At 37.5% G+C, this 58,608-nt stretch overlaps 1 pseudogene; it reads left to right on the forward strand.

The window, feature by feature from the left end:
• The first annotated feature begins 4,303 nt into the window (after nt 1–4,303).
• LOC143385699 (uncharacterized) lies at nt 4,304–48,430 on the forward strand (annotated as a pseudogene).
• Nucleotides 48,431–58,608: the final 10,178 nt, after the last annotated feature.

Genomic DNA, 58,608 nt, shown 5'->3' on the forward strand with positions numbered 1-58,608 from the left:
TTTTTGCATCTATGTTCATTAGAGAGATTGGTCTGAAGTTTCCTTTCTTTGTATCTTTACCTGGTTTTAGAATCAGGGTGACTTTGGCCTCATAGAATGACTTTGTAATTGTTCTCTCTCTTTATATTTCATGGAATAATTTCACAATTGTTGGTGTTAGTTCTCTTTGGAGGTCTTGTGTTTATTTAGTCCTAGGCTTTTTTTTTTTTTTTTTTTTTTTTGGTTGGTAGGGTTTTGATGGTGTCTTCTATTTCATTGCTTGAAAATGATCTGTTTAACTTATATAGATCATCCTGACTCAAGTTTGGCTAAATCATATGTTTCTAGACATTTGTTGATGTCTTCAGCATTTTCTGATTTATAGGAGTACAAATTTCCAAAATAATTTCTAATTATCTTCTGTATTTCTGTAGTGTTCATGGTGATATTTACTTTTTCATCATGGATTTTAGTAATTGGAGTTTTTTCTCTCCTTCTCTACAATGGCAAATGTATTTATTTTTTCAAAGGGATGACTTTTCATTTTGTCAAATTTTTAATTGCTTCTTTTGTTTCAATTTCATTGATTTCGGCTCTGATTTTTAATTTTTTCCTGTCTTCTGCTTTTGGTGTTGATTCGTTCTTTTTCTAGGGCTTTGAGATGTAATGTTAGGTCATTTATTTGTTGACCTTGTCTTCTTTTAAGGAATACACTCCATGCAATGAACTTTCCTCTTAGTACTGCTTTCATAGTGTCCAAGAGATTTTGACATGTTGTATCACTATTCTCATTCACCTCCAAGAATTTTTCAATCTCCTCTTTGATGTCTTGATGTCTGCAACTCCTTGTTCATTCAGTAGCATATTGTTTAGTCTCCAGGTGTTGGAGTAGCTTCTATTTTTATCATTGATTTCTGATTTCTTTCCTTTATGATCTGATAAAATGTGTGGTAGTATCTCTGTTTTATATTTGCTAAGAGTTGCCCTGCAGTATAGTATATAGCCTGTTTTAGAGAAAGATCCATGTGTTGCTGAGAAGAAAGTGTATTCACTTGTTGAAGGATAAAATATTCTGTATGTGTCATTTAAGTCTAAGTTATTGATTGTATTACTGAGCTCTATAGTTTCTCTATTTAGCTTTTGTTTAGAAGAGTGGTAAAAGAGTGGTAAAAGAGGTATGTTAAAGTCACCCAGAATTATTGTTTGTGGTCTGTTTGACTCTTGAAATTGTGAAGAGTTTGTTTGCTCAACATAGATGCTCCATTGTTTGGGGCATATATATTTATAATTGTTATGTTTTATTGGTGTATGGTTCCCTTGAGCAGTATGTAATATCCTTCTTTATCCCTTTTGATTAACTTTCCCTTGAAATTCGCATCATTTGATACAAGGATGGAAACCCCTGCTTGTTTCTGCAGTCGATGTGTATGGTATGATTTTTCCCAACCTTTCACCTCCATTCTGTGGATGTCTTTTCCTATGAGATGAGTCTCTTGGAGGCAGCATATTGTTGGGTCTTTTTTTTTCATCCAATCTGCCAGTCTTTTGATGTCTGAGTTTTAGAAATTAACATTCAGGGTTATTATTGAGACATCATTTGTATTCCCAGTTGTTTTTGTTTATTTTTAGTATTTAACTTGTTTTCTGTTTGATAGGTTTTTTCCTTTAGAATGATACCTCCCTTTTCTGATTTTCATTGTTTTTCATTTCCTCTTCATGGAGTATTTTTCCAAGGATGTTCTGTAGTGCAGGCTTCCTAGCTGTAAATTCTTTTAACTTTGTGTATCATTGAAGGTTTTTATTTTGTCTTAAAAATAACATCTAAATTGAAATCAAAGTTTAATTTAGCTCGATATGATTCTTTTTTTTAAAGAGAGAGAGAGAGAGAGAGAGAGAGAGAGAGAGAGAGAATTTTAATATTTCCTTTTTAGTTTTTGGCGGACACAACATCTTTGTTTGTATGTGGTGCTGAGGATTGAACCCGAGCCGCACACATGCCAGGCGAGTGTGCTACCGCTTGAGCCACATCCCCAGCCCAGATATGATTCTTAATTGGCATCCATTTTCTTATAGAGCTTGGTTTATGTTGTTGCCGGATCTTGTAGCTTTCAGGGTCTGGGTTGAGAAATAGGCAGAGATCCTAACTGGTTTCCCCTATATGTAAACTGATTCCTTTCTCTTGTGGCTTTTAAAATTCTCTATTCTGTATGTTAGGCATTTTCATTATAATGTGTCTTGGTATGGATCTGTTGTGATTTTGTACATTTGGCATCCCATAAGCCTCTTGTATTTGATTTTCCAAATCACTCTTCATGTTTGCAAATTTTTCTGATATCATTTCATTGAGTAGATTGTTTATTCCTTTGGTTTGTACCTCTTTGCCTTCCTCTAGCCCAATAATTGTTAAATTTGGTCTTTTCCTGTTACCCATAATTCTTGAAACCTCTGCTCATCGTTTCTTACCATCTTCACTGTGGTCAACTTTGTTTTTCAAGATTATATATTTTGTTATCATTGTCTGAGGTTCTGTTTTCCAAAGATCTATTATGTTGGAGATGCTTTCTACTGAGTTTTTAATTTGTTTTTTTGTTTCCTTCATTTCAAGTATTTCTGTTCTTTTTTTTTTTTTGTCCAGAATCTCTATCTCCTTATTGAAGGAATATTTTGCTTCCTGTATTTGCTTATGTATTTCTTTATCAAAATAATGTTTTGCTGTCTGTATTTGCTGTCTTACATCATCCTTTAATTCAAAGAAAATTATACCGCTCCACTACTTCTGTATCATTTCTTCTGCTGTTTTGAGCATGGATCCTAATAATGGAGCATCTTTGTTTGGAGCACATTCTTCCCTTGGTTTCTCATGTTGTTCATGCATCTTCCCTTCTAGCTCTGGGGTTTCAAGGTATTACAGTTTTTATCCTGTAGGCTTATAGTGTCCCCAATGAGTTCCAATACATCTTCTTTAAGTGAGAGATCAATATTCACTGATCCCAATACAAAGAATATGCAGCCTTAAACCAAATAGCTGTTATTAAGGTGTTTAAGGTTTTGTCACAATATACATAAATCATTACCTACAATATAAACAGTAAGTTTGCAAAAGGTCTGCAGTTTCTGGTGTGGACAAAGAGAGCCAGGGGTGGAGTGTAGGATGAGATGTTTAGGGTGTAGGAGGTGAGGATATAGAGTTATTAAGTGTTAGGAAGAGTGAAAGAGGAATGAAGTTGGATACTAGCAAGAGAAGAGAGAAAGTGATTTGGGGGAGACACGTAATTGGGAAGACAGCAGAGCAGACAAAAAAACATAAAAATCAAGAAATACAAAATGTAGGAATGGGAGATAAAAGAATATACAACACAACTGTAATATATGGTTCAGACCTCCCAGAACTCAAAGGCCTAATCCTTGAGAAGTTCTTGGTTTTTACAAATGTTGGGAATGTGAGGGGGAAATAAGAGGGAGAGAGAAAAGAGAAAAAGAACCTAAAAGATAAAAGGATTGTTTTTGTTGGAATTCAGTATCTTTCCTGCTTCTTATGTACCATGATATAAAGCAGTCTACTAGCTGCATGATGTCAGGAACATTGCTATTTAACAGCCAATGCCAGAGACAGAATTGGGATTGTCTGGTGTTTGCTGGTGTCTCCACCCTCAGAATGGTGAAGGTTATTAGGGTGGGAGGGTTGGTCTTGGGGGTGGCGTTCTTGGAAGTGGGGTGTAGCACTTGCCAGTCGCCATGGGAGACTGCACCACAAGGTTCTGCTCTGGGGCGCACCTGGAGACCTCAGAATTCCTGGTGTCTAATTTAGTCTCTGAACTCTGTCTCACGTGCCCCTCCTTTTCTACTTCCCAGTTAGAAACCTCTCTCCCCAGAAGTCTTATGGGCTGTGATCTGGGGGCTGCGCACCTGTCGTGGAGAGCTGTGGAGCAGATCAGGACCAGGCTTTGCAAGCTATGGACTGGCCATGTGGCCACAGGCACTGTGCTGGGTTAGCGGCTCCTGGTGCCAGGGGTATTTGGGAACTATAGGTACCTTGATATTGCTTGTAGGCACCAGTCTCTGTCCCAAGCTGGGAGTTGCCCTAACTAATGATGGTGACAAAGGTGTCCCAAGTTGGAGGTGGCTGCTTTCAGAGATGGGGGTATCAGTTGTGTTGGGTTAGGTGGGGGCATTAGGTGACATGTGAAGATCCAGTTCTGTGGCATGCAGTGTTGTGGCTGGCAGCTGTATCCAGACCCTGTCCAGTGTCCCCAGGTGCAGGCCCACATGTAGGGGACTATGGCAGTGGTTGCAGTGTTCCAAGATGGGGAGCCCCACATTGGTAATGGCGGTCCACACAGGAGTGATGGGTGGGGATCCTGTGGGCCAATGGCCACTAGGATTCCTGCATGGGTGGGCAGCTAGGAGTCCTGTGTGGGTGCTGATGCTGGTGGTCCTGCTTGGGCACGGTGGCTGGAGGACCTGTGTGGGCTTTGTGGCTGGCATTCCTGCATGGGAGCAGTGGTTAGGGGTCCTCTAAGAACTCTCAGAGAAACAGTATTTCCACTGCTTCAATCTTAGGTCACAGAGCAACACAGCACGCAGTCTCCCTCTAGCCCACAACTTGAATTTCTCCCTGTTTTCTGCAACTTAAATTAACCATGTGACCAAATGCTCATGCTAATGTGACAGTTGCTAAAGTTGGGTCGTTGTCAAAGTTGTGCAAATCTTTTCCAAAATATGGTTGAAGGTTACTATAATATTGTTGTGTGTGTATGCTTTTTTTAAAGAGCAAGTCCTTGGGCAAACAACTCCAAGCTGAATTATTAATATCCCATGCTTCTTTCCTTAATTGCGACTCTTTTAAAATGTGAATGATATTCTACCCTGAGGAAAGAGCCACCCCCCCCTTTAAGACTATGTCTCATAACTTATGACATAAGAAATACTCTGAAGGTAAATGAGACGTTTTTAAAAATTTGCAATGGAAAACCCTGATCTAAACAAAAGGAAGTCTGATAATCTCATAGGTTTCCTGATAACACTTGTTTTTAGTTTTAAAGATGGGTGATTTTTTTCCTGATTCTGTCTTCGTCTAAATTGATAACAGGAAGTTTGCTGGCTGGGGTATCTCTCATCTCCTGTGCCTGTTAAAGTGTTTGTGGCAGACTATGGTCTTATTCTCTTGGTTTCTGACTTGTAGAGAATAGAGTTTTGCTGAGATTTTCACCAGTATTTTTGCCTTTGTCAAAGGAGTATTGCAAATTACTTGTGTTTCTTGCTGTCTCAAAGACTACAAGTCTTTCAAAATGAGGTATGAATTAGAAGTGGTTATAAAGTGGATATTTTTAAGGTAGGAGTTCACTAAGTACTGTTAGAAGCGACAGATGAGCTCAGAACAGTAACAAAATTCAAGATCAATCAGTTGTTTATGTGCCTAAGAAAACAAATGACAAACATAAGATTAAAGAGACACTTCTAATGACCATTATATCAAAAGCAAAATGCTTGGGAATTTTTCAAAAGATGTGAACACTTGAACATTTCACATGGGTTGTTTTTAGAAAATATAGCATCATCCCTAAGCCACCTCCTTGTTTGTGAGGACTTTAAGTTCATAGAAAGAAGACAAGACAGGAATCAAAAATCTCCCCCTGTGGTAATGATGATAGCACCTAGAGCTCACTTGTAAAACACATCTATCGTCCTGGTTTTATTTTTATTTGAGATATGGTCTTGCCAAGTTAGTGAGGCTTGACTCAAAGTTGTGACACTCCAGACTCGGCTTCCCAAGCAGCTGGGGTTACATGTGTGTGTGTTACCACAATGCCTGCCAGGGATTGTGGGCTTTTTTTGTTTTCTCTAGTTGTAGATGGACACAGTACCTTTATTTTATATATTTATTTTTATGTGGTGCTGAGGATGGAATGCAGGGCTTCATGTGTAGGCAGGTGCCCTACCACTGAGCCCCAGCCCCAGGGATCACATTCTTGACTTTCATATTAAAGTTTGGCTCAGGATAATATCTAGGTTTGCAAATGAATATAATGTCCCCATTTATTTGTTGATTTTTTTTTCTTTTAAGGAATGAACTCCATTCAATGAATTTTCCTCTTAGTACTGATTTCATAGTGTCCACAAGATTTTGATATGTTGTGTCTGTGTTCTCATTTAACTCTAAGAATTTTTTAATCTCCTCCCAGATGTCTTCTGTAACACACTGTTCATTCAGTAGCTTATTGTTTAGTCTCCAGGTGATGGAGAAATTTTTATTTTTATTTTGTTGTCGATTTCCAGTTTTATTCCATTATGATCTGATAAAATGCATGGTAGTCTCTTTACTTTTTTTGTGTTTGCTAAGAGTTGCTTTGTGGCACATTATATGGTGTATTTTAGAGAAGGATCCATGTGATGCTGAGAAGAAAGTGTATCCACTTGATGCATGTTGAAATATTCTATATATGTCAGCTAAGTCTAAGTTATTGTGTTATTGAGCTCTATAGTTTCTTTATTCAACTTTTGTTTGGAAGATCTGTCCAGTGGTGAGAGAGGTGAGTTAAAGTCACTCAAGGTCATTGTATTGTGGTCAATTTGACTCTCAAACTTGAGAAGAGTTTGTTCGATGAACATAGCTGCACCATTGTTTGGGGCATATATATTAATGATTGTTTTTCTTGTTGGTGTGTGGAGCCCTTGAGCAGTATGTAATGCCCATTTTTATCCCTTTTGATTAACCTTGGCTTGAAGTCTACTTTATTTCATATGAGGATGGAAACCCCTGCTTCCTTCTGCTGTCCATGTGACTGGTATGATTTTTCCCAACCTTTCACCTTTAGTCTGGTATGTCTTTTTCTGTAAATGAGTCTCCTGTTGGAAGCATATTGTTGCATCTTTTTTTTTTTAAATCCAGTCTGGTAGCCTGTGACTTTTGGTGAGTTTAAGCCATTAACATTCAGGGTTATTATTGAGACATGGTTTGTATTTCCAGACATATTTCTGTATTTTTGTTATTTAATCTGACTTTCTTCTTTAATTAGTTTTTCCTTTAGGGTATTGCCTCTCTCTGCTGATTTTCATTGTTGTTTCTAATTTCCTCTTCATGGAATATTTTGCCAAGAATGTTTTCTAGTGCCAATTTTCTAGCTATAAGTTCTTTTTACTTTTGTTTATTGTAGGAGGGTTTTATTTCATCTTCAAATCTAAAGCTTAATTTTGCTGGATACAAGATTCTTTGTTGGCACCCATTTTCTTTCAGAGCTTGATTAATGTTGTTTCAGGATCTTCTAGTTTTCAGGGTCTCCATTGAGAAATCAGCAGAGATCCTAATTGGTTTCCCCCATAGGCAATCTGATTCCGTTCTCTTGTGGCTTTTAAAATTTTCTCCTTATTCTGTATGTCGGATATTTTCATTATGATGTACCTTTGTGTGGGTCTGTTGTGATTTTTGTACATTCGGCATCCTGAAGGCTTCTTGTATTTAATTTTCCAATTCATTCTTCATGTCGGGAAATTTTTCTGATATTTCAGTGAATAGATTGTTCATTCCTTTGGTTTGGACCTCTATGCCTTCCTCTAGCCCAATAATTTTTAAATTTGGTCTTTTCATGTTATCCCATAATTCTGGAATATTCTGCTCATGGTTTCTTATCATCTTCACTGTATGGCCAACTTTATTTTTTAAGATTATATACTTTGTCTGCATTGCCTGAGACGCTGTCTTCCAAGTGATCTATTCTGTTTGAGATGCTTCCTATTGAGTTTTTAATTTGGTTTATTGTTTCCTTCATTTCAAGGATTTCTGTTTGTTTTTTCAGAATCTCTATCTCCTTATTGAAGGAATCTTTTGCTTCCTGTATGTGCTTACATAGCTTTTTATCAAAATAATCCTTTGCTGCCTGTATTTGCTGTCTTACATCATTCTTTAGTTCAAAGAAAATTATGCCCCTCCACTCCTTCTCTATCATTTCTTCTGCTGTTTTGACCATGGCTTCTAATAATGGAGCATCTTTGGGGCACATTTTCCCCTGGGTTCTTCATGTTGTTCATGCATCTTCCCTTCTAGCTCTGTGTATTTGAGGTGTTACAGTTTTTACCCTCGAGGCTTATAGTGTCCCTAATGCATTCCATTGCCCCCCCCCCCTTAAGGAGAGATCAATATTCACAGATCCCAATACAAACAATATGCAGCCTTAAACCAAGTAGCTGCTATTAAGATTTTTATGGATTTTTCACAATGTATAGAAATGGCAAGTTCAATCATTATCTACATTATAAACAGTAGGTTTGCAAAAGGGTCTGCAGTTTCTGGTGTGGACAAAGAGAACCAGGCGTGGGGTGTAGGATGAGATGTTGAGGGGTTCGGAGATGAGGATATAGAGTTATTATTAGTTATTATTAGTTTCACAAATATTGGGAATATGAGGGTGGAAGGAGAGGGAGAGAGAAAAGAGAAAGAATCTCAAAGAAAGATACAAGGATTGTTTTAGTAGGAGTTCAGTATCTTTCCTGCTTCTTTTCTCTGGGAGTGTTGGTCTTAGGGGTGGAATTCCTGGAGGTGGGAGTGTAGCACGTGCCAATCCCCATGGGATACTACACCCAATGATCTCATCTGTGGCCCACCTGTAGACCTCACAATTCCTGGCCTCTACTTTAGTCTCTGAACTCTATCTCACTCACTCCTCCCTTTCTACTTGCCAATCAGAAACCCCCTCTCCCCAGAGGTCTTATGGTCTGTGCTCCAGGAGCTGTGCACCTGTTGTGGAGAGCTGTCGAACAGACCAGGACCAGGCTCTGCAAGTTATGGACGGGCTGTATGGCCACAGGCACTGTACTGGGTTAGAAGCTCCTGGGGGGAGGGGGGATTTGGGGACTATAGGTACCTTGATATTGCTTAGGCCCCAGCCTGTGTCCCAAGCTGGGAGTTGCCCTAACTAAAGATGGCAACAAAGGTGTCCCATGTTGTAGGTGGCTGCTTTCAGAGATAGGGTATTGGTTGTATTGGTCCGGATGGTGGCATTAGGTGAAATGTTAAGAGATCCAGCTCTGTGGCATTCAGTGTTGTTGCTTGTAGCTGTCTCCAGATCCTGTCTAATGTCCCCAGGTGCAGGCCACCACATGTAGGGGACAATGGCAGTGATTGAAGTATCCCAAGATGGAGGCAAATGGGGGAGTGGTGACTAGGGATCCTGCAGGGCACTGCCCCACCAGGATTCCTGCATGGGTGGGCAGCTAGGAGTCCTGTGCAGGTGCTGATGCTGGTGGTCTTGCTTGGGCATGGTGGATGGAGGGCCTGTGTGGGCTTTGTGGCCAGCATTCCTGCATGGGAGCAGTGGTCAGTGGTCCTCTAGGAACTCTCAGAAAAACAGTATTTCCACTGCTTGAATCTTAGGTCACAGAATGACAAAGCATGCAGCCTTCCCTCTAACCCACATCTTGGATTTCTCCCTGTTTTCTGCAATTTAAATTAACCATGTGACCAAATGAAAATCTTTTCCAAAATATGATTGAAGGTTATTATCTTATTTAAAAAAAAAAAAAAAAAGCATAGCAAGACCTTGGGCAGACAACTCCACCCTGAAGTATTAATATTTCCTGCTTCTTCTCCTTAATTGCAGCTCATCAGAGGAAATAGCCCCTCTTTTGTTTAGTCTATGTCTCATAACTTATGCCATAAGAAATATTCTGAAGCTAAATATGACATTTTAAAAAATGTGCAGTGAAAAACCCTGATTTAAACAAGGGGAAGTCTGATACTCATATAGATTTCCTGATGACACTTGTTTTCATTTTGGAGATGGGTGGATTTCTTTCATTTATCTGTTTCACTTGTGTATATCATCCTGACTCAGTTTGGGTAAGTCACATGATTCTAGACATTTGTTGATGTCTTCAATATTTTCTGTTTTATTAGGGTACAAATTTTCAAAATGATTTCTAATTATCTTCTGTATTTCTGTAGTGTTCATGATGACATTTCCTTTTCATCATGGATTTTAGTAATTTGAGGTTTTTCTCTCCTTCTCTGCATTAGCATGGATAAGGGTTTATCAAATGCATTTATTTTTTCAAAGAGCCAACTTTTCATTTTGTAAATTAAAAAAAAATTAATTGATTTTAAAAAATAAATGACAGCAGAATGCATTACTATTCTTACTACACATGTACAGCACAATTTTTTATATCTCTGTATATAAAGTATATTGACACCAGTTCATATCTTCATACATGAACTTTGGATAATGATGCCTATTACATTCCACCATTCTTGATAATCCCCTTCCCCTCCCTCCCTCTACCCTAATTAGAATTTATCTCTTCCTCCCATGCTCTCCCTCCCTACCCCACTATGAGTCGGCCTCCTTATATTAGAGAAAACATTCTGCATTTGTTTTGCGGGTTGGCTAACTTCCCTTAGCATTACCATCTTCAATGCCATCAAATGCCATCCCATTTACCTGCAAATATCACATTTTATTCTCTTTTATTGCTGAGTAAAATTCCATTGTGTATAAATGCCACACTTTTTATCCTTGAATCCACTGAAGGGCGTCCAGTTTGGCTCCACAGTTTAGCTATTGTGAATTGTGATCCTATAAACATTGATGTGGCTGTGTCTCTGTAGTATGCTGTTTTTAAGACATTTGGGTATAGACCAAGGAGTGGAATAGGTGGGTCAAATGGTGATTCCATTCCCAATCATTTTTAAATTGCTTCTTTTTTCCAATTTCATCTCTGATTTTAATTATTTCCTGTTTTTTTACTGGTTTTGATGATGATTCTTTTTCCCCCCTAGGGCTTTGTGATGTAATTTTAGGTCATTTATTTGTTGATTTTTTTTTCTTTTTTTAACAAATGAACTCCATGCAATGAACTTTCCTTAGTAATGCCTTCATAGTGTCCCAGAGATTTTGATATGCTGTATCTGTGTTTTCATTTACTTCTAAAAATTTTTAATCTCCTGTTTGGTGTCTTCTGAAGTCCATTGTTCATTCAATGGCATATTATTTAGTCTCCAGGTGTTGGAGTAGCTTCTATTTTTATCATTGATTTCTAATTTCATTTCATTATGATCTGGTAGAATGCAGGGTAGTATCTGTACTTTTTTGTATTTGCTAAGAGTTGCTTTGTGGCATAATATGTGGTCAATTTTATAGAACAATCCATTTGTTGCTAAGAAAGTGTCTTTGCTTGTTGAAGAATGAAACATTGTGTGTGTGTGTGTATGTATGTGTGTGTGTATATATATTTATATATATATTATATATACATATATATACATATATATAATATATATATATAATATATATATATGTGTGTGTGTGTGTGTGTATTAAATCTAAGTTACTGATTGTATTATTGTTCCATAGTTTCTGTTTTCCTTTTGTTTGGAAGATCTGTCCAGAGTTGAAAGAGATGTGTTAAAATCACCCAGAATTATTGTGTTGTGGTCTATTTGACTCTTGAACATAAGAGTTTATTTGCTCAACATTGATGCTCCATTGTTTGGGGCATGTATATTCATAATTGTTATGTCTTGTTGGTGTATGGTTCCCTTAAGCAGTATGAAATGTCCTACTTTACTCCTTTTGATTAACTTTCACTTGAAGTCCACCTTATTTGCTATAAGAATGGAAACCCTTGCTTGCTTCTGCAGTCCAGATGAGTGGTATTTTTTCCAACCTTTCATCTTCAGTCAAGGGTGTCTTTTTCTATGAGATGAGTCTCCAGAAGGCAGCATATTGTTGGGTCTTCTTTTTTTTCATTCAATCTGCCAGTCTATGTCTTTTGATTGCTGAGTTTTAGAAATTAACATTCAGGGTTATCATTGAGACATGATTTGTATTCCTAGTTGTTTTTGTTTATATTTGGTAGTTAGCTTGACTTGGTTTCTCATTGATAGGTTTTTCTTTTAGAGTGATACTTCCCTTTTCTGATTTTCACTGTTTTTCATTTTCTCCTCAGGGAATATTTTGCCAAGGGTGTTCAGTAGTGCAGGCTTTCTAGTTGTAAATTCTTTTAACTTTTGTGTATCATGGAAGGTTTTTATTTTGTCATAAAAATAACATATTGAAATCAAAATCTAAAGTTTAATTTTACTGGCTATGATTCTGGGGTGGCATCAATTTTTGTTTAGAGCTCAGTGTGTGTTGTTGCAGGATCTTGTAGCTTTCAGGGTCTCGGTTGAGGAATCAGTGGAGATCCTAATTGTTTTCCCCCTTATGTAATCTGATTCCTTTATCTTGTGGCTTTGAAAATTCTCTCCCTATTCTGTATGCTTGGCATTTTCATTATGATGTGCCTTGGTGTGTATCTCTCGTGATTTTGTACACTTGACATCCTGTAAGCTTCATGTATTAGATTTTTCAATTCAATCTTCATGTTTGGAAATTTTTCCTGTATGATTTCATTGAATAGATTGTCCATTTCTATGCCTTCCTCTATTCCAATAATTGTTAGATTTGGTCTTTTCATGTTATTCCATAATTCTTGAATCTTCTGCTGATGGTTTATTACCATCTTCACTATGGTCAACTTTATTTTCAGGATTATGTATTTTGTCTTAATTGTCTGAGGTTCAGTCTTCTAAGTGATCTATTCTGTTGGAGATGCTTCCTATTGAGTTTTTTATTTGTTTTATTATTCATTTCAAGAATTTCTGTTTGTTTTTTCCAGAACCTCTTTTTATTGAAGTAATCTTTTGTTTCCTGTATGTATGTATCTCTTTGTCAAAATAATCCTTTGCTTGCCTGTATTTGCTCTCTTCCATAATCCTTAATTCAGAGAACATTTTAATTATGCATGTCCTCAACTCCTCCTCTATCATTTCTCCTGCTGTTCTGGCCATGGATTCCAATAATGGAGCATCTTTGTTTGGGGCACTTTCTTCCCTTGGTTTCTCATGTTGTTCATGTATCTCACCTTCTAGCTCTGTGTTTTCAAGGTGTTACAGTTTTTACCCTGGAGGCTTATTGTGTCCCTGCAGGGTTCAAATACCTCTCCTTTAAGGGGGAGATTAATATACACAACTCCCAATACAAATGATATGCAGCCTTAAACCAAATAGCTGCTATTAAGATGTCTATGGCTTTGTCATAATACACAGAAATGGTGAGTTCAGTTATTATCTACAATATAAACAGTAGGTTTGCAAAAAGGGTCTGCAGTTTCTAGTGGTGGACAAAGAGATCCAGGAATGGGGTAGGATGAAATGTTAAGGAGGTGGGAGGTGAGGATATAGAGTTATTAGATCTTGGGAAGAGTGAAAGAGGAATGAAAAGAAGTTGGATAGTAGTACGAGAAAAGAGAGGAAGTGATTTTGGGGAGACAAGTAGAAAGACAGTAGAGAGAATACAAAAAACAAACATAAAATTTAAGAAATGAAAAATGTAGAAATAGGAGATAAAAGAATATACAACACAACTGTAATATACTAGGCCTCCCAGAACTCAGTAGCCTAACCTATGAAAAGTTCTTGGTTTTACAAACATTGGGGATGTGAGGGCAGGAGAAGAGAGAGACAAAGGAGGGGAAAAATTATCAAAGGAAGATACATGATTGTTTTTGTTGGAGTTCAGTATTTTTCCTGCATCTTTTCTCACCTACTAGTTTGGGTTGTCTGTTTGCTGGTGTCTCCATCCTCAGGATGGTGAAAGTTATTAGGGTGGGAGGGTTGGTCTTGGGGGTGGAGTTCCTGGAAGTGGTGTGTAGCACTTGCCAGTCCCCATGGGAGACTGTACCCTAAGGATCTTCTTTGGGGCCCACCTGGAGACCTCACAATTCCTGGCCTCTAATTTAGTCTCTGAACTCTCCCTCCGCCCTCCACTTCTACTTCCTAATCAGAAACCTCTCTCCCCAGAGGTTTTGTGGGTGTGCCCTGGGGGCTGCACACCTGTTGCAGAGAGCTGTGGTGCAGGTGAGGACCAAGCTCTGCAAACTATAGACTGGCCATGTGGCTGCAAGAAGTGAGTGGGGTTAGTGGCTCCTGGGGAGAAAGGGGGATTTGGGGACTCTAGGTACCTTGATATTGCTTCTAGGCCCCAGCCTATGTCCCAAACTCGGAGTTGCCCTAACTAAAGATGGCAACAAAGGTCTTCCAAGTTGGAGGCAACTGCTTTCAGGGATAGGGTGTTGTTTGTGTCTGATCTGGTGGTGGCATTGTGTGGCATATTCTGGGATCCAGCTCTGTGGCATGCAGTGTTGTGAGTGGCAGCTATCTCCAGACCCTGTCCAGTGTCCCCAGGTGCAGGCCACCACATGTAGGAGACTATGGCAGAGGTTGCAGTGTCCCAAGATGGAGGTAACTAGGGGTGTCCCACGTTGGTAATGGGGATCCACACAGGAGAGGTAGCTGGGGACCCTGGGGGGCAGTGACCACCAGGATTCCTCCATGGTGAGCAGCTAGGAGTCCTGTGTGGGTGCTGATGCTGGTGGTCCTGCTTGTGCACGGTGGCTGGAGGACCTGCGTGGGCTTTGTGGCCAGCATTCCTGCATGGGAGCAGTGGTCAGGGGTCCTCTAAGAACTCTCAGAAACAGTATTTCCACTGCTTGAATCTTAGGTCACAGAATGACAAAGCATGCAGCTTCCCTCTAGCCCACATCTTGGATTCCTCCCTATTTTCTGCAATTTAAATTAACCATGTGACCAAATGCTCATGCTAATGTGACCTTTGCTAAACCAGGGTAGTTTTTGTCAAAGTTGTGCAAATCTTTTCCAAAATATAGTTGAAGGTTACCAGCTTATTGTTTAAAAAAAAAAAAAAAACCCCAAACAGCAAGACGTTGGGCAGACAACTCCAACATGAAATATTACTATTTCATGCTTCTTTCCTGAATTGCAATTTATCAGAGATGTGAATGATATTCTACCCTGAGGACATAGCCCCTCTTTTGTTTAGGCTGTCTCATAACTTATGCCATAAGAAATATTCTGAAGCTACATGTGACATTTAAAAAAAATTGCAGTGAAAAACCCTGATTTAAACATGGGGAATTCTGATAATCAAATAGATTTCCTGATAACACTTGTTTTAGTTTTGGAGATAGGTGGAATTCTTTCCTGATTCTGTCTTCTTCTAAATTGAGAACAGGAAGTTTGCTGGCTGGTGTGTCTCTCATCTCCTTGCCTGGTAATGTGTTTGTGGCAGACTATGGTCTTGTTGTCTTGGTTTCTGACTTGTAGGGAATAGTTTTGCTGATATTCTCACCAGTATCTGCCTTTGTCAAAGAGGTATTGCAACTTACTTGTGTTTCTTGCTTTCTCATGTTTTTGGTTTTCAAAATAAGGTATGAGATAGAAGTGGTTTTAAATGGATATATTTAAGGTAGGAGTTCACTAATTACTGTTAGAAGCAACAGATGAGCTCAGAACAGTAACAAAATTCAAGATCAATCAGTTGTTTATGTGCATAAGAATAATAAATAGCAAACATAAAATTAAAGAGATAGTTCTAATGACCATAATATCAAAAGTGAAATGCTTGGGAATTTTTCAAGAAATGTGAACACTTGAACATTTAACATGGCTTGTTTTCAGAAAATATAACATCATCCTTAGGGATCCTACTCCTTGTAGTACTTTAACTTCATAGAATGAAGACAGGAATTAAAAACTTCCCCCTGTGATGGTCCTGAGGATAGGACATAGGTGTGTTTTACCAGTGAGCTCTATCATCATCCCATTTTCATTTTTCTTTGAGATACGATCCTGTCAAGTTAGTGGGGCTAGACTCAAAGTTGTAACCCTCCAGACTCAGCTTCCCAAGCAGCTGAGGTTACATGCATGTTCCATCACAACCCCTGGCAGGGATTATAGTCTTTTTTTGCTTTCTTTAGTTGTAGTGGACAGAGTACCTTTATTTTATATATTTATTTTTATGTGGTGCTGAGGATTGAACCCAGTGCCTCAAACATGCTAGGCAGGTGCTCTACCACTGAGCTCCCTCCCCCAGGGGTTACATTCCTGACTTTAATATTACAGGTTGGCTCAGGATAATATCTAGGTTTGCAAACATGTATAATGTCCCATTTTTGTGAGTAGAAGGTAGAGGCCACAATGAGAGAAAATTTCTATCCTTATCCTTAGAAGTGGAACATCAAATGTGGGTTCACCTGCAACTTAGAATTTGAAGATTTCACAGATATTAAAAAATATAAGCAAAAGAGACATGAGGTCAAGGCTCTGAGGAAGGGGCACTAGGTATTTAAAATTGTGAGGCAGCAGACTGAGAAAATCAATGCTAAGCTACCTGGGTATGGAGAACAGTTTCCCTCACATTTAACTGTAGGATCACAGAAGACATATATGAAAATAAACCATTTAGTGGGTACATTTTTAAAAGATGATCATGGATAGGACTTGGGCAGAAGTCATCATTATCACACCCCATCCACACCATTGCGTCCCTTTTACCTCTTTTCCACTTGAGCAGTCAAGCCACATCCACTCCTCAAGGTGCATTCTTCCATGAAGAGAAGGGACTGAGTCCTTAGTGCTCTGGGGATCACAATGGGCAGAACTCCTTTCCTAGCTTATGGCAGAAACTAGCAAAGGAATGGTGAGTTCAGGACCATCTCTCTCTCTCTCTTTTCTCTCACAAACAAATAACTAAAGATTTCAATTATAAACTGATGATGAAGTGAACTTGGGAGTATTTGCCCAAATATTTGGAACAGTGAAATCATAAATATTCAGCAGTCTAATGTTTTATTTATTCTTCTGCTTTCTTTTTGTTTTGGGTGCTGGGGACTGATCCCAGGGGCACTCAACCTCTCAGCAACATCCCAGATCTTTTTTGTATTTTAGAGACAGGATCTCACCGAGTTGCTTAGTGCTTTGCTAAATTGTTGAGGCTGGCTTTGAACTCACCACCAGAGACACTGGAATTACAGTCATGTACCTGTGCAGCCAGCTAATGTTTCATTTCATTTTTTTTTGTACTAGTTATTGGTCCCAGTGTCACTCAACCACAAAGCTATTTCCCTTTTTTAAAAAGTTTTATTTAGAGGCAGGGTCTAACTAAATTATATAGGTTCCTACTAATTTGCTGTGGCTGACTTTGAACTTGTGAATTTCCTGCCTTAGCCTCCCAAACCATTGGGACTGCAGGTATGTACCCCCACTCCCAGTTTCTTCATTCTTTTGTAGTTATTTCTCTTTTGTTATATAAATTCAAGTTCAATAACAGTATGTTTAACAATATACATTCAGAGAAAAGTCAGTGATGTAGGTAAGCAATTTAACATGTCCACTAGAAAGTATGTTATATATTCACCATGGCATATTACTCAGTCATCAACACAACAGACTCCTCTAATGGTCAGCAAAATAGATGCAATTGGATGAGGTCATGCTAAGTGAAGAAATATACACAAAAAAGTGTCACATCTCATATATGTTAACTGAAATAAAATCATGTGAAAGTGGAATAGTGATTAGTATGGCTGAGGAGTGTGTGGGGGCATCAAGGGTAGAAGAGGGTATTTGGATATTATGAATACATGTATACGCACATATAAAACCATCACACTGAATCCCATTAATATGTGCAATTGCTATGTGATAATAAAACCCATCACATCTCATAATTCCGCACTAAGAACAGAATCCTGTCTTTTGGAATTTCCAGTATATATGATGTGATATTATTGATGATGCTCCCTGATAACCACCAGGCTTTCCCTACATATCCATTTTTTTTTCTTCCAGACACTGCACATAGAGTATGCAATGTATTTCTGTGTCTGGATCACCTCGTTTAGCATGAGGTCCTCAGCTTCATCTATGTTATTGGAGAATATTCTTTTTTTCTGGGGTTTGGACCCAGGGTTGCCTTACCAGTGAGAGATATCCCCAGTAATTTTGTTTTTCAGTTTTAAGACAGAATGTTACCGAACTTCTGAGGCTGACCTTCACATTTTGACACCACTGCCACATACATCATCCTTCTTTTGAAAGCTGAGCAATAAGTGAGGTGTGAAGGCACATTTCTTTTGTCATGCTAGGGACTTGGGAGGCTGAGGGAGGAGAATCACTATCTTGGAGCCAGCTCCGCATGTTAGTGAGACCCTTTGTACCTTAAAAGATCTTCTCTCAAGATAATTGTAAAAAACTGAAAAGGTTATATATGTATAGTGATATGTCTGTGTGGAAACACAATGATAAATCTCTCTTTATTATCTATAATAGACTACAGGTTCTTCTTACTGAGTTATGCTTTGATGGAAATTTAGGTTTGGGATAGTGTTGCAGTGAGCTTAGGAGTGTAGACATTCCTAAAGATGGATTCCATTTCCTTCAATTGTTGAAGTGGTTAATGGCAGCTGTCCATTTGAGTGGATTGAGATACCCAGAGAATTGGTGTGGAAGATCTCTGCAGGTGTCTGTGAGTGTGCTTCCAGAAGGCTCAGTCAGAAAGCATGGGGAATACCTGTAATGAACATATATATTTTGATTTGGTTTGGTTTGGAAAAAAGCAAGGGAAGCGGTCACTGGCTTATGCTCCAAGCTTCTCTAATGGGTGATTCTCCAGCCTTTGTGGACTTGCACCATTGGCTCTACCGGGGTCTTTTTTTAAAGAAATTTCTTTTAGTTAGTTATCCATTAGAGTAGAATGCACTTATATACTTTGATGTATCATACATAGATGGGATATAATTTCTCACTTTTCTGAGTATACATATTGTAGAATCAATGGGTCATACAGCCACATACATACATAAAGTAACAGTGTCAGTTTCACTCTACTATCTTTCTTATCCCTACATCCCCTGACTTCCCCTCCTTTCACTTCCCTCTACCTAATCTACAATAATGCTATTCTCTTTTTTTGCATTATAAATCTTAATACATATATACACATCACAATTTTTGTATCTCTGTTTGTATATAATGTATGTTGACACCCAATTCAAGTCTTCATACATGTACTTTGGATAATGGTGTCCATCACATTCCATGATTCTTCCTAATCCCCTTCCCCTCCCTTTCCCTCCCTCCCCTCTGCCTTATCTAGAATTCATCTATTCCTCCCATGCTCCCCCTCCCTACCCCACTATAGTCAGCCTTCTTATATCAGAGAAAACATTCTGCATTTGTTTTTGGGATTGGCTAACTTTACTTAGCATTATCTTCTCCAATGCCATCCATTTACCTGCAGATATCATGATTTTATTCTCTTTTATTGCTGAGTAATATTCCATTGTGTATGTATGCCTCATTTTTTTATCCATTCATCCACTGAAGGGCATCTAGGTTGGCTCTACAGTTTAGCTGCTGTGAATTGTGCTGCTATAAACATTGATGTGGCTGTGTCCCTGTAGTGTGCTCATTTTAAGTCCTTTGGGTTTAGACTGAGGAGAGGAATAGCAGGGTCAAATGGTGGTTCCATTCCCAGTCATTTTGTCAATTTTTAAATTGCTTCTTTTGTTTCAATTTTATTGATTTCAACTCTGATTTTAATTGTTTTCTGTCCTGTACTGCTTTGGGTGGTGATTTGTTTTTTTTTTCTCCATGTAGGTCTTTGAGATGTAATTTTAGGTTCTTTGTTGACTTTTTCTTTTTTTAAAGGAATGAACTCCATGCAATGAACTTTCCTTAGTAATGCTTTCATAGAGTCCCAGAGATTTTGATATGTTGTTTCTGTGTTCTCATTCACCTCTAAGAATTTTTAATCTCCTCTTTGATGTCTTCTGCAACCCATTGTTCATTCACTAGCATATTATTTAGTCTCCAGGTGTTGGAGTAGCTTCTATTTTTATCATTGACTTCTAATTTCATTCCATTATGATCTGATAGAATGCAGGGTAGTACCTTTACTTTCTTGTATTTGCTAAGAGTTGCTTTGGGCATAATATATGGTCTATTTTAGAGAATCCATTTGCTGCTAAGAAGAAAGTGTCTTTGCTTGTTGAAGAATGAGATATTCTATATATGTTAGTGAAATATAAGTTATTCATAGTATTATTGAGTTCTATAGTTGGGCTTTTGTTTGGAAGATCTATTTAAGGGTGAAAGATATTTGTTAAAGTCACCCAGAATTATTGTGTTGTGGTCTATTTGACTCTTGAACTTGAGAAGAGTTTGTTTGAACATAGATGCTCCATTGTTTGGGGCATGTATATTTCTAATTGTTATGTCTTGTTGGTGTGTGGTTCCCTTAAGCAGTATGTAGTGTCCTTCTTTATCCCTTTTGATTAACTTTCACTTGAAGTCCACATTATTTGACATAAGGATGAAAACCCTTGCTTGCTTCCACAGTCCATGTGAGTGGTAAGATTTTTCCCAACCTTTCACCTTCAGTCTGTGGATGTCTTTTCCTGTGAGATGAGTCTGTGGAAGGCAGCATATTGTTGGGTCTTCTTTTTTTCATTCAATCTGCCAGTCTGTCTTTTGATTGCTGAGTTTTAGAAATTAACATTCAGGGTTATTTTTTGAGACAAGATTTGTATTCCAAGTTATTTTTGTTTATTTTTGGTATTTTACTTAACTTGGTTTGTCTTTGATAGGTTTTTCCTTTAGAGTGATACCTCCCTTTTCTGACTTTCATTGTTTTTCATTTCCTCCTCATGGAATATTTTGCCAAGGATGTTCTGTAGTGCAGGTTTTCTAGCTGTAAATTCTTTTAACTTTTGTGTATCATGGAAGTTTTTTATTTTGTCATGAGAATAACATTTAAATTGAAATCTAAAGTTTAATTTAGGTGGATATGATTCTTGGTTGGCATCCATTTTCTTATAGAGCTTTGTATATCTTGTTGCAGGATCTTGTAGCTTTCAGGGTCTCAGTTGAGAAGTCGGCACACATCCTAATTGGTTTTCCCCATAGTAATCTGATTCCTTTCTCTTGTGGCTTTAAAAATTCTCTATTATTCTGTATTCTAGGCATTTTCAGTATAATGTGCCTTGGTGTGGATCTGTTGCAATGTACCTCCTCCACTCCTTCTCTGTAATTTCTTCTGCTGTTCTGACCATGGATTCCAATAATGTAGTTTCGTTGTTTGAGGCACATTCTTCCCGTGGTTTTTCATGTTGTTCGTGCATCTTACCTTGAAAGCACAGCTAGAAGGGGTTACAGTTTTTACCCTGTAGGCTTATAGTGTCCCTAACGGGTTCCAAAACCTCTCCTTTAAGTGGAAGATCGGTATTCACAGTTCCCAATACAAACAATATGCAGCCTTAAACCTAATAGCTCTTATTAAGGTGTTCATGGCTTTGTCACAATATACAGAAAAGGCGAGTTCAATCATTATCTACAATATAAACAGTAGGTTTGCAAAAGGATCTGCAGTTTCTAGTGTGGACAAAGAGAGAACCAGGAATGGGGTGTAGGATGAGATGTTGAGGGGTTAGGAGGTAAGGATACAGAGTTCTTAGATCTTAGGGTGAAAGAAATCAAAAGAAGTTGGATAGTAGCAGGAGAAAAGAGAGAAAGTGATTTTGAGGAGACATGTAGGTGGGAAGACAGTAGAGGGAACAAAAAACAGATGTAAAAATTAAATTAAAAATGTAGAAATAGGAGATAAAATAATACACAACACAACTGTAGTATACTGTTCAGACATCCCAGACCTCAGTAGCCTAATCCATGAGAAGTTCTTGGTTTTACAAATGTTGGATGTGAGGGTGGAAGAACAGGGAGAGAGAAAAGAGAAAAGGAATATCAAGGGAAGATACAAGGATTGTTTTTGTTGGGTTGTTTTTGTTTGGTGTTAACTTACATACCTCACCAAAAAAAAAAAAAAAAAACCTTTAATAACCTAATTTAAATATGGTAAAATACTTAGATTCTGCCCTAAAAATTAAACAAGTGTGTAAAAACATATAAAAGCGACTCAAAATCACTTATTAGGCTAAATAAAATGATAATTTAGTTTTTCTGCTTCATTTATCTCTCAGTATTATGTGTGCACACTCTCCATCATGCACAGGGCATCCTGAGACATTGGTCAATTCACACAATGCCAGGTTCTCATTTCCCCACATTATGCTTGCTCATCATTCCATCTTAATTGCCAAGACAGTCTTGAGCCTGAAAAACAACAAAATATAGATAAATTGCTAGATAATCATGAACTTTGAAAATTACCTCAGGAATCAGTAGAATACAGTAGTAGACCCAGATGTGAAGAAATATAAAATAAGCCTACAAATCAACACTTAACTTAATTGCAAATATTTTTGAGAAGTTGAAAATCTGATATGGGAGCTCATGCCACTAGTCCCAGCTACCTGTGAGGCTACAGCAGGAGGAGGATTTGGGCTAAGGAATGTGAGGCCAACCTGGCAAAAACCCAGCTCCAAAAATCAACCCACCAAAAATACCAAACACTAATCGCATTTTTGAAAGGTGCCTTCACAGGTCATTTGTACCAAACATGTAATAAGGAATCAGTAACAATAATTCTTGATTACATCTAAAAATAGATGAAAATTGACTAATTCTTTCTGTGAGGCCGGAATTACCAGATAACATAAGAATAGAAATCGCACACCATCTTCCTATAGATGTTGACCCAGGTATTCAAACCCCTAGCAAATTGAGAATAACAACAAAAAGAAAGATTGGACTTCATGACCAAGAGGGACAATATGGTCAGTTTCCAAAAATCATTTTCATAGAGAAAAGTTTTTGGCAGATCATGATTCTTATTTTTTCAGTCTATTGATGTGATGAATTACATTTATTGATTTCTGTATTTTGAACCAACCTTGCATCCCTGGGATGAATTTTACTTGATCATTGTACACAATCTTTTTGATAAGTTTTTTTTCATTCTATTTGCCAGAATTTTGTTGAGAATTTTTGCATATACATTCATTAGAAATATTGGTCTAAAGTTTTCTTTCTTTGTGTCCTTGCCTGGTTTTGGAATCAGGGTGATATTGGCTTCATAGAATGATTTTAGAAGTACTCCCTCATTTTCTATTTTCTGAAATAAATTGAAGCATATTGGTATTAGTTCTTCTTTAAAGAACTTGTAGAACTCGGCTGTGTATCCATCTGGCCCTGGGCTTTTCTTGGTTGGTAAGCTTCTGATGGCTGCTTCTATTTCCTCACTTGATGTTGGTCTGTTTAAATTGTGTATGTCTTCCTGATTCAGTCTGGGAAATCATACGAATTAAGAAATTTGTTGATGCTTTCAATTTCTTCTATTTTATTGGAGTATACATTTTCAAAATAATTTGTAATTATCCTCTGTATTTCTGTAGTGTCTGTTGTGATATTGCCTTTTTCATCATGTATGCTAGTAATCTGGGCTCTCTCTCCTTCTCTTTATTAGCAAGGCTAAAGGCCTGTCAATTTTATTTATTTTTTTCAAAGAACCAACTTATTATTGTCAGTTTTTCAATTGCTTTGTTTTGATTTCATTGATTTCAGCTCTGATTTTAATTATTTCTTGCCTTTTACTGCTTTTGCTGTTGGTTTGTTCTTTTTCTAGGACTTTGAGATGAAGTGTGAGATCAGTTATTTGTTGACTTTTTCTTTTTAAGGAATGAACTCCATGCAATGAATTTTCCTCTTAGTACAGCTTTCATAGTGTCCAAAAGAGTTTGCTATGTTGTGTCTGTGTTCTTGTTTACCTCTAAGAATTTTGTAATGTCCTCCTTGTGTCTTCTGTAACCCATTGTTCATTCAGTAGCATTTTGTTTTGTTTTTTAGACTCTAGGTGTTGGCAAAATTTTTATTTTTAATTTTGTCATTTCCAATTTCATCCAATTATGGTCTGATAAAATGCATGGCAGAATCTTTTTGTATTTGCTAAGTGTTGCCCCCTGGCGTAGTATATGGTCTATTTTTGAGAAGGATCCATGTGCTGCTGAGAAGAATGTGTATGCACTTGATACAGGTCGAAATATTCTATATATGTCAGTTAAGTCTAAGGTATTGATTGTGTTATTGAGCTCTATAGTTTCTTTATTCAATTTTTGTTTGAAGGATCTGTCCAGTGATGAGAGTGGTGTGCTAAAGTCACCCAAGATTATTGTGTTGTGGTCGATTTGACTCTTGCACTTGAAGAGTTTGTTTGGACATAGCTGCACCATTGTTTGGGGCACTTATATTTATGGTTGTTATGTCTTGTTGGTGTGTAGTTCCCTTGAGCAGTATGTAGTGTCCTTCTTTATTCATTTTGATCAATTTTGGCTTGAAGTCTGAGTATGGACACCCCTGCTTGCTTCCGCAGTCCATGTGAGTGGCATGATTTTTCCCAACATTTCACCTTCAGTCAGTGTGTATCTTTTCCTGTCAGATGAGTCTTCTGTAGGCAGCATATTGTTGGGTCTCTTTTTTGAAATACAGTCTGCTTGCCTATGTCTTTTGTTTGGTGAGTTTAAGCCATTAGCATTCAGGGTTATTATTGAGACATGGTTTGTATTTCCAGACATATTTCTCTATTTTTGTTTGACTTGATTTTTCTTCTTTGATTAGTTTTTCCTTTAGGGTACTATGGCCCTCAGCTGATTTTCATTGTTTTTCATTTCCTCTTCATGGAATATTTTGTGAAGGATGTTTTTTCAGTGCCAATTTTCTAGCTATAAGTTCTTTTAACTTTTGTTTATTGTAGAAGGTTTTTATTTCACCTTCAAATCTGAAGGTTAATTTTGCTGGATACAAGATTCTTGGTTGGCACCCATTATCTTTCAGAGCTTGATATGTGTTGTTTCAGGACTTTTTATCTTTCAGCGTCTGTGTTGAAAAGTCTGTATCCTAATTGGTTTTCCCCTATATGTAATATGATTCCTTCTTCTTGGAGCCGTTTATGTAGCTCCTTGTCAAAGTGACCTTTCATTGCTTGTATCTGCTCTCTTACATCTTCCCTGAGGTCACAGAACATTTTAATCGTGTATATCCTGAAGTCTTTCCTCTGTCATTTTTTTCTGCTCTGGCTGCCAATGATTCTAATGATATGTTGTCTTGATTTGTTTGGGGTACTTTCTTTTCTTTTCATGTTGCACGTGTGTCTTCCTTTCCAGCTCTGTGGGTCTGCCAGTTGGGCAGCTGTAATGTGACCAGGGCACACCCACCTGGTGTGAGCCTGGCTGTGAGAGGTCCCACAGTGGGGAACTGCTAAGTGAGAGGGGATGGGAATAAAGTTTGGAGTCCTACAGAGAGATCAGGAGCTGGACATTCTCCAGGCAAAAGAGGGAGACAATATTGGGTGCTCAAGTCAGACAAGGGGTCCCAAAAAGAGATGCGTGAGGTGCAATCTCTCTGCAGGGACTGGTGGGTAGCACTACTCACTTCCAGACACCCTACACCAGGAACAGACTTCCCACCCTGGTTACCTACACCATCCAGAAGACACCATCTTAAAACAGACAACCTCATCATGAGAAGACAAACAGAAAAGAAATGGATCTCTGAAACTAGCAACAACCCTGGTTTCTTCTTTTTGTTTTCTGTTCTGCCCCTCTATTCTCCCACCTCACATCCCCAATGTGTGTGAAACCAGGAACTTTGCATGAAATAGGAGGACTGAGTCATCTGTATAATATAATATAGAGGTATTGTATAGCCCTTTTGTTTTTTCTTTTATTTTTCTTCTCCCCTCAAATTTGACTATTTAACATCCTGTATTTTAACTACTATTATGTTTAGATAATAATTGAATCCAACATTTTTGTACATTGAGACTAAACTGTAAATGTCTTAATAACAACAATTTTTCATAGGCAATATATTGTGGATATTGGGATCAGTTAATATTGTCCTTCCCCACCAAGGAGGGATCTTGGAACCCTACAAGAGCACTACAAACCTACAGAGTAACAACACCCCAGACCCACGAGCGGAAGTGTATTTTAAACAGTGTTTTGTACATTAGTTTTAGGGGTTTTGGTGGGAATTGGAAGTTTGCAGGGATCCAGGCAATGGCCTTATTCTCAATTCTCACCTATAGTGAGTTTTTTCCAAGCGTCATTTGGCCTAGGTTTGGTGCTATTTCTTTGCAATTAAGGATTTTTTAAATGCTGTAGGAAATATGTGAGAGATTACTCCAGAGATCTAGCAGTCAGTAGTGGTCTTCACATTAGCGCCAGGTGAGAAACATTCTGTAAGTGTCACCCCATTTTTCTTGACACATGTTCTGTGATTCCTGAGGAATAACATGGATGATTGTGGGGAACATACACATGCTGGGCTCAAGGACTTCAGTTTCACTCCCCCAGACATCTATATATTTCTGGACTGGCTCAAAAATACTGATTTAACTTTACTAGATTATATAGTTTTCAGGGAGAGATCAAAGATATGTAGCCTGCTTTTCACAAATCCCTTATCTTCAAAATGCCAGGTTGTCTTGTGATATCATTCCTCAGATGGGCTAAGAAAAAATATTTTTCATTTTTTCACATTTTTTAAGTTTCATATGTAGGTGCTTTTTTTTGGAAATTCTCTACCCCTACAAAACTCATAATCTGACCACTATTTTTAAGTTTGCATTTTCCTCCACTGTACTGTGGAAATTATTTTAGGTCCTCATTAGTGCCATTCTCCCTCAACTAGTTTCTATTAAGTATCTTCCATGTTTGTATCCTATTTTTTCTCCATTTTGAAACACGATTTGTTTCTTTGTTAATATAATTTACTACATCTCACAGGAAGCCAGATTCACCCCTTAAATTTGTTTCACTATTTAAATAAATAGTTACTTACTCAGAAACCCTGCTTTGAGGTGGCTTTGAATCACTGTGACCAAAGAACCTGAGAAGAACAACTTGGAGGGAGGAATATTTTATTCTGGCTCATCATGGATTTAGAGGTTCATTCCAGTCACTAACACCATAGCTTTGGGTCATAGCTGAGGCAGAGCATCAGGATGGAAGGGTGTGACAAAGGAAATCAGCTCAGAACATGACTGCCACAGAGCCAAGAGAGGATGCCTTAAACAGGGACGTTACATAAACTCCAAAGGCAGACCCCAGCAAGCCACTTCCTCCAGACACAACCATCTTCCTAATTATAACTCCCAGTTGATGCGTGTCAGTGGGTTTGTTTGTTGTGCTCATAATGCAACCATTTCACCTCTGAGCAGTCTTGCACAATTTCATACATGAACCTTTGGGGGAAACCTCCTATCTTACCCATGATACCATCTCGTTTAATTGCACTTTATGGGACTGGACAGGAAAAATAAATAAAATTGATATTTTCTAGCATCAGGAAAGTCCAGTACCTTGGTTCTTTAGTCCATCTGTCAAGTTTTTGTGCCTTTCAATTTTGCATTACCACCTGGAAATAGAAATCACAAATGAGGCAAAAGCAACAGTAGTCAGTGGAATGCGTAAACATTGCTCCATTTCCTGTTAATCATACAATGTGGCTGTTTCCATTGCAGCATGTTCTTAGAAGAACATTACATTGAGATCAGTTTCACTCCTCACTATCTCCTGGCCCTCACTGATTCCCTTCCTTTATCTTAATGTTTTATCTTCTGTTTTCAAAAGATGCCTTTTTTCTTTTCCATTCATTCCACCTAGGAGATTAAACCTACAACACTAATTGTTGTACGTCTGGCTTATTGGAGTTAACATGCTGCTCCCAAATTGCATCCATTTTCTTGCCAACAGTTGACTTTGCTCTTTGTGGTTGAATAAATCCCCATTGTGTATGGACAGCACATTTTCTTTATCCCTTCATCAGTTAATGCACACCTGGCTAGATCTCATAACTTGGCCATTGCAAATCGTGTGGGGGTAAACATGGAAATGGTTAGTGTGTGGTGCCTTTAATTCTTTGAAATATATACTGAGGAGTGAGCTCATAGATTAGCTGTATCACATAATTCCAGTTTTAGTTTTCTAAGGAAATCACCTAATGATTTCCATTCTGGCTGTACCGGTTCACTCCCACCCACATTAGATAAGGGTTTCCTGTTCCCTACATTCTTGCCAGCACTGGTGGTGGTTTTTTCTCTAGATGATGGCTCTTCTGACTACAGTGAGGCAAAATCTCAGGAGACAGTTGATTTGCATTTCTGAGATGCCTAAAGAGGTTGAAATGTTTTCACAAAATTGTTGGCCATTTTAACTTCTTTGAGAAGCTTCTGTTTTTTTGTTTTTTTTTGGTCCAAGTGTTGAATGGGTTAATTTGTATTTTATTTTCATGTTGATTTCTTAAATATATATAGACATTTCAGAGTGTGTGAGAGTGTGTGAGTTAGAGTGTGTGAGTGTGTCAGAGAGACAGAGAGATTTGAGAGAGACACAGTGAGAGACAGAGATTAGAGAGATGAGAGACAGAGATTAGAGAGATGAGAGACAGAGAGAGATTGGATAGAGAGACATAGAGACACAGAGACAGAAAGACAGAGACATAGACATTTCAGAGGGAGACAGAGATAGAAAGACATTTCAGAGAGACATAGTGAGACACATTTCAGAGAGATATTTCAGAGGGAGAGACAGACATTTCAGAGATACTTCAGAGAGGGAGACATTTCAGAGAGAGACATGCAAGAGATATTTCAGAGCAGAGATTGGAGAGACATAGACATTTCGAGGGAGACATTTCAGAGAGAGAGACTGACAGACATTGAAGAGAGACAGAGATTTGAGAGACAGAGATGGAGACAGGGAGAAATTTCAGAGGGAGCAGAGAGTGACAGACATTTCAGAGACAGAGAGAGAAAGACTGAAAGAGACATTTCAGAGAGAGACTGAGGGAGATATTTCAGTGAGGGAGACAGACACATTTCAGCGAGAGATTTGAGAGACAGATGGAGACAAAGGGAGACATTTCAGAGGGAGACGGAGATATTTCAGAGAGAGACAGAGATAGAGAGAGTGATTTAAGAGACAGATTTGAGAGATTTGAGACAGAGCCAGAGAGAGAGAGATTTGAGAGACAGATTTCAGATGGAGACATTTCAGAGGGACACGTTTCAGAGAGAGACAGAGACAGAGGGACAGATATTTCAGAGACAGTGAGACGAGACAGAGAGAGACTTTTCAGAGAGACAGAGACATTTCAGAGGGAGACATACATTTCAGAGAGAGACAGAGACATTTCAGAGACAGAGATATTTTAGAGACAGAGACATTTCAGAGAGACAGAGATAATTCTGAGATTTCAGAGCTATTTCAGAGAGACATATTTCAGAGAGAGATTTCAGAGATTTCAGACAGAGCTCTCTGAAATGCAGCTATATATCTCTCTCTGAAATATGTATCTATAAATATGTATAAAATATATAGTATATTTCAGATATTAATCATTTGTCAGAGTAGTAAATGGCTAAATTTCTCTTTCAGTATGTTGTCTCTTTATGCTGTTATTTTCCCTTTGCTGTGCATAGCCATACCCATTATTGGTCCTTGATATTATTTGCTGTGCTCTGAGTATTTTTTAGAGTCACTGCCTCTCACCAAGGCCCTCACAGGCAATGGCAGCTGGGCTCCCCTGCGTGGAGTGAGGTGGCTGTAAAATAAAGCTAAGCTAAGGAAGGCATCAATGCCACCTGACCCAGGAAGTAACTGTAGAAAGTGGAGATGGGATGGCTCTTAGGGGTCGAGCTTCCACACTGGAAGGGGAGGATGAGAGCCCAGGTTTCGTTTATTCACATGGGGGAACAGCAAAGGTTTGCCATAGAATGTTCCTTGGCCACTTAAGGTAGGAGGTGGGCTGTCCAGGCCCAATGGGCGATGCCCAACTCCAGGGCCACCAGAGCAGCCCCCCTGGCCCAGCAAAGACTGAGGTCCCTGCTCTGCATAATCCATTAAGTGGGAGGAGCCACCAAGTTGCTTGCAAACCCAAACCAGAATCCCCTGGGCTCAGGGCCAGGTGAAGAGGCTACAGAAGCTCAGGGTGGCTCCCCACACCTGCCTACTCCAGTGCTCCCCTAGGTTTTATCTTATCAATTTTAAAGTTCTGGGGTGTATTCTCTGGTCTTCAGTCCAGTCGACATTGAGGTGTGAATATTCCATTTTCCCAGCATAAGTTGTTAAAGAGGATTTCTTCTCTCCATACTTTGGAACCTTTGTCAATAATCAACTGAAGTAAATTCTGTAGGTCTCTGTAGCTTGTGTCGTCTCGCTGGTCTCTGTGTCTCTCCCCAGAAGGACTCTGCTTCTGTCCCTATGGTGCGGTCCTAGAATTTGAAGTCGGGAATAGTGAGGTCTCTGGGTTGACGGTCTACAGAATTTACAGGGTTCCAGAACTGCTTCCTTTTCTGGGGTTTTATTATTTTTGTAAATTTGCTTGTAGTGCTATTTCTTATCTTTGCTAAGACTTGTAATGAATCATTTTAAGTCATTTGAAATAGAATGAATTTTCTGATGTTTTTCTCAATAGATTTATTATTTTAGCCAAAGGTTTTGATTATTTATTTATTCAACTTTTCTGAACTTGTTCATCAGCTCTAAAAGTCTTCTGGTGAAAACTGTACAATTTTCTAAAGTTTAAATCATTTAATTTGCAAACAGAGATAATTTGTCTTTTTAAATTATTTAGTTGTAGATGAACTTTGTTTTTATGTGGTGCTGAGGATTGAACCCAGTGCCTCACTCATGCGAGGCAAGCCCTTTATCACTGAGCTACAGCCCCAACCCCTTTCTTTACTATTTGTAACATTTTATATCTGCTTCTCTATTTATAGAATCATTTGAGAAGCATTATGTTAATTCCTTCTTAATGATCCAGTATTTAGTATTAAATTCCTGTTGTATAGAACTGTTTTTTTTTGAAGGTTTCATATTACTGCTGCAATTGCATTCTTTTTAAAAAAATTTTTTGAGGACCTTTATTATTTCTTTTATACATGACAATAGTGAAATGCATTATATTCATAATTATCCATTCACACTACAGTTTTTCATAACTCTGTATATAAAGTATGTTCATAGCAAATTATGCCATTATACATGAGCTCTTATTGTTTTTTTTTTGCGTTACAATTTTTAATACACCTTTATAATACAATTTATCATATCTGTTTTTATATAAGGTATGCTGACACCAAATTCAAATCTTCATATGTGAATTTTGTATAATGATGAGCATATCCTTCCACCATCCTTGCTATTCCCCTTCTCCCTCCCTTTCCCTCCCACCCCTATTCCCTACCTCGAGGTGATCTTCCTCCCCACCCAACTTTGAGTTACCCCCTTATATCAGAGAAAACATATGGCATTTGTTTTTTTGGGATTGGCTAACTTCACTTACCATTATCTTCTCCAACAGCATCCATTTACCTGCAAATGCCATGTTTGTTCTTTTTTAGTGCTGAGTAATATTCCATTGAGTATAAATGCCACATTTTTTTAATCCATTCATCCACTGAAGGACATCTAGGTAGGTTCTATAGTTTAGCTATTGTGAATTGTACTGCTATAAACATTGATGTGGTTGTGTCCCTGTAGTATGCTGTTTTTAGGTCCATTTGGTATAGTTCAAGAAGACGGATAGCTGGATCAAATGGTGGTTCCATTCCCAGCTTTCCAAGGAATCTCCATACTGCTTTCCAAATTTGTTGTACTAGTTTGCAGTCCCACCAGTAATGTACGAGTGTACCTTTTCCTCGCCAACACTTATTGTTTGTCTTCATAATAGCTGCCATTCTGACTGGAGTGAGATGCTATCTTGGAGTAGTTTTGATTTGCATTTCTCTGACTGCTAGAGGTGATGAGCATTTTTTCATATATTGATTGATTGTATATCCTCTTAGAAATGTCTGTTCAGGTCCTTGGCCCATTTATTGATTGGATTATTTGGTTTTTTGGTACTTATCTTGTTAGAGCTCTAATCTCTAGTATATATAAAGAGCTCATCTAATGTGTGAGAGGTTAAAAAAAAAAAAAAACTGTTCCCAGGATGTAGGTTCCCTGTTCACCTCACAGATTATTTCTTTTGCTGAGAAAAAAACTTTAGTATGAATCTATCCCATTTGTTGACTCTTGGTTTTTAATTCTTGTGCTATAGGTGAAAGGCCTTTATTATTTTTTAAATTCATTTTTTAATGTGGTGCTGAGGATTAAACCCAAGGCCTCATATATGCTAGGCAAGTGCTGTACCACTGAGCCATAACCCCAGTCCTGCTTTTTATTTTTATTTTGGGTTTGTCAATCTACCTGCTTCAATTTTGGTAGATTATATACACTTATGCATTTAATCATTTCTTCTAGATTTTCCAATGTACTTCAATATTCCAGTAGTCCCTGATAATCCTCTGAATTACATTGGTTTCTTTAGTAAGAGCTCCACTTTCCTGATTTTAAGAATTCAATCTTCTTTTTGATTTGCTTTGTCTAAAGGTTTTTTTTCATTTTATTCATTTCAAAGAACCAACTGTTTCTTCATCAGTCATTTGTATTATTCTTTCATTCTCCATTTTCTTAATTTTATTTCTGATCTTTATTCTTCCCTTGTACTAATTTATGGAATAGTTTACCTTTGTGTTTTTATTAAGGATGAGGTTTTTTTGTAGTATTTTGCATTTTTCTTGCTGTTGCTTTCTTATTTCAGGCTATAATGGCCTGATAACATACAAGGCATGAAGTCTCCATGTTCATATTTGTTAGATCATATCTAAGGTCATAAATGACTCCCTATTTTGGAGACAGTTTCATCAACAGGTGACAATAAAGTGTAATTAGCTATTGTTAAAGTATCTCATAGATATTTGTTAGGTCCATTTTTTGTATACTGTGCTTTAACTACAGGTCAGTTTTTTTCTTCTAAAATGAGGACTGATTTTGTAACAGAAAGGTAAATGTGGGCACATATAATCAGTTTCACATGATTTCAGGAATTTAAAAAATGGTGGCAAATCTGTTGGCACTGGATTTTGAGAGAGTGGAGTTGGTAATACAATGATCAAACTGAAAGATGATAACTGGGTTTGATGACTCACTCCTGTGATTCCAGGGAGGCAGGAGGATTGTGAGTTCAAAGCCAGCCTCAGCAGTCAAGTGGTGTCCTAAACAACTTGACAAGATCCTGTGTCCAAGTAAAATATGTTTTAAAAAGCTGGGGTTGTGCCTAAGTGGAGAAGTGCTGGGTTCAATTCCTGGTACAAAAAAATCACAATGATTGTGTAAATTGGATTTTTTCATAAGCACATGTGTGAGTTATTCTTAAGGGCAATCTGAAAATAGCACGTCGGGTTTCTCTATGTGCCACTTATGTGCCAGGGTTTGGTTTGCTCCTGTAGATGGGCAACCTTACTCTCGTCTCACACAGCTTACTGCCCTTGGGTTGTTTCTCTGTTTTGTCTTCCCGGCCCGGTCTGGTATCTAGGTGTGGTAGGTACAAATGCAGGGCTGATGTCCTAGTGGGGATGAGGGAGACCCACTCTGGGCTCATGCAAGAGCAAGGAGACGAGAAAGCCCCTGGGACTGAATGCCTGCTGAGATTGAGGACACTGATCAGCAGGGAAATGAGGTTTGGGTTTGACACAGGCAAATCTACAAAAAGTAGGTGTAAAACAGGAGAAGGTTGTGGTCGACCACTTGGTGTTCTTAGCTTGTGTCAAGAAACTAATAATAATAGTATAGTGTTACTTAAGATAGGAGAAAAGATCATTTTAATAATAAATGGTATAAAACAATGGATATGAGGAGTGACAAACAATGGACATGAAGGAAGGAAATAAGAAAGTCTTTCAAAAAGAAATAACCAATATTAGTGAGGTACATTTGTGCTAGGGATGTGGCTCAGTGGTACAGAAGTTGCCTTGCTTGTGCAAGTACCCGGTTTTAATCTTCAATTTTTTAATAGGGATTAAAAGAAATACGTTTTTTAAATTGTATTTATTCTAATTTGATATATCCCACAGAATGCAATTCAGCTAATATTATACTAATAGAGCACATTTTTTCATGTCTCTGGTTGTACACAAAGTAGTCATATCATTTGTTTTAATAAATGTACTAAAGATAATGATATCCGTCTCGTTCCACAGTCTTTCCTACTTCCTTATCTCCTCTGTTCCCCTCCCACCCTCTGCCCTATCTAAAGTTCATCTATTTCTCCAATGCTCCTTTCCATCCCCACTACGAATTAGCCTTTTTATATCAGAGGAAAGTTTCAGTATTTGTCTTATTGGGATTGGCTAACTTCACTTAGCATTATCTTCTCTAACTCCATCCATTTACCTGCAAGGGTCATGATTTTATTCTTTTATTGGTGTGTAATATTCCATTGTGTATATGTAACACATTTTCTTTATAGATGCATCCACTGAAGGGCATCTAGGTTGGCTTCACAGTTTATTGTGAATTGTACAGCTATAAACATTGATGTGGCTGTTTCTCTGTAGTATGCTACTTTTAGGTCTTTTGGGTATAATCCTAGAAGAGGGTCAGCTGGGTCAAATGGTGGTTCCATTCCTAACTTTCCAAGGAATCTTACTGCTTTCCATATTGGCTGCACCAATTTGCAGTCCCACCAGCAATGTATGAGTGTACCTTTTCCCGCACATCCTCGCCAACAATATTGTTTGTCTTCATAATAGCTGCCATTCTGACTGGAGTGAGATGATATCTTAGTTGTAAGTTCTGTGTCTAATTCATCTCTTTGCATACAGATGCCAAGGTGTTCATAATTCATTAAAAAAATCCTATCATCTCCAGTGAAGTCCTGACTTCTCTTGTGTGTTTGAGTTTATTTCTAGGTTTTCATTCCACTAATCTCACCTTGCCACATCTTGCCTTTTGAGTTACTATAAGTTCATAGTAAATGTCAGCATCAGATATTTCAGTCCTGTAAACTTATTCTACAGAATTGTTGACCACTCTGTATGCCTGCCTTCTCCATATAGCCTTTAGAAGCAATTTTTTAGTATTTGTGCAATAGGTTGTTAGGATTTTATCATGGTTGTGTTTAATTCATTTGTTAGAGTTGTAGATAACTAATATATTAATATTGAATGCTCCTTTCTATGTTTGGTAGTTGTAGGGTCCCCCAATTTACAGGAAGTTGATCAGCAGTATAGATGACATTCTGGGACTTATAAGTGGCATCAGAATTAGGTGAAAGACGGCAAGTTTGAGACATGAACTAGTGACATTTGTGCCAACCAGTGCAAAAAATATGTTCTTTTTTGCCGCAGTCTGGCTGGGCACAAATCACGAGCCACTCACAGCTTTGTAGATTCAAACAACAATTGTTTATTCCCGATCTCACACCTGCCGTCTACAAACACATTCTGGGGAAATCCACGTTCTCTGCCCAAATCCACACCTCCACTGGGCTTCTGTCTCCCAAATATACTGTCTGACCCCTAGAACTCAAGAGGAACTCAGGCAGCAGGATACACCCTATTCCCGGCAGGAATAATCTTCCTAAACTGTGAACGCCCTAAACTCGGATTATCCTAAACCGGGAACACCCTAAACACGGATCCGCTCTGGTCCTTGAGCAAGGTCACTCTCCAGGAGTCCTTCCACTAAACAGCATGGGGGTACGCTGGCAAGGAAATTGTCATACCTACTTGGCGAATGGCTCCCAGCATCTCCCCCCTTCTGATTAATTAAACAACAAGTAATGTGGCTTAAGGACCGTGCCTGGTAGGTTGTCCAATTCAACATATGGTTCTTACCCGTCATCGGAAAACTGACCTTTAGGCGTCAGCCTCCTGTCTTGGGTATGATCCAATTGCAGTGGTATCAACCTATCACTGACTACCGGTCCAGCATATAGCCATTGGCCCCCAAATTTCAGACCATCACTAGTAGAAGGGAGGAGGATACAGAAATGCCACGACACCAAGCCAATTGACAGCTCCTTTGGAAAAATTGCATCACTGGTGACACCATCAGCAAAGATATGCCAGCATTACCACAATTCGCTGCACCAAACGATAGTTACATAGTCCAGGCAAGTTCTGCAAGCAGTTCAAAGCGGAGGAATCTATCAATATGTTTGTCTCCTCCCAAAGTCCGTTTCCTTCATTGATGCATCAGTTTATATAGTTTACTGTGATAGCTAATATAGAAGCTGTAGTTTGGTTTTATCTTTATCTTCACTGGCACTGGGATGAAGATAGAAATTCTGGCAATGATGCTAAAGAGACATTATCCTGAAAAGAATTATAAAATATAATGAAAAGGAAAGGTGAAAGTAAACAAACAGATCTGTTAACCTCCTTTAAAAACAATCCTTAACAGCTGTTTACCTAATTTAAATTAAGCCATTTAAATCATGTGAATAAAAAATAAATAATTCGGATCCTTTTTCATGAGCACTCCTCATATATGATATATGGACATATGCACACACAGACATACAACACAAAACACAAGAGTACAACATATAAGACAATAATAAAGGCCTTGTATCTTTACCTAGGTGAAATCTCCATTGCAATGTTTAAAAACTCCAGTCAAAAAATAAAACTGATCAGAAAAACATTAACCTAGGTTTGTATGAGCTCAATAAATAAAATAGAACCTTATGATGTGGGAAAAATGCAATAATAAAATAGATATTGAAAAAAGCATCCTGGTTAATCACTATCATAGATGTAAGAATGGCCAAGCTGGAGTTCTGGATATCAGCTGTTATGGATTTGACTCAAATTATCTTCTTTTTGATCTGTAGAAATTGCTTTAGTTAGTCTTTCTGGAATCCAAGTTGGCTGCTGTTCTCCCTGTGGAAAAACACAAACAGAACCCCAACTCCAGACAATCACTGGGTCAGGACCTTTCCATTGTCCTGTTAGAATATCTTTCCAAAGTACCTTAGGCTTATGTACATTTTTTGGATACATATGTCTTTCTGCAGCACTAAGTCCTGATGAATCCAAATTTAAAAAGTTTAAAGTAAAAAGCGTTATTTTAAGTTTATCTTTGGGGGATATATATACCTTTCCAATTCCCTCTTTTTGCTTTAATAAGTACGTTTTAATAGTTTGATGAACTCTTTCAACTATGCCTTGTCCCTGAGGATTGTATGGGATTCCTATTAGATGAGTAATACCAAATGATGGGCAAAATTGTTTAAAAGAGGTAGAAGTATAACCAGGACCATTATCGGTTTTTAACTGTTTAGGAACGCCCACAGTGGCAAAATTTTGTTAGCAATGAGCTATAACATCTTTAGTTTTTTCTCCGGCATGAAGGGAGCCCATCAAAAATCCGGAAGAAGTATCAACTGTAACATGTAAATATTTTAATTTTCCAAATTCTGGCAAGTGTGTGACATCCATCTGCCAAATATGGTTAGGTATCAGTCCTCTAGGATTGACTCCAAGATTAACTTGTGGTAAAAAGGTCACACAATTTTGACATTGTTTTATTATTTGTCTAGCTTGTTCCTTAGTTATTTTAAAATGCTTTTGTAAAGTATTAGCATTGACATGGAACTTTTTATGAAAATTTATAGCTTCTTCTAGTGTAGAGAAAATATGTATGTCATTGCCCAAACTAAGGGCTCCAGACAATCCTGTATGTGCTCTGATAGGTCCTATAAAGAATGGATCTTTTCTGTCCCAGATTAGACTTTGTATAGTGGAAAACAAAGAGAAAACAGTAGAGGAAGGGGAAATCCTACCAGCATCTTCAAGGGATACTATAGCATTAACTATATACTGACTATTGGAAAATAAATTAAATACAGAATCTTTAAACATCACAAAAGCTTATAATACTGCATTAAGCTCTACCTTTTGAGCTGATTGTTTGGGTACTAAAAATGTAAAAGTTTGATCAGGGGTAACTACTGCTGCTGTACCATTATTTGACCCATCAGTGAATATATTTGGAGCATTCATGATAGGGGTTTTTTTTGGTCATTTTTGGAAAAACTACAAGATGATTAGACCAAAAAGACAACAAAGGATTAGATGGTAAGTGATTATCAAATGTAACATTAGATTTGCACATGATTATTGCCCAAGTATTTAACTCATTAGCTAACTCATCAATTTGATCCATAGTATATGGAGTAATAATTTTATTGGGAGAAATTCCAAACACTCCCTTCGCTGCTTTTATTCCTTTGAGTATTAATTGTCCTACAGCCTCAGGATACCGAGTAAGAATAGTGCTAGGAGAATAAGATAAATGTATCCACAATAATGGACCTTGCCAAAATACTCCTGTAGGAATATTTTTTGTTGGTAGTACAATAAATAATAAAGGCAAACTTATCAATTCTATTCAAATGTATATTTTCCATGTATGTCTCAATAATTTTTAATGCCTTTCTTGCTTTAGGAGTTAACATGCGAGGTGAGTTTGGATCTGATGGCCCTTTTAGAATATCAAATAAAGGTCCCAACTCTCCTGTTGGTATACCTAGATAAGGCCTTATGCAATTTATGTCTCCCAATAACTTTTGAAAGTCGTTAAGTGATTTGAGTTGATCTACTCGTATTTGAATTTTTGGTGGGCGGACCATGGTTGAGGATAATAGAACTCCTAAATAATTAATTGGGAAATTTAATTGTACTTTATCTATTGCTATCTCTAGATTATAATTTTTTACTAAGTTTGTAAGTGTGGCATAACATTCCAGCAATATGTTTTTATCTTTATGTGCCAATAATACATCATCCATATAGTGAAATATTTGTAGTTCAGGATTTTGATTTCTAAGTGGCTGGATTGCTTTGTTAACATATTTGACACATAGTTGGACTGTTAGCCATCCCTTGAGGGAGTACTTTCCATTCATATCTCTGATCAGGACCTTCATGATTTAATGCAGGGATAGTAAATGCAAAACGTGGACTATCCTAGGGATGAATTGGAATTGAAAAAAACAATCTTTACTATCTATAGCTAAAACATGCCAGGTTTTTGGCAAAGCAGACAATTGAGGAATCCCTGATTGAGCAGGTCCCATAATAACCATCTCATTATTAATGGCTCTTAAATCTTGCAATAATCTCCATTTACCAGATTTCTTTTTGATGACAAAAATGGGAGTATTATGGGGAGATATGGAAGGTTGTATATGTCCTTCCGCTAATTGTTGTTTGACCAGATCATGGGCTACTTGTATCTTTTCTTTAGTCAGGGGCCACTAAGGAACCCATACTGGTCTTTCTGATTTCCAAGTAATTTTGATTGTCTCAGTGGCCCTTTCTGAAAATCCAACCCATGTCTGTCTGTTCCTTGATCTATTTGAATTGTTGCTGCTATTCCTTGTCCTTGCTTTCCTAATCTTTTTTCTTTCCTAAAACCTTGTCTAGCCCTAGTAGTGGGCGCATTAGGATTGATGTTATTTTTTAACGTCAAACCTAATTGATCTAGGACATCTCGTCCCCATAAATTTATAGGAAGATGATCCAATACATATGGCTGTATAGTTCCTTCACATCCTTCAGGATCCTTCCAATCTAATATCATTGCACTTCTATGGGGATTAGTCGCCACTCCTAGGCCTCGAAGCGTTTGAGTGGCTTGTTGTAATGGCCAATGTTTTGGCCATTCTTGACTAGATATGATGCTAAGGTCAGCACCTGTGTCCAGTAGCCCATTAAAATCGTGTCCTTGAATATTTAGTTTTAGCATTGGGCGAGAATCTAAATTTAAGGACAGCCTAGCCAATCTACACCTGTGGAGCCTAGTCCCCTGGAACCTCTTTCTACAGTACAACTAGGAAATTTATTATGTAGGCTGGGTACTATTAACAAGTGTGCTATTCTATCTCCAGGTGAAATTACTGATATACCTTTTGGAGAACTAGCTATAATTTTTATTTCACCTACATAATCGGGATCAATTACCCCAGGACTTATAAGTCCTCTTAATGTAGATGAACTACGTTCCAATAATAAGCCTACTGTTCCTTGGGGAAGAGGTCCTTTTATTCCTGTGGGAATGATTTGAACTCCCATCTCTGGAGTTAGTACTGCTCTGGCAGAGGCGCAGATGTCCAACCCTGTGCTCCCTCGGGTTTGTCTGATGAGGGATTTAATGGACTATGTGTCCTGGGCACTACCCTGATGGTGTTGTTGGGTTCCTCCACTGCCCCGTATATTTGTGGTTGTGGGCCCCGGAGCATTGGGCCTCGCTGTTCGTTTTTTGGCAATGGAGCCTGATGCCTTTATCCATGATATCATGGGTAAATACCTGGTCCTTGTCCGTTTTTTAATAAGGGAGTACCCTCTATCATGGTTTGAGAATGGCATTCATTAGCCCAATGTCTCCCTCTACGGCATCGTGGGCAAATACCTGGTATTCTATTTCTTTGATACCTAGTTTTGTTAAACCCTCCTCCTATGGGGCAAGTCCTTTTAAAATGTCCTGTTTGTTCACAATCATAGCATGTTTTTGGCCTGGCATCTAAAGCCTGTTGTACTGCAGCTGCCAAGACTTGCCCTTGTTCATTAATATCTCTACATAATTTAATATATGTGTTTAAATCTTCATGTCTCCAAGGTCTAATAACCTCTCTGCAGCAACGATTTGCTTGGTCATAAGCCAGTTGTTTTATTAATGGCATTGCTTGTTCTGTATCCCCAAATATTTTGGCAGCCGTTTGAATTAGCCTATCTACAAAGTCAGCGTAAGGTTCATTAGCTCTCTGTATTACCTTAGATAGCTGACCTTGTAAATCTCCATGTCCTTGTGAAGTCTTCCATGCCCTAACTGCATCTGCAGCAATTTGTGCATATATAGCAGGATCATATTCAATTTGTTGCCCTTGACCCTCATAAGGTCCTTTTCCTAATAACATATCTAGATTTCTTTGAGGGTAACCGGCTGCTGCATTTCGCCTAGCTGTCTCTGTGCAAAATTCCTCATTGGCAACCTTCCATAACAAATATTGTCCTCCATTTAGCACAGATTTACACATGCTAGCCCAATCTGCTGGCATCATGTCCAAGGTAGTAATGGATTCGACCATGCTTACCGTGAAGGGAGCTTGGGGACCATAGGTTGTTACAGCCTCCTTTAACTGCTTCACTGTTTTAAAATCTAAAGCACGGTGAATTCGCTGCCCTCCTACCTGTTGAAGTACAGGGCATGCTAATCTTTGAGGTCCTGTCTCAGGATCCCAATTATCAACTACGGGGTTTGAGGGCCACTCAGCTGTCTCTATCGGTGGGGCTGTTGGTTGAATTACGCCCACTTGTGATAAAACGGAGTTAGTAACAGCCTCCTGTGGTGGCCTTTTTCCTAACAACCCCTTTTCCTTTAAATTTTCTTCCTCTGTCTGACTAGCTCGAGAGACCTTCTCTTTTGCTTGATCTAAAATGTCTTTCTCCATGTTCTGAACCTCTAACAATTTACTTAACATCTTTTCAGTTTGTTTTAATCTACTATAAAGATAACGCAACCCACTAAGATAACACAAAACAAAACCGAAACTGAATGAAACAAAAATGGAATAAAAAATCGTTGTATCAATTTTCTCTTCCTCAAACCTTTAGTCAACCATTTTCTCCAGTTTGCCTGAGAAATTTTTAGGGATAGGCAGCTTGAAACAAAAACAAAATAAATCAAAAGAAGAACACATTGTTTTTTGAAATGGTCACCCATTCTCTTGCCTTCCCTCAGGGGCGAGCAATTTCACTTACCCCCAAGCTTCAGGTGTTCCGCGTATGAGCCACCAGATGCCGCAGTCTGGCTGGGCACAAAGCACGAGCCACTCACAGCTTTGTAGATTCAAACAACAATTGTTTATTCCTGATCTCATACCGGCCGTCTACAAACACATTCTGGGGAAATCCACGTTCTCTGCCCAAATCCACACCTCCACTGGGCTTCTGTCTCCCAAATATACTGTCTGACCCCTAGAACTCAAGAGGAACTCAGGCAGCAGGATCCACCCTATTCCCGGCAGGAATAATCTTCCTAAACTCGGATTATCCTAAACCGGGAACACCCTAAACACGGATCCTCCCTGGTCCTTGAGCAAGGTCACTTTCCAGGAGTCCTTCCACTAAACAGCATAGGGGTATGCTGGCAAGGAAATTGTCATACCTACTGGGCTAATGGCTCCCAGCACTTTTTAAAAAATACTTTTTAATTGTTGATGTACTTTTATTCTTTATATGTGGTGCTGAGGATCAGACCTGGTGCCTCACACATGCTAGGCAAGTGCTCTGCCACTGAGCCACAACTCCAATTTGATTTTCTGCAAATTCATACATTTTCTTCTTGAAAAATAAATTTTAAAGGACATTGTAGGTGAGGACCTTAAACTGGCTGCAGCTATGTGTCTTTTAACTGGTGAGAATTGTGACTCTGAAAGACTAAGTATTTCCTTTCTTTGCAAAAGGAATCTGAGGTATGTGGACTTTACTTCTAGCTGCCCAGAATTGCCTCACTCACTGCTTAGGAATGAGTCACAGAAGGTCACAGTGTGGAAAATATATTTATTCTAACATGTCAGGACTTTTATTTTTTTGCATTTTGTGAATAGTGACTATAATCATCTACTAACCTGATTTGTCATGTTGTTGTTCCTTTCATGAAATCTTGATACCATACAATTCCAATTGGCTCAAGTATTTAAATACTTTGCTATTGAAGATTTTTAATTGGTTATTTGTGTAGATGGGGTGATTATGCTCTGATGTCAAGGTAATTCTTGCAGTAAAGTAGCTGTGTTTAAGAAATTAGGATCCATCCACACGTGGACTTCCCACGTGGAAAACCTGTGTGGATACTTCTGGTGTGTCTTACTGATCTCATCTTCCTTTTGCACACAGAGATGATGACAGCCCTGTGCCTGTTTTATGACTAATAATTTTATTATGTATTTCCTTAGTTGTATGAATTTTAAGTAACTTATTGTTATTACTTTTCCATTACAATTATATTAAAAGGTCTTTTTTCTTTTATTAACCATTACTTCGCCTCAGTCTTTTGAACACATACATGCTGCTGTCTGGGCCTCTGTTGAACCAAATTTATTCACTCGTTGAACTGCTTGTAGAACTTGAAATATTTCAAGTCTGTCTATTCACGAAGTGGAAGAATCACTTTACATGTCTCCAAATGTTAATATTTTACACATTGGGAATGTGTCATGGATCATACTTGATACTAATTATATTCAGGAGCTCAATCTCTCATGGATACAAAGCAGAGAGAATAACTACCAGACTGTTTTCAAACGCTTTTTTACCACTCTTTTTGTCTCCCTTGGGCACAATCACCTTATGAGAATATCTTTGACAAGTCTGATTTGCATCTGGAATGTCCCCCAAATTTCATTCACTGATGGCAGAAGAGTTAGGAGTTGGGCTTTTAATCATTTCTTGGATTACGGTATATATCATTCACTTCATTCTGATATGAAATACATACAATGTTCTTGGACTTATGTATTTTTCTCTGATATTATTACATAATTAAGGTCACTCTCCTACATGACAGTCTGTTCTACTAACTCTTAATTCAAACTGAAAACTGAATAACGGTTTGGTCCTTGTGCTATTGATCTACCAATTTGTATTTCAGGAGCCATTGACATTCGGGGAGGTGGCTATTGATTTCTCTGAGGAGGAATGGGAATGCCTGGATCCTGCTCAGCAGAATTTATATAGAGAAGTGATGTTGGAGACCTACAGCAACCTGCTCTTTGTGGGTGAGCATAAGTTTTTTTTTCACTAAGACTTCCTCATCAGAGTTCTTTCTGAATATGTGTAATGGATTTTCTGTGAAATTATCTGCCATGGAATGAAAGTCAAGATGGAAAAAGACTGCTCTTTTGAGAGATGGTGTAAGTTGTAGTTGAATAGGAGGATTTGTAAAATAATGCATCAATGGATATTTACAGTTTGGTTGGTTGGTTTTTTTCTTTTTCATTGTGTACAGTAGGATCCATGTTATAGACTGGGATTCCTCATATCAGTTAATTGCTTCACAAATTAAGTTATGCATGACTCTTGTTTGTATTGCCAATGTTATATGTGCTTTTGCTTGTATAAATATTAAGCCTCTTTTGTCTATAACTTTTTTATTTTATCTTGATTGGCTTTTCATTCTGCCCATGTACATGCAAATTGAAGTTTCCTATATGTAAATGTAATGGGGATTAATGGCAGTGATACTCTCATGCTGAACTACACCCCAAGCTCCTTTTCACTCATTGTTGGAGAGAGGTTCTCACTAAGTTATTGAGGATGTCTTGAATTTGCAATTCTGCGGCCTCAGACTTCCTAGTAGCTGAGATTACATGCATGCCCATCATTTGTATGTGGATGAGTTTGTTCTTATTTATAGGATAAAGACCACATTATTTTAAATGTAGCTTTGAGAAATGTTGCAGTTCTCTTTGTCTTAACTTTCATTATAACCAAAACCACACAATAAAACTTACTGTCTCCAAAATTTTAAATATTCGGTAACATTAATTCAAATTGTTATGCAATGTATCTCTAAAAAGTTTACATCTCAAAAATAATCAATTCCTAGGAAGCAAGGGCTCATTTCTGTCTCCCCATCACAAAACCATTCTCTTTTTTTCAGAAAGCTTCTTTTTTAGTTTAGGGATGTTATATGAATATAATTCTGCAGTATTCTTTCTGTGACATATTTCAGTTAACCAAGTGTACATACATTTTGTAAGATATATAGTTAGAATAAATTCTTTCACTTCAAAGTTCTGTAGTTTAATATTGTAAAATCGCTCATCTGTTCTTTTCAAGGGATATTTTGTTTGCATCGCCCATGATGGCTCTGTTGAATAACATTGTACAACACTGGTGTTCCATGTTTTTAATTTGCTATTGATGTCAGGGCTTATTACCACACACACTCAGAAGTCTGTCTACCTGACTCCATGTCTGCATTTACAACTGAATGCTGTAACTTTTAGTATTTTTTTTTCAGCAGGAAAATATTCTTCTAATTTTATTTGCATTTGGGGGGATATTCATACAATTTAATTTTTCTCTCTGTAAAAGAAAATTTAACAACGGGAGTTTGATGAATATTACCTGGAGCCTCTAGATAACTTTAAGTAGCATAAACATCTTAATTTTATCTTTCAATTTTTGAACAACAGCATGCCCAAGAGTGTTCAATCAACTGACATATTTAGGGATTTTTGCACATTCCTATTGACTTCAAATTTTTATTCCATATTGGTAACAAAATAACTATCACTTAAATATTAATTAACCTTTGTTTTAATACATAAAATTGGTCTATCCAGCATAATATCCCACTTGTGATTAAGAACAGGGATTCTATTAGTCTACAATAGTTAAAAATATTTTCAAAGTCTTATGCTTTGCAATTACCAATTTGCTTCACTGTATTTCCCTTTTCAGTAAGTGGGGATTGATGTCTCCTAGGATGACAGTGATTCTTGGTTTTCATTCAACTCTCTCAGTGGTTTCTTTGTGTGTTGGGAAGTAGGATGTTCATTGTGAATGTATTTACTCTTAATTCAGAACCTAGGGAAAGGTTCCTTTTCTCTATTTTGCCTCTTAAAGGCTTTTTAAAATTGAAAACATCTTCTATGTCCTGTAACTGTCTTAAACTATGTTTTGTGTGCTATAATTTAGACAGCCCAGGTTTTCTTCAGTCACTTTTGTATGTGTCATTCTTATATCCCTTTGCTTTCAGCATGTGTGTGTCCTTAGACTTAGAGTATCCTGTTGAATACACCTACAGTTGTAATTTTTAGAATTAATTCAGATAGCCAAGGTTTGTTTATCAGAATTTTGTGATCTTGCATTTGCCAACAACAACAAAAAAAAACTAAAAATGAAGAATCTCCTACTCATATTTTCTTTGAGTACCAATTTGACTTCACTTTATTTAAAAATTGAATATATTTATGTGTCCTTTCAAAATTATATTATTGTTACAGGTATATGCCTATCAACAGTTTTCTTTTTATGCTTTCAAATTCTATTGCAAAATTACATGTTTTGAGACCCATCATTACAATAAAATAAATTGTTTGTGCCAAGAAATGTTTAGAATTTCATATGACTTATGTCGCTGTACACACTTACATTTTAGTATGAAGGATCACCTTTTGTACTTTGTGGAGAACAGATCTAGTGTTGATGAGTAATGCGTGCATTTTTATGTATTTAAAGACTTCATTTTCCTTCTCTTTTGAAAGATAGTAGCTGTGAATATTATGTCTTGGTTGAAAATTTTATTCTTTCATCCCTAGAAAATAGCCCTGAATTCCTTTGTGTGTTGTGAAGTTTCGACTAAGGATTTCACAATTATATAGTTACACATTTCTAGGTGACCCATCTTTTTCTCTTGGATGCTCTCAATAGTCTGAGTTTTAAAACTTGGATTAAAACCTGCAACTTGGATACTTGAGCTACTTGGATGTTTTATTTTTCTTGTTTTCTGCAATGTGTTTACTAGTACCAGAAAGAGAACTTAAGGGTGATTTGATTTATATATTTCTGCAGTAACAATGGACTTGGATTTAATAATCCACTCCCCTGCTAATGTTCCTTTATTGCTGTAGTTTCCTATGTTTGCAAAATATGCTCAGCCCTATAAAGTAAACAAGATGGTTATTTTTATTTATTTCAGCCATGACTTGTCATCATCCTCAAGAAATTTTACCAGAGCAGGGAATAAAAGAGAGAGGGAAGATATGGAAAGAGTGACCTTGATTCTTTACAACGAAGAAAACAATGGGAAAATATAGGTGAGAGTAAAGTTCAAAAATCATAATAGACAAAACCAATTAGTAGTCCCTATTTATGATAAAAATTATATTGTCAAAACACACCAGGAACAATTAATATCTGAAAAAAAATCAATTTATTCCACTTACTTTTGAGGAGCTTTATATGTCTTTATACCACAGCCATTTTAAAGACTATTTCCTCTGAAAGTTAATGTGGAAAATTTGAAAAGAAATATGATCCATGCATCAGTTTTTAACTTGGCCAATTATTAATGTAGCACTAAATTAAACTTCCAGTCAAACACTCGCAGAGAGAAGATATTTAAGACAAATTTCTTAAAGTGATACTTTGGAGAGTTTCTTTACAAAATGTCCATTTTTCTGCAACAAAATAGTTATTTCTCCTTGTGCCCAAGTAGACAATATTAAAAATTGTAGAAAGGTTCCTACTTCCCCACTATTGCTCAATGACAATTCTGATACAGATTTCTGGAAAGTGCACTATATAGATAATGCTATAAAGTAACACCATTAGCCATGTCTCTACCCTGAGTAATTACCAGGATATTTACATTGCTGATAAAAATTATGAATATAGAGAAACTCCTAGTCATTTTCTAAAGGAAATTTACCAAAATGAAAAATGTGGGAAAGTCGTGCTTCAGTGCTCAGAAGCTATTACGAATCCAAATATTCATAGTCAAGACAAAACGTGCAAGTGAAAGGGCTCTTAATGACAGTGCAGAGCTTGCTCAATACAAGAGAATTAATAGGAGAGCCCTATAAGTTTAGAAGATGTTGAGCAAGCCGATACTTTCATATATTCTTTAAACACAGCAGATACTTTGACAGTGAGAAACCCTACAAATTTAAAAGAAAGCAGAAAAACCTTTAGTGAAAAGTTACAACTTGTTAAACTTCAGGGGATTTATACTGAAGACATGTAAATGTAAAAAGTATAGCAAAGCCTTAAAAGATTGTTCAACTCTTACTCAACACCAAAAAATTTATTCTGCAGCGAAGACCTACCAATGTGAAGAATGCAACACACTGAAGAACTTCATTCAACATCACAGTGTTCATACAGGAGATAGGCCATGCAAAGAATGTGAAAAAACTTCAAATAAAAGCTCCAATCTTATTTGTCACCAGTGGACATACACGGGAGAGATGCCCCACATATGTAAACAATTTTGCAAAACTTTCAGTCAAAAACCAAGCCTTAAAAATCACCAGAGAATTTATATTGGAGAGAAGCCCTACAAATGTAAAGTGTGTGTTAAAAGTTTCAATAGAAACTCGCAGCTTGATCGTCACAACAGGATTCATACTGGAGAGAAGCCCTACAAATGTTAAGAGTGTGGCAAAGCTTTTAATACCAACTCACATCTTAGTTGCCACAAGAGGATTCATACTAGAGAGAAGCCCTACAAATGTAGAGCATGTGGCAAAGCTTTTAATAAATCTTCACATCTTAGTTGCCACAAGAGGATTCATACTGGAGAGAAGCCCTACAAATGTGAAGAGTGTGGCAAAACTTTTGATAGCACCTCACATCTTAGTTCCCACAAGAGGATTCATACTGGTGAGAAGCCCTACAAATGTGAAGAATGTGGCAAAACTTTTAGGCAAAGATCGTCACTTACTGAGCACCAGAGAATCCACACTGGAGAAAAGCCCTACAAATGTAAAGAATGTGGAAAAGCTTTTAATAGCATCTCACATCTTGATCGTCACAAAAGGATTCATACTGGAGAGAAGCCTTACAAATGTAGAGATTGTGGCAAAGCTTTTACTACATTTTCATATCTTAGTTGCCACAAGAGGATTCATACTGGTGAGAAGCCGTACAAATGTGAAGAACGTGGCAGGGATTTTAATCAAAAATCATCACTTACTCGACACCAGAAAACCCATCCTAGAGAGAAGTCCTATAAATGTGAAGAATGGGAAAGCTTTTAAAATTGAAGATCACATCTTAGTAACATTATAGAATTTATACTGGAGAGAAGTTTTAAAAGGAAAACATTGCATCAGTGTCTTTAACGATGAATCAACCCTTATTTCACAGTAGTTCAACACTATTTCACACCAGAGAGATGATAGCACAGAAATTATACAAGTGTAAAATAGGTGTCAGAGTCTCCAATAGTTGTTCACACCCTACTCAAAACCTCAGAATTCATACGAGTAAGAGGACATGTGGAAAATTTTTTGCAAAGCTTTTGGACAGTGATCAAACATTTTTGAAACACTGGAGGATTTATACCATATAGAAACCCAAAGAATGTGTCCAAGACTGTATTCAAATTTCAGACATTTTTCAGTTTCTTACCTCATACCTGTAGAAAATGTGAAATACCATTTGTCCAAAGTATGTACCTTAGATAACAGCAAAATATTTACAAAAACACCAAAATATTTACAAAAACACCTTGACAAGTATAAAAATTTGAAGTAAATTTCTTATCTAAAGCCCATCCCTTGAAGTATTTGGGCCCTAGGAGGGAAAAAAATCATTTAAATGTAGAAAATGGGTAATTGCTTTTGCTGAAAATTTTCTTAACATATTTAGCTGATATTGTAGAAATAAGGAAATACAAATATAGAATAGTGCATACCTAAAAGGATATAATTTTTTAAATTTATTTTTTAGTTATCGGCAGACACAACATCTTTGTTGGTATGTGGTGCTGAGGATTGAACCCGGGCCACACGCATGCCAGACGAGCTCGCTACCACTTGAGCCACATCCCCAAAAGGATATAATTTTACTATAAATCAACAATTACTAAATATTCTTATTTTTCACAGCTGGAGGAAAACATAATTCTCATTGTTGATTATTACAGAAGTCTCTTAATGTTTATATGAAATTTTAAATTTTTAGTTTTTATTTATGTACTTAAACTTAGGGACACTTAATCAGTAAACTGCATCCCCAGATTTTTTTTTCATTTTTATTTAGAGATAGGGTTTGCTAAGTTGTTTAAGGCCTCACCAAGGTATGCAGCCTGGCTTTTAACTTTCAAAGCTCTCACGTCCCTAGGGTCACAGGCATGGACCACCATGCCCGTCTTACAGAGCATTTTTACTCATATTTGCCTTATGGATGCAATTTGTTACTAAATAAAGTGAATTTCTTAATGTTAACCTTGTCATGCATTTAATAACATTAGTAGGTCTCATACCTCCCAATATTCACTTTGCTAATGGATCAAATAAAGCAAAACATTCTATTGGGTAAATGCTGCTATTTCGTCTCCATGGATTATTTCATATGTTTAATCAAGTTTTATTTGGGGAATATTTATGTAAATTATATACTCTGTTGTTTGTAATTATGCAAAAATTAAGGTACAGGAAGGACCTAGGAATACTAAAACAATGCCTAGATATCCCTAGTTTGAATTACAACTTTAACATTTCACCTTGTAGAGTTGCAGTACTCCCTAAGGGATCTACAAATCTGGAGAGTTACACAAGCTCCCAATCAGGGAGAGGAGAAAGACCCAAGAGACTAGGAGCCAATGTGCATATTCAGGTAGAAAAAGGAGGGTTACAGAAAGGGGAAATAGTCTCATTGTTTCCTGGGGAAAACCCTGGTCCCAAGGCCCATCCTGATTTTTGGACTGAAGAAACCTTGCAGTTGCTCATGAATTCTATGAGAGTCATCACTGAGGAGACTGTACTAACCTCAAATGTTGGAAAAACATCACAATATAGGACCACCCTTAGTCTTGGATACCCAGTAGAAAAGTGTAACCAGATACATGTAAAATGATGACTGTAAAAATAAAAAGACACACTATAGGAGCATTAATGCCCCCACATTTTTCATTTCATTATATATTTTGATTTTGTAGACCTTTTTTGTTCTACTTACTTACAATGTAATGTTTGTTATACTTATTAGATTATACGATAGAGGGGTCTGGGAGACCATGACACATGCTATTTAACCCAGTAATTATAAGATACTGTAAACTAACCATGTCCCTCCTCACATCTTACAGCTCCAGGAGTCCATGACACCACAGAGAGAGAAACACAATTTTGATTGAAATAAACCCCTAGACTCTCATCTACAAGTCCTGTTCAAAAAGTAAAAACATACTATTCTCTGCATATGTCTTTGGGTCAAGAAAACATCATCCAAAAACATTTCATTTAACTTTATTTGGAAAAATAAATATTGAAATGATAAATTCCAGGAGAATAATATTCACACCATTCTTTATTCCAAGAGGTAAATCTCTAGGTTTCATGCTTATCTCCACGCCATGTTATCTTACACAGAACTGGCTTCATTTTACATGTGAGAGTTAACTATCATTAGGCCCAGAGGGAAGATTCAGTACTAGAGGTCTAAGGTAAATACTAAAGGTCTTCCCTTTGCATGTGCCTGTATGAGTCTGCATATCCTTGATGAAAGAGCCAAAGAATGCCGATTTCTCAATACATCTGGCTCTGTGGCTCAGTCATTGGAACCCCAATTTATTTGGTCATCTCAAGGCTATCACTCCCTCCTTGGGATCTTACCTGTTCTTGACAGTGTTCTTCAGGGGACCACTAGGTCATGCAAGCTGTTTCTAACTTGTATTGATTCAACCCCACTTTAAATACAAGTTAAAACAAGACTTCAGACTCTCACCTGTGGAGAGGATGCTCTGCCCAGCACTTCCCAGTCAGGACCCTGAAAAGCTGTTTGGGACTCCCTAGTACATAGGTTCAGTGTTGGGGTTTTCCTAGTCTGGCAATACAGTTGCCTGTGTCTGTTACTTTTGCCTTCTCTCTTGCTTTCATAGTATTACTCCAGGAAACACTGTCTGGTGTGAAGAGAGTGTCGTCCTTATCTATTGGACCTGACCTGCCAAGTTGAGCAGCTGCCCACATACTGAATGTTACAAACACATGCATGTGTTATCTAATCAGTAACTAGGGTATCTTTCAAGTGCATGCTTTTTTATTGCATGCGGGAGGAAATTGAGAATGCTTTCTTGAGTGCACACAGCACTATTAATAGTATTCATAACACTGCTGTGTAATGTTTCCTCTCTGCTCAACTTGTAAGTATTGTTCTTGTGCTGCTTTGTAAAACAAATAGAAAAGAGTTGCAAACCAAAAATTTTGTGATAATAGATAGTTACACAGACTGACTTGGGCAACTCTATTTACCAATGTTTGTTATTTTGTATGGGCTCAAGGTACTTTTATTTAACCTTAATGACATTAGCATTTATTGAAGAGTTTTTAACTCACAAAACTTCTCTGTATACAAATTTTCCCTCATTTTTAAAATTTCTTATTCTTTTTAGGTATACATGACAGTAGAGCAAATTTTGACATATTACACATACATGGAGTAAAACTTATTTTAGTTAGCATTCCATTCTTGAGGTGTACATGGTGTGAACCTTCACTGGTGGTGTGTTTGTATGTAAACATAGAAAAGTTGTGTCTGATTCATTCTACTGTCATTTCTATTCCTATTTCCCTTTTCTTCCCTTTGTTCCAACTTTGTCTAATCTAGTGAATTTCTATTCTCTCCCCCACCGTTGTTGAGTGGTTTAACATCCATATATTGTATTATATTATAATGTCTGTTTCATTCTACTATCCTTCCTATCCCCATATCCCCTCCCCTCCCTGCACTCCTCTCTACTTATTCTAAAGTAACTATTCTTCCCCACCCCTCATTGTGAGTTAGCATCCACTTATCAGAGATAACATTTGGCGTGTGTGTTGGCTTATTTCACTTAGCATGATATTCTCCAACTCCATCCATTTACCACCAAATGCCATAGTTTCATTCATCTTTAAGGTTAAATAATATTCCCTTGGTGGGGGGACTATATATAATCACATTTTGTTATCCATTCATCTGTTGAAGGAAACCTAGGTTGGTTCTAGGGTTTAGCTGTTGTGAATTGTGCTGCTATAAACCTTGGTGTGGCTGTGTCCCTGTAGTATGCTGTTTTTAAGTCCTTTGGATATAGTCCGAGGACAGGGATAGCTGGGACAAATGGTGGTTCCATTCTGGTTTTGCAAGGAGTCTCCATACTGCTTTCCATTTTGGTTGCACAAATTTGCAGTCAGTCCCATGAGCAATGTGTGAGTATTCCTTTTCCCCCACATCCTCACCAACGTTTATTGTTGCCTATATTATTAATCTTTGCCATTCTGACTAAAGTGAATAAAAAAAAATCAAAGTAATTTTGATTTACATTTTCCTAATTGCTAGATGTGTTGAACGTTTTTTCATGTACTTGTTAATGGATTATATTTCTTCCTGTGAAGTGTCTGTTCAGTTACTTAGCCCATTTGTTAATTCAAACAACAACAAAAACCAATTAAGTTTTGAGTTCTTTATATACCCTAGAGATTAATGCTTTATCTGAGGTATATGTGGTATAGATTTTATACAGATCAGTAGGTTCTCTCTTCACATTTTGTTTCTTTTGCTGAGAAGCAGCTTTTTAGGTTGAATCTATCCCATTTATTGATTCTTGATTTTTTTAATTCTTGTGCTGTAGGGGTCTTGTTATGGATGTCAGATTATGGATTAATATTTACCTCAGATTTTTAAATGGCATCCCAATTTCATGAATGTTTCACTTTTATTGTTTCTCTTACTATCTTGCCTTATAGATCTGCATGTTCTAAAGGGTCATGAAATGATCTAGCTTCACATGCATGATTTTCTGATGACTGTTATTTTTCAACATATATTTCAAATAATCTGAAGCTACATATCTACTATTTCAGACTCTTTAATTAAAACACATACTTGCCTTGTATAGGAAATATTCCATCAGTAGATCAACATCAAATCTATTATATATAAAAAAATATATAAAAGCCTGATTTCAAATGCATGCACATCCACTCCAGAGCTTGGCCCATAACACTTATTCTATATTACTTCTACATTTTAGAACCTCCATGAAAGCTGTTATAAATCCAAAGCCCGAGACACTCCCCAGACACTTTTTTTTTTTGGGGGGGGGGACAATGAAGTTTGAACTCAGGGACACTCAACCACTGAGCCACATCCCTCGCCCTATTTTATGTAGAGACAGGATCTCACTGAGCTGCTTAGTAAATCTCTTTCACTGAGGCTGGCTCTGAACTCATGATCCTCCTTCCTCAGCCTTCCAAGCTGCTGAGATTACAGGCATGTGCCACCATGCCCAACTCCCCAGAGAGCCTTCATTAACTGATTGGAACCCACTTGTTCAGTGTATTGTGGCCTAATCCTCACAATTAAAGAGGAAAATAATTTCATCTCTGTTAAAAATCAGGGCTGACATCAGTCCCAATCCTACTTGCTTGAAGCAAGTCCAGTCTCAATTCTCCATCTCCCTTTTGTCTGTTTTTATGTTACCGAATACCAAGGGGACATGGGGAGGGTTGGCAGTAGTGGTGAAGCTGAGCTCTGTGATGAGGACAACTGCGAGCTGTAAGCGTGCACTTGAGTTGATAAGGGTTAAGGAAATAGGATCTGTCACCCCTATGAGCAGGATGGTGCTCACACTGCTTATGGGAGAAGAGATGTTTCTTCTTCTCACTTTCACCATGGAATGTGCCCACCCAGAGGGTCCAAACAACCCTAACATGCAGCAGGGTGTCCTTCTCCTGTAATTCTCTCTACCTCTGTCCTGACCACCAGCTCGTGTCAACTGCCTGAGCAGTCCTCACTAGATGGTTGGCACACAGATGATGGTGCATGTATCACACAGCCTCCCCTGACTTTAGTCACAGCACCATATCTAACATGACTCCTTCCTGGATCCAGATACTAGAGGGAGTCTTTACTATGAGCTCTAACAAACAAAACTTCTGATTTTTTTTTTGAAAATTTCTTTTTCATGTGTGATCTGTTTTTTCTCATCTCCTCACTTGGCCTTTCCTTCCTCTTACCACATGTGAATTCTTCAAATGTAATCAATGTCAGAAATCTGTTTGATTCCCTGTGATTCACACATCCTTCCACACAGGATGCCCAATCAAGCCGGGAGGCAGCTTGATTTCTCCAGTGCATAAAGGACATGAGTGCCCAGTACGATAGGGACCAAGCTGGAAGCATCACTCCGTAGACCCTTGTTGGAGGGGTGTTTCTCAGATTACCTCCCTGATGTCAGAGCTGTGTTATGTCTCATGATCTCCTGGACTATGTTGTGCCAGGCATAATGTGCACAGCTGGGAAGGTACATAGCTCAGGATTTCAGTCATCTAGGAATCATTCCCATTCCCCAGGATGCTTCTTAACAACAATGGAACCTCAGCAGGCACATTACTATAGATATATCATGGTAGTGTTGTGAAGAGATATTTACACAATTTTAATCATACTTGATGCACATCATTTAGTGATGAGTGTGGTTCAAAACTGGAGCTAGCAGAATCACCAGACTGGGCTTTCTCCTGGCACTACCTGTATGAAAATTAGTTCTCCTCATTACCATGATATATGTACACAATTTTAATCATATATACTTGATGCACATTATTTAGTGATATGATTGTAGTTCAAAACTGGAGATTGGTCATCCTGCAGACTGCTTTCTCCTGGAACTACCTGTATGAAGATTAGTTCTCCTTATGATTGCATGAAATTGTGTCCCTTTCTTTGAAGCATACTATCAGGAAAGGGTCTAAATTTTTCCTGATACACTTATCAAAATTTACCATCAGAAAACAATTTTCCAACAGTTTCAAGGCAATGAACAATCCATCCATGAGTTCTCGACTTACTGCAAATTCATGGCACCTGCACACTCCTGTAGGTATGACTGCAGATTCCTCAGTCACACCTTAAATTCATCCAATGGCCTTGAGATGCACGTGACTAAAACATGTCATTTAATGAGTGTTAGAAAACTTGGATTGTGGAAGATTCAAATGTTTAAAACAAATTAAAGCAGATTCTGTGTGTCACAGAAAAGTGATAGAATGCAGTTTTTCATTTTAAATACAGTTTTTCATTTTGTTGGTGTTGAGACAAGGCAATTTTAAAACCCTGTTTCTTTCCTTTGTATACCACAGATTGAACCCAAGGCACTTAGTCATTAAACTATCTCACCAGCCACTTTTTATATTGGAGGAAAATCTTACTAAGTTACTGAGCTTTGGCATTGCAATCCTCTGACTCCTGAGCCAATGGGATTGCAGGCATTCAGCCTCACCTAAAACAATTTTAAGTTATTTTTACATGCTAATATAGATCCATTTAAGCTTATACTATAAAAAATATTTATATAATATTTGACTTATGTAAAATAAATAAGAATTGGCATATGCCATTTATATATAGATCTCACCAAAAAAGATCTAAGGCCTAGTGATTAAATGTGAACCCTAAAATATTTTGGGGGTACCAAGGATTAAACTCAGGGGCACTCAACCATTGAGCCACATCCCTACTCCTATTTTATATTTTATTTAGAGACAGCATCTCACCAAGTTGCTCAGGGCCTTGCTGTTGCTGGATTTGAACTCACCATCCTCCTGTCTTAGCCTCACAAGGCAATGGGATTATATTTTACAATTTTAAAATTTATATTGTGTTTTTCTGGACTTACCATGGGAGATTGTCTTTTTCTAGTGATTTTTCATATTTTACAAATCCTGTATGTTTGCACTCATATGTTGAAGTTGAAAAAGTTGATCACAAAGAACCACAAACGAGAAAAGCTTTTTATATCTGTTATAAGAGACAGTTGGCAAGGAGTGCCGAAAAGCAGTTAAGAGGGTTTTATAGCCCATAGTTTGAACTGTATAAGTAATTATTATACTGTGGACATTCTAACAAGATTTTGCAGGTTTCAAACATCCAAATGATATTTTAGAAGGTAGAAATTGCACTGATTTGATCACTACACATGTTCAATTAAAATGCTGGATCCTATATGTAGATACAAATTAAAAATTAAACAATAATTAACACTTCAACTAGCAAAAATAAACAAAGATGGCTGTAAATACAAACTGTCTCAATAGCAACCCTAAATGTTAGTGGCTTAAACACACCAATCAAAAGACATAGGCTAGTAGCCTGGATTAAAAAAAATCCAACAATATGTTGCCTCCAGGAGACTCATTTGATAGGAAAAGACAGACTAAAGGTGAAAGGTTGGGAAAAACATTCCACTCACATGAATCTTGAAAGCAAGCAGGTCTCCATACAAATATCAAATAAAGTAGACTCAAGTCAAAGTTAATCAAAAGAGATAAAGAAGAACATTACATACTGCTCAAGGGAACCATCACCAACAAGTCATAACAATCAAATATATATGCCCCAAACAATGGTGCACCTATGTTCAAAACAAACTCTTCTCAAGTTCAAGAGTCAAACTGACCACAACATGATCTTGGGTGACTTTCACACACCTCTCACCACTGGACAGATCTTCCAAACAATAGTTGAATAAAGAAACTATAGAACTCAATAACGCAATCAATAACTTAGACTTAATTGACATCTATAGAATATATCAACCAACATCAAGTGGATACACTTTCTTCTCAGCAGCACATGGATTCTTCTCAAAAATAGACCATATATTATGCCACAGGGCAACTCTTAGCAAATACAAAGAAGTAGAGATACTACCATGCATTTTATCATATAATGGAATGAAATTGGAAATCATGAAATTGGAAATTGAAAAATGCTACGGAATGAACAATGGGTTACAGAAGACATCAAGGAGGAGATTAAAAAATTCTTATAAATGAAAATACAGACACAACATATCGAAATCTCTGGGACACTATGACAGCAGCACTAAGAGGAAAATCCATTGCATGGAGTTCATTCCTTAATAGAAAGAACTTAATATAAAGAGCCAACAGATAAATGACCTCACATTACATCTCAAAGCCCTAGGAAAAGAAAAAAAATCAGCAGTAAAACAGAAGAAAACAAGAAAAAAAAAATCAGCTGAAACCAATGAAATTGAAACAAAAGAAACAACTGAAAAAATTTACAAAACTAAAAGTTGGTTCTTTGAAAAATAAAATTGACAGACCCTTAGCCATGCTAACAAAGAGACAGAGAGAAATCAAATTACCAGAAGTCATAAAAAAGGCAATATCACAGCAGACACTACATAAATACAAAGGATAATTAGAAATTATCTTGAAACCATATACTCCAATAGCTTATACTCTAGTAGAATAGAAGATAGTGAAGGCATCAATAAATCCCTTAAGTCATGTGATCTGCCCAGATTGAGTTGTGTTATATCTTCCTGACTCAAACAGACCAATATCAAGTGAGGAAATAGAAGAATCCATCAGAAGATTCCCAACCAAGAAAAGCCAAGTACCGGATGGATATGCAGCCAAGTTTTACTAGTCCTTTAAAGAAGTAATACCAATACTCTTCAACCCATTTCTGGCAATAGAAAAAGAGGGAGTACTTCCAAATTCATTCTACAAGGCCAATATCACCCTGATCCCAAAACCAGGCAAAGACATTTCAAAGAAAGAAAACTTCAGACCAATATCTCTAATGAATATAAATGCAAAAATCCTCAATAAAATTCTGGCAAATCGAATACAAAAACATATCAAAAATATCGTGTACCATGATCAAGTGGGATTCATCCCCAGGATGCAAGGTTGGTTCAAAATACAGAAATCAATAAATGTAATTCATCACACCAATAGACTTAAAGAGCCATATGTTCATCCCAATAGATGCAGAAAAGCATTTGACAAAATACAGCACCCCTTCATGTTCAAAACACTAGAAAAAATAGGGATAACAGGACATATCTCAACATTCTAAAGGCTGTCTACACTAAGCCTCAGGCCAACATCATTCTCAATCGAGAAAAACTGAAGGCATTCCCTCTAAAAATTGAACAAGACAGGGATGCCCTCTCTCACCACTTCTATTCAATATAGTTCTTGAGACACTGGCCAAAGCTATTAGATTAAAGAAATTAAAGGAAAAGTATAGGAAAAGAAGAACTTAAACTAGCACTATTTGTTGACAATTGGATTCTATCCCTAGAAGACCCAAAAAACTACACCAGAAAACTTCTAGAACTAGTAAATGAATTCAGCAAAGTAGCAGGATATAAAATAAACACATAAATCAAAGGCATTTCTGTATATCACTGACA

This window comes from Callospermophilus lateralis, chromosome 20, assembly GCF_048772815.1.
Source record: "Callospermophilus lateralis isolate mCalLat2 chromosome 20, mCalLat2.hap1, whole genome shotgun sequence".
Lineage (NCBI taxonomy): Eukaryota > Metazoa > Chordata > Mammalia > Rodentia > Sciuridae > Callospermophilus > Callospermophilus lateralis.